The following is a 72,089-nucleotide window of genomic DNA, read 5'->3' on the forward strand; positions in this document are numbered from 1 at the left end:
CTTTTTCTTCATTTTCCTTTCATGCTATACCCTTTGGAATTAGTCCAACATTCCACACAGCTATTGCCACTCTGTTATTGGTGGTAAACACGGGAATCATCACAGTAATTATGCATAATTTCAATGCAGGCTACATCTGAATTCTCCTAAGAACCAACAACCAGTCAAGTCAATAAGAATTTGTTAAACACTTATTGTGTGCCAGGACTGTGCTAAGTACCAGGTGTGGGGAAAGGAGGCAGTTTGGAGGATACACAAAAAGGCCAAAAATTACCTCCTCCCGATAATAAACAACCTCTGCCTTCAAGGAACTTGCTGTCTAATGGGGCAAATGATGCAAATAATTAGGTACAAACAAGATATAGAGAGGATAAATTGGAGATAATTGGATATAATTAATAGAGGGAAGTCACCAGCTTTGAACAGGATTGGGAGAGAATCCCTGTGGAAGCTGAGATTTTATTTGGGACTTGAAGAAAGCCAGGGAAGCCAGGGAAAGAGATGAGGAGGGAGAGAAATCCTGGCATGGAAATTTATTCCATGCCATTCATAATCATTACCTTTACAATGTAAAAATAAATATTTCTCTTTTTAGGAGACCCCAATAGATTGCCACTCTTCAGACAGGTATAAGAAGTATTTTCATTGGTACCAATTACTTCTGTACAGCTGTTGCTTTCCTTTGCATGGCCACAAGATTTGTAGCTGCTTTCCGCAGTCTGTTTTCTTCTCTTGGATTAAATCCTTTTCATCTGCTGCTTGCAAGGTGGCAGAAATCTCCTACCCACACTAATTTTTCCATCTATTTTCCTCCTCCTCCTCATCCTCCTTGTCCTCCTCCTCCTCCTCCTCCTCCTTCTCTTCTTCTTCTTCTTCTTCTTCTTCTTCTTCTTCTTCTTCTTCTTCTTCTTCTTCTTCTTCACTCCTCCTCCTTCTTTTCCTTCCCCTTCTTTTTCTTCTTCCTCTTCATCCTCTTTTTCTTCTTCTTCTTTTCTCCTCCTCTTCCTCTTTCTTCTCCTCCTTCTCCTTCTTCTCTCCTCATCCTCCTTCTCCTTCTCCTCCTTCTCCTTCTTCCTCCTCCCCCCTCCTTCTTGTCCTCCTCCTCCTGCTTCATCTTCTTCTCCTTCTTCTCTTAGTATACTCCTTCTTCTTCTTAGAACCATTCACTGACTTGTTCTAGTCATTTCTTATCTTGTACTTTTCCCACAGCCAACTCAAAACTCTTTTGTAAAGTATCAACAAGACAGAAAAGAATCTGCCATGTCTATTCTTTAGCCTGCTTTTGGGGCCTAGATTTAATGTAGTCTTTCATGAAAATGGATACCCAGATAGGTAAAAACTTCTTGGGCTTATGACCTCTTGCCTGGACTATTGCAATAGCTTCTTGACTCTGTCCTCTCCCCATGGCAATCTACCCTCTACAGTTGCAAATTGATATTCCTAAAACATATATCTGATTGTGTTGCCTCCCAACTCAAAACCTTCAGTGGCTACCTCACAGCCTCAAGGCAAACACCTCAGCCTGAAGTTGAAAATACTCCATAGTCTGGTTCCTATCCCCATCTCCATTCCTATTTTATGTTGCTATCTTTTAGGGATGCTCTATTCCAGTTGAGCTGTTCTGCTCAATGTTCCATATACACAGCATTCCTTCTCCTACTTCTGCGTCTTTGTGAATTTCATATGTCTGGAAGGTATACTTTTCTCATCAAATCCCTAGTTGTTTTTTAAAATAAAAACGCAGTTTAGGTTCTGCCTCTAAAATACATTTTCATGCTTCCCCCAGTTATCAGCACTCTCTTCATCTTGAAATTACTGGTATTGCCTAGTATATATGCTATATTATATTGATTAAGTTGTGTATATGTTACATAAACCTAATAGAAGAGTTTTGTCTTTGGATCTGTATTCCCTATTACAATGCCTTCCATATAGTTACTGAATCAATGTTTATTGAATGAATTGAATCTCGATTTCTATCCCAAAGAGAGGCCAAGGTTACAACTGCCAGTGGTGTCAGTGGTGGTAATAGCAAGACATTCTCTCTCCTTAGCAGCAGCATCTTCCACATGCCTAAGCCCTTGGAAGTAACAGAGGACTCATTACATGCTGTTTTCAAAGATGACAAATGTGTTTGGCAACGCAGCATAGGCAAGTAGAACAGATGCATCCTCTACGGATGGCAAAGACAGCTAGTTGTGCCATGTGGTAAGGAGATCATAATCCCTGTGAGAGGTCAGTCCTCGAAAGGCTTTCTGGAAAATGTGATAAAAGAGGTAGAGCAGGTTCCAGGACAGCGGCACCTCCATTCTCCTTAGTGGTTGCATCCCTGAATACCTGGATGCTTGGTGGTGATAGATGAGGTCTCAGTAGGTACTGACCTTGAAGATTGAAAAGGCAGGTCACCCATGGTATGACAGAAAGTAGAATAGACATGGGGTTTATATATGTGAACATTGTATGGGTTTTGGGTATAATTAGAATGAACTCACATTTTTTGACTGGGAGAAGAAAAGTATCAGGAACTATTCCTTGTTTGTTTCCTTCTGTCAGAAACAAAGGTCCAAAATATACCAAAATATTTATAGCAGCACTTTTTGTGGTAGTAAAGAACACGAACAAAGTGGGTGATCACCAATTGGAAATGGTTGAAAGAATTGCAATATTTGAATGTAATTAAATATTATTATCCAGTTAGAAATAAGAAATTCAGAGAAACATGGGAAGATACGTATAAAGTGATGCAGAATGAAAAAAGTGAAAGCAAACGAACAATTCACACAGTGATTGCCATAATGTAAATAAAAAAAATCTCTAAAAGGATGATGAACTCTGAGTGATAGAAAAATCAGTAATGATCCTGGAGAACAGATAATGAAACATATCCTCCTCTCAACAGAGAAGAGAGGGACTATGAAGGTAAATTGTGTATATCAGATTTGGTCGTTGCTTTATTTTTTGGGCATTTTGTTAATACAAGAGACAGCTCCATTTCCAGCTGGGTTGGAGGGTGTATTTCTACAAAAGACTGTGATTTAAAATAAAAAAATTAATAAAACATTTTGAAAAGAAAAGCATCAATATGTATTATCACTAAATGAGGACAAAATTATAATCAATTTTGATAGTAAATAAATTGTGCAGTGTTTTTCCCATTCTGAGAAATAATATCTAGCTAAATATTATAATTTTGTTTGTATTTCATTTTCTTTCAAATATATAGTTTGTATTTTTATTTCTTTGTCTTCAGTTTCCTTCCTTTTAATGACCACCTCCATCATTGTAGTATTGCTTTCATCTGGCTGAAACTGCTTTCTCAAAATAAATACGATGAGCGAGGCTGGGACATAACTCACTCCTCTTAAGATGGCTGACAATCCAAGATAGATAGTTCTGTGAAGAAACATAAACCCATAAGATCTTATGCAGTATGCTGAACACCCACCTTTCTCAAACATCGAATTACCTATGCACAAGTATAGGATATGCTTGCTACAATTTTATTATTGTCTCATTGCTTCATGGCAGTAAGAGCTGGGAGGGATCTCAGAGACCAACTCATCCAACATCCTCATTTTACAAATGAAGAAACCAAGGCCCAGATAAGTGAATGACCTGACCAAGGTCACACTATTAGTAAGTGGCAGACCCAAGATTTTAACCTAGGTCATCTGACTCTTCATCCTGTCCTCCATCCACCATACTACAATGCTTCTGTTAGTTCCTTTTGTGTATAAAGAATACTACTAGGAATGATAAAGATAAGCAAGATATGATCCCTGCCCCTAAAGGAAATTACAAACTAACAATTGCATATCATGACTATTTTGTATATATACACATACATACACATGTTGATATGTTTTATATATAAATTATACATGTATGTTTATATTGATGCATGTATGTATTTGTAAGTATGTACATACCTACATATATATGTATATTATATACATATATACACACATGTATATATAAACATAAATTTTTTGTGGTTAATTAAGGATACTTCTCTGTCTACTCCAGGAAAAACTAACTGTATTTGAAAGAATATAGGAGGGTTATAATGGAAAGGTCATTGGATTTTGAGTAAGAAGACGTGGATCTAAGTCCTGGCCTCCTGAGTTATGTGACTTTGGGTAAGTCACTTAACCTCCTAGCCTCTCTGTCACATGAGGAGGTTGGACTCAATAACTGCTTAGGTCCCTTCCAGTGCTAAAGATCTATTATTCTATGTTTTGTTTGAGTGACCAATCTATAGCTCCCCCAAATAAGACACAGAACTGAAAATAGGCCTCAGTTGGTGGCATTGAGATACCAAAACCAAGGGGAAATCACTATATGTCCCAACTAGTCGGTATCATCAGACTTGATTATTATTGACAACTGGAGCTGTATAAAAATGAGGCATCATTGGTGGTGTTCAAGGAGAGATTGGCCTCATCTTTGTCAGGGATATTGTCAAAAAGATCCCTGCTCCAGTGCAGGCTGGACTAGATAACCTCCTTCAGGTTGTTAAGAGGCAGCTGGGTGGCACGGTGGATAGGACACTAGAGTTGGAGTCAGAAAGACCTGAGTTCAAATTTTGCCTCAGACACTTAATAGCTGTGTGACTTTGGGCAAGTAACTTGATCTTTCTCAGCCTCAACCTCAGTTTACTCATTTATAAAATGACAATAATAATATTACCCACCTTGTTGTAAGAATCAAATCTTATTTCTCACCTGGATGCTCTACTTTGAGACTTCTCTAATTCCTCCACCATGGCTGGGTATCATGTGTTCCTTCCCCCCTTTCCCCTGACCCTCCTTCCCTGGACCCTTTTCAGCTTCACTTTGTGGTCTGTCTTCCCCCATTAGATTGTAAGTTCCTTGACGGCAGGGACTTTCTTTTTTTTGTATTTGAATCCCCAGCACTTAACACATAGTAGGCACTTAGTAAATGCTTACTGAATGACTGACAAATGAGATTATCTATCTATCTATCTATCTATCTATCTATCATCTATCTATCCATCTATCTTTCTATCATCTATCTATCTATCTATCTATCTATCTATCTATCTATCTATTGTTGGACAACTTCAAGTGAGATATAAATGCTAGCTATTTTTTAAACCCTAGTTATATGATCCTATGAATGTTATGACTATTTACACAATATTTTACATATTTTCATTGGTTGTGATTTGTGATCTGAGTTTATATATTTTATAAGATAATGTAAGTAAAACTCTTTTCAAACCCAGAAAAAGAAAATGACACTATGTAAATACTTATGGGAAATACTTCATAAAAGCAATTGAAAAATAATGCCAAAGCAAAATTGCCACCATTTAAAGGAAACCCTAGATAAGACTAGTATTATTATATCTTCATTTAAGTAGTTCAAGAATTTCATCATGGTAGGTATTTGCTTCACCAATACAGATCACATCAGCATTAGGTAATAGAATGTATGCTTAGTTTAGAATGTGAGGACCTGGGCTTAAATCCTAACTCTGCTACTTACCTACCTGAATGATTTTGAGTAAATAATTTCACCTCTGTGGGCCTCAGTTTCCTTATCTATTAAAATGAGGAAGCTGGACTAGATGAGGTCTGAAGTTCCTTCCAACACCAAATCCATAATCCTGTGAACCTGTGTCCTCTTAGTAAAGAGTCTTCTTGAGCTGTTATCAGAATAATTCATTAGCTGATGACCAACATCATATTGTGCTGAACTTCTTGGAAGATCCTCAGATTTCAGGTATACAGTCTGTCACCTGAGCCATAACTGAAGTCTTTCTAGCTAGGAAGACCTTTTACTGTTTGTGCTCCTCTGGAAGAGTGTTTAGAACACACACACACACACACACACACACACACACACACACAGACACGCACGCACACAATCACTTTCAAGACTCCACGAGGCCTTTATGTAGGACTTTACTAACAGTGTACCTCAGTAGAGGGCCTTTTGCTTAGTTTCCAGTAAACAGCAGTTATTATTACCTGAAGTTGATGGAATCATATATCCTGCAGGCTCCTGACTTCCCACACCGCAAAGTTCCCCAGTGCAAACATGTGTAATCTATTAAAACTCCAAAGTAAATGGGAGCTGGAATTCCAGCTAAAACAAAAAAAAAATGGTTGATAAGACCTCTTGTAATATTGTTTCTATATTTTTTTCTTTTTTTTCTCCCCTTATAGATTAGTTTCTCAATCTGAGGCAGTCAAATGTATGACCAGCCTTGATGTGGCCCACAACACCCCTGACTGTGCAGAACCAGATTAAATGCAATTGTAAAATATTTAAGAAAATAAATAACAAACGATAAAATATAGGTAAAATTAACATGGGTTTTCTAAGTCAGTATGCAGTTCATTTCGATCATTATGTATGGTTTAGTGCCTCCCATTTCTGTTTGAATTTGGTGTAGTAGATAGAAAGTCAGCCTTGGAACCAGGAAGACCTGAGTTCAAGTTCTATCTTTGAAGCATAGTGGCTATGTGACCCTGGGCAATTTAAACTCTAGTTTTAACCTCTTTTGGTGACTCAAGCAGACTAGATAGTGCCAACCCGTGCAGGTGGAGGGAATTTCCTCACTGTGGAGTTCACTGAGGTTGTCATTCAGTTGTTTTTCAGTCATGTCTGACTCTTTGTGACCCCTTTTGTGGTTTTCTCGGCAAAGACACTAAAATGGTTTGCTATTTTTTTTTCTCCAACGGATTAAGGCAAACAGGTAAAGCAACTTGCCCAGGGTCACACAGCTAGTGAATGTCTGAGGCCAAATTTGACCTCAGGTCTTCCTGATTCCAGGCCCAGTTCTCTATCCACTGAGCCACCCATCTGCCTCATGGGGAGTTCACTAGACTAGTGAAATTACAAGCTTAGTTCTTACTCCTGTCTTGTAAAGTTAATATAGTATCAAAGGAAATTTTCTTTACCAGAGAATTAGGAAGGTCACATTGCTTTGGGGTCTTAACCTGCTAAACCCACAAGACTGTTCTTTCCAAATGAGAAAAATTTAACCCAGAGATGATAAGGGATCCACATAGAAATACTACATTATAGTATATAATATAGTAATATATATAAATAATAATATAGTAATATATATAAATATTAGGATCTTTTGGCATCTGAGTGGTAAATGGGATAGAGCACTGGTACTGGAGTCAGAAAGATCTAAATTCGAATCCATATTCAGACAAGTACTAGCTGTCTGACCCTAGGCAAGTCATTTATCCTTTGTCTGCCTTAGTTTCCTCAACTGTAAAATAGGGTTAATAATAATAATAATAACACCTACCTCACAGGATTTTTGTGAGGGCCAAATGAGATAATTTGTAAAGCACTTAGCACAGTGCCTGGCGCACAGAAGATAATAAATGTTTGTTTCCTTCTTCTTTTTACTATTTTATGATGCGTTTAGCTAATTTTATAAATATCTTTAGGGCATTTTCTTTTGCTGCTCTTTTCAAACTCTTTAATAGCTGAGAGAAGGGCATGAAATGGAGAGGGGAATTTGTCTTTAAGATAAAAAGGGATTACATGACATAGAGAAGCAAATGAATATAATACATAGTGTTTGTTAAACCCAAAGGCTCCGGCTACTAGAAAAAGGGCTTGCTATTTGACCAAAACTGCTAGAAAAATGGAGATAATTCTGGAATAAATTAGGTGTACACCCTACACCACAGTACGTTCTGAATGAGTATATGACTTAGACATAAAAGATGGCATCACAAAGAAATTAGAAGGGCAAGGAAGGAAATGCCTTTCACATTTATGGAGAGGTGAAGATTTCTTGACAAAATACAAGATAGAGATTATCATAGAAACTTAAATGGACAATTTTGATTTTATAGTATTAAGAAGTTTTTACACAAACAAAACCAATGAAATTAAAGTTAAAAAAGGAAGAGAGGTAACTAGGAAAATATCTTTGTAGCATATTTCCCAGATAAAGAACTTACTTAAATTTGTAAGAACAAAAGCCATTCATTAATGTATTAATAATCAAAAGATATGAAAAAGTAGTTTTCATAGGAAGAAATCCAAGATGCTAATAGTTGTGAGTAGAAGGATGCAAATTAAAGCAATTCTGAGGTTTTACCTCACCCTCATCAGATTAGCAAAGGTAGTAATGAACAGTTTTGGGATAGTGTTGCAGGGAGATAGAGAAGTAGAAAGTTATAGTTGTATAATGGAATGTCAGAATTCTTCACCATAGAAGTGGAACGCTTCATTGGGTGGCTATCTCTGTGTGGCTGAGGTAGAATGAAGAAATAAGTCATAGGGGTATTTGTTATAGCAAAAACCTGGAAATAAATTATATGACCAACAATTAAATAAAATGGTCAATATAAGCGTGATTCTTGTGAAATGATGAATATGGAGAAATAATAATGTGAAAATATGTAGTGGAAGAAGGAGGGGAAAAAGAATGTTGTATAAAGGGTAATATCAAGCAACAGAAAAACTCATGGTAAAGACAAAAGATGTTGATGTAACCTTGTTAAAGTTAGTGCACACAATTTCTGTTACCAAGAAACAAATAAGGGGTATCTTTTTAAGGGGTATCTTTACATGTATAGTCATTTGAAACTAGTTTTCATATCATTTATATAAATTGTTCAGAAGGTTAGGGATTTTATTTTGTTTCACTTATAATATGTGTATTGTTTGAATTTTTTTGGTTGTTGTTTTCCTTGTTTATGTTACCTTTTCAATCTTTATATATGTACATGTTTGATATGTTGATAGAAGTCAAAATGAAATTATCTATTAAAAATAAAGTAACGTTGACATACAGAAAGGAAATATTTACTAGAATTTTACCCCCTGATAAAACTACATAATTTATATAAACTTCAGTTTTTGTTTCATTTGTATTTATATTATATTAGAGAGGGGACAAAAAACCCATCTTACCAAGTATCCTTGTGCATAACATGTGTAGACCCACACCAAGAGCTTTCTCTTTGGGCTTGAGGCTCCTGGGAGGGGGGTGGAAAGAAAGAAAGAAAGTCATGCTGTCAACAGAAAAAAGGTTAGAAAAGACTTCCTACAATTTGTTTGTAGTGCTTGTGACTAGATCACCATTTTAATTACTTTCATCCTGTCCTTCCTCGTTGTAGTCTTTTGTCATCACAACATTTCTTTTAACTATCCCCATCTCTCTATTCCCTCTGCGGCCACCCTAGTATAGTTTCCTATTACCATTTCTGGAATATTGCAATGACCTCTAAACATGTCTTCTTGCACTGAATTGACTCTTTCCTTCCTCTAAACCTTTTATTGTTACTACCATCACACTAATCTTTTTTATGCATAGATGTGGTCATGTCACCCTTCTGGTAAAAAAAAAAATTAGGTCCCTATTATCCCTCAAGTAAAGTTAAAATTCCTTTGTCATTTAAGGTTCTCTATAATCTGGAAACACCTTACCTTTCTGACCTACTCTCAAATGACCTCTTTCTCTACACTCTGTGCTCCTGCAGGCAGGACTATTTTTTAACCACCAACAAGACTTTACTTCTTTGTACTGTCTTTTCATTTCTTTCTTAAAGTTCTATTGTCACCTTCCCACCCACCAATCCCTATTCTATACCACAGTTGTTTCTAGATACACAGCCACTTAAAACCTTCCCAGTATCAAAGAAAAAAAGTCTAGCAGAACCAACTGACAGCCCTTGAGTGTGATGGTGACATTCTGAACATTTTCTAATGAGAGAGATGTCCTGCCCTTTACTTATCTAGCTCATTGTCTTTTCCCAAAGTAGTCTCTATGTCTGGAATGTCCTAACTGCCACACCCCCCTTACCTGTTGAATACTTTTCCTTAAAAACTATTTTTTATTTATATCTTTTGTTTGTATACTGCCAGATATCCTCCCCTCTTCATCCCATTCTCCAAGAGAGCCATTCCTTATAACAAAGGCTTTTTTGAATAAAAAGAGGAAGAAAAGGGAAAAAATTAATTCAGTAAAACTGATCAACACATTGAAAAAATGTTATAGTGATGATATAGTTCCTGGTATACAAGAAGTGCTTAATAAATGCTTTTTGATTGCTTGATTGATTTTTCACAATTTCTTTGTACTTATGCATAGCACTGGGTTTTATACTTCTCAAACGTAATTATCATATATTATTGTGCAATAGTTATTTGTGTTCATTTCTCATTCCTCAGTTAGACTGTGGTCTATGAAGGTAGGACTATCTCTTATCCTCTTTACTAACTGTATTGCTAATTAGGGTGGGACTTTTTAACTGTTTTCTCTTTTGGAGCACTTAGGTAATCAAGTGCCTTTGATGAGTCTGGCCTTTGTTTCTTTGATTAAATCAGGAGTCTTTGGTGAGCTGCTTACTTCAACAGAAAGCCTAGTTCACATAGGTTTGAGTCGCATGGTTGTGATGCCTGAAGAAGCGTCACATGGCTTTGAGTTGCATGGTTACGACGCCCTTTGATCCTGAAGAGGGTATATAAACTCAGAAGTTAGCATTTTGCTTGGGGCCCTCACTCACTGGAAGAGTGTCCTGTGATTAGACCAGACAAGACTCTGGGTAGCTGCTGGCGCCCCCTGGCCTTCAACACTCAGATGTTGGTGCCTCTCTCTCTGGTAATGATGTACTTCTTGGGTCAGGCAGCTAGAGGCCTATCTGTTGATAACTGTGCGTGTTTGCTCTGTTTATATTGTCTCTGTAATTTCTGTTTGTATTTGCTCTGAAGTTCAGGGTGTTGGCTTTTCCCCCTAAGCTAAGCGAATGATATATGTATGTTTGATTAAACTGAGATTATTAACCCCTTAAGGTTGCTTTCCTTAGAAAAGCAGATCAAAGAACCTGTGCTGGCAGCTCTTCTGTGTGCTGGTGTTGTGGCAAGCTACATTGTTACACTAACCCAGAGCCCAAGATGGTGCTCTATGTACCTAAGGGGTTAAAAATGTTTGTTCAATTGAAATGGTTTGAAAGTTAGCAAAGGAAGAGAGATGCCAATCCTGTTGCCTAACACTATGCTTCCTATGGGATTGTTTCAAAGATCAAAATTGCATGTGTTCAGAGTAATAGAATTTTAGCAGCTTAAACTCTAGGAGAGTTGCAGAACATAGTGTACCTGAAGTCAAACTGGGAAGGAAAGAAGAAAAAAATTAAAGACCGTTGAAAAAATACTCAAGAAGATACCTGACACCACTAACTAAAATTTTCTGATTTCAAGGGTTATAACAAGCAGAATATCTTATTTGGATAGCATGTTGGAAAAAGTGCTTTCCTCAAAACAATCCCTATGAAAGAGTTACTGAAAGTATTATTTTCTCCATTTTATTGTAAGGAGAGAAGTGATTTGAATATTGCTTTAGTGATACAAGAGAAAGGTTACCAGTTCTACCCTGTGTTGTTGTTGTTGTTTATTAAATAAATTACCATAGTAATCTGTGAGAACATAGACTAGATGATAGAGTCCTGGAAGTATTTGGATTGAATATACTGATAGTAATATCATACAAATATCAGGTTGGCTTGAGGGAATTGCCCTAAGGAAGTTTCAAAGCTAGATCTGACCTGAAGCACTCCAGGTGTGGAGGTTGGGTCTGATTGACTAAGGAGCTGATAATCCTGAGGCTATCCAGTGCCACTCTATCCTCCTAAATGGTCTGTGGGAGAGTATTCCTAATTTGTATGAGGGCTTTCCCCCTTGTTATTTCCCTTGCTATCTTATTTATTTAAGCATTTTTGCTTTGAGTTAATGTGTTCTCAGGATTGATCTGACAAAAAGAAGCATGGGATGGGTTGAATAGATTCTGACCCAAAGCATGACCTGAACCTGGGAGTAACTTTCAGGTATTCATGTTTGAAAAAGGACTCAGACTTTGTTACAGGTGAGGAAACTGAGGTTTGAAGAAGCTAAATAACTTATTCATAGGCAGCTGCTAGAATGTAGGGGGACCAGGGCTACAAAGACTCTGAGCCCAATCCTCTTTCTACAACACCTTCTCCCTTCTCCTCCCCCAATACTTTAGGCTTATTGATATCTCTAATTTTTGTGACAGGAAACAAAGTCTTTTATTTCACAATTAATGATGATTTGAAATGCAAATACCCCTAGAGGAGAAAACACATAGACTTACATTCACACTAAAGTATAAATGATATATCTGATCTTGGATCCTTTTGTTGCAGCAGGTTTTTTTTTCCATTAAATACTGAGTACCTGTTATGCACAAAGTGTCATGATGCGATGAACCTTGGAGAAGTCAAGGACTCTAAGAACTCAAGAACTCTAAGTTTTATGAAACCTACATAGTTGCTATACTCTAGGAGTATATGATGAGGGCTACATAGATAAAAGGAAACTCTAGGTAAAGACTGAATGGAAATGGTCAACATAGGAAGAGAAAAGGAGAGTCCATAGGCACTCAAGGTTAACTTTGCACTCTAATTTTGCCTAGGGTTAGCCCTGCTGCTGTTGAACCTAAAAATTGAGAAAACTAGAGCCATGTATAAGACAAGGAAGCAGAAAAAGCCCAGTTATTGTTGTAGTTGAATCAATCAGAGATCTCAGCCAGTACACTGATACATCTTAAGTGACTGCCAAAAGAGTCCCTGACACAAAAAAGGTGAAGAACCTCTGCTCCTCAAGAATCATCTCTATGATTTCTGATGAACTACTTCACTTAAGACCTTTATGCTCTCCAGTTAATTAATTATGCTTCATGAGTCCATCTCTTTGATTAAATAATTAGCTATCTATGGGTAAGCTCCAGAAGAAAAGTGGTTCTCAATGAGCAAAAATTCCTCAGTTTTGCTTTCTTAGATCCATTTGGCAAGTAATTCTCATTCATGAAGAATTGGCTGGCCCCAGGAAGATGAAATTCTAAATGAATAGGCTGTGAAATTAGTAAAATAAGGTGACTTTAGTAATTAAGGCAATCAGTATTATTATAGTGAGAAACGACAACAATATATTATTCTTTTGCAAAGGGGTTCTGACAAGTCTTTTTATGTGGTTTTATGCAGCTTTTGATCCCCATACATAGGCGTCTCATCTCTTTAAGACATGACTCCTTAGAGGCTAGAACTAAACATGTATAGTGGAGTGTTAGTAGGGACTTGAGATTAGAGGAAGGAGGGCGAATTCAGCTCTATACTAACAGTAATGAAGGGGAAAGTGCACTGGTTTTGGAGATTGAAGATCATGGTTCAAATTTTTGCTGTTATTTATTAACTATGTAACTTGGACAAATCATTTTACATCACGAGTGTAGAATGAGGGGAATGGAGTAGAAGGACTTTTAGCTCCCTTCTAGCTTTGAAATTATATCATCCTAAGGCATATGATCCAAGGCAAAAATAAAATGCCCCATCATCTCACTGCCTTCTTTATTACATTTATATGTCCTTATGATAAATAAAAGAAATAACAGAAGGCAGACCTGACAAGGATCTAGGGGCCATATACTGCTCCTCCCCCTTTCATGGCCTAAAACTTCCACAAAGTAGATTAATTATTGGCAAAAAATATCAAAGTAAAGCCAGTCAATATGTGTGACTGAAAAGATATAATACACACCTTGGCCAGGAGCAGCCGTAAAAGCTATATAGTAAACAGATGTAAAGTTGCAGTTTCATATGCAAATAAGTTAAATTTCAAGTAAATGGTAAGATGGACATAAAAATATAAACATTTGATCATACGCAGAGGCCTAGTTCCAAAACAGCTTTTACCAACGTCCTTGGGGAGGGAGCCAAAGAACATCTGTAATTCAGCAGAGGAACAATAGATTCCAGTAGCACCAAATTACTTTCTTGAGTCTCAGATGGCCCTCAGATTTTGTTGTTGTCGGGTGGGTGGGTCATTTGACTTCACTTTTAACTAACAGAGTTTTCAACCTTCTCACCCACTTTAAAATAATAGCATGGAGAAGAAAGATTTCCCAGTCCTCTTTTAAGTGGTTTACTATAGGTTTCCAAGCTGTTGTTTACTTCCATTAACTTTATCATCATTCTGCCACTGGGAAATTGGTACTGTGGGGACTTGGAGAGCCAGTGGCTATTTAAGATTTAAGTCTGGGAAAGATGCAAAGAAGCTGGCAAGATGTACTTTTTACATTGCAAATATGACCAAGTTTGTTTAAGCAGTGGTAATGGCATTATGCTTTGTGTTATATTTACCTTGTGAATTTTTGTCTGTTTTCCAACATTTGTCAAGACATCTATAAAAATATTCTATGTAACTTGGTCCTGCTTATATTGAGGTTGAGAAAAGGTATGCTTTATCTAGCTGCTCTTAAAAGCCTGGGAAAAGATTGGTAAAAATGTGAGCTAAAGAAAATTAGCAACTAGCTCTTAAAATTATTTCCAAGACAATAGCATATGGATATTTTTATTGACTGTGGTGGTCAACAAGCCAACCAACAACACTTAGAGGATGGGCTATATTAGAACCCTATGTAATCTTAATCATTGTAGGATACACAAAAGAAATTGAAGAGAGAGTCTTGCCTTCAAGGATTACTCACAGAGTTACACAAAAGAATAGGGAACTTTTGAAAACAATGAGCAGCCCAAAGTGATGATCTTTAATATTAAAGAGGAGAATCTTCATACCTTAGAAAAACCATGTATCCAGGTATTGCTGCTAAAGAATAAATGAAACTGCTGAGTGCTGACAATATTAGAAAGTACTGTAGCATTAGAGAGCAGGCTGGTGTACTACCACATAGTCCCAGAGAGGCTGAAGCATTTCTTGAAGATTTAATGCAACTGCAATTTTGGAAGCCCTGTCCAAAAAAAAAAAAAAGATCAAGGAAATTATTTAATTAGGCGTGGTTTATTTACAGTTTATTATATAAGGGAAAAATCCTCATTAGCCCATTAGAAGGAAAAAAAAAACCATATAAAGTCTTGAAATGAAAAAATCAAGATCAAGTTGATGGCTGTGAATTCTTGATAGCTAAGGGACCATTTTCCTAGGGTCTGGTTTTCTCCGGTTTTAGGAATAAAGCAAAACAGAAATAATTATCTTTATAGGACATCCTGTCATACTTGTCTTGTCTCAACTATGTTAAAGTCAAATTTTGAGATATGTACACACACATACATACACAGTGTGTGTACATATATATATATATAATATATGTATTATATGATATATATGTCCATAACCGGATATGATCCAGGAGGGATTCCAAAAATGACTTAAAGTGATGCAAAGTATTTTAGAAAGTTATGAAATGATTTAATAAAGGTCATACTTCTTTCCCTTAAAATGCTTAAATATATATTCATATATATGAGATATATATGACACACACACACACACACACACACATATATATATATATATTTGAAAAAGCAAGTATTTGTGACATCTTCAATCAAAATAGTTATGGTCTTATTACATACAATACACCTCCATTTTGAAAGCATAATTAATTTTTGAGAATGTTTCCCAGTGTGACTACCACTTCTGCTAGGATAGCTTGCAAATTTTTCTTTGAACATAGATTCAGAGTCTACATTTAGTATTTCTTACACAATCACAACTTTAATAGTAAAAGTAACAACAAAATATGAGGCAATTTCATTGCCTTCACAGTGTCTGAATTCATTTGTCAAAAGGGGAATAAATAAAAACAACTTATCCATGTAATTATGTTTTTATATGCTTGCTTTTGCTTCAGTTATTTAAATATTTCAGGGTTCAATATTTAGGGTTGTTTTTTTTGGGGGGGGGAGGAGGAAGGAATCTGTCTGGCTAATTTTCTAAATGCTACACTTTGTTTTGTTAGCGCATGTTTGGTTTTAGCTACTGTGGAATTGTTTTGATATTGGTCCAGTAAAATTTAGGAAGCAAAAAAGCAAACCAAATATATAGAAACTATTTCTCCTTGTATATAAAATGTATATAGAACATTAATTTAAATTTTAAGGAAAATTTGGAAGTTGTAATTTATGACACCAAAATGATATCTAGGCTGTTTTCAACTGTAAAGATGAAATCAAGTTTACAACTTCCATAAAAAATTTCTGTGTATTACCATATTCACTCCTGTTCCAAAGTATTCTTCACAACCAGCAAGACAAGCTGACATATAGGAAAAATTATTATCTCCACACACAGGATCCCATATTTTATCTTGGCAATTACAGTCAATATTGCAGTCAGCCAGTACATTTTTTTCCATATACACATTCTGTTGTGTTCTGTAAATGATTGAAAATGACACAAAATACATTAGAATTATAAAATTTTTTACTAAAGGTCATACTTCTTTCCTTTTTCTTTTAATATGCTTTAAGCAAGTATCGATGTTAGGATATCTAGTTTACAGATAATAATAGCATCTCATAGTATATATTACTGGATGCTTTGTGGTTTCACGAGGGGCAGAGCTGGTAAGAACATGAAAGATAGGCTCAGTTCTCACCCAAGGGGAAATTCTCCCTAATCTCTCTTGTGGCAAGTTGTTTATAAGAACCTAATGGAGGTGCTGGCTCCTCTTCCCGGCATCTTTCTTTCCTGCTATGAACTTCTCCTTGAAGAAAATGTGGAACTGCATGCCTCCTCTCTTGAAACTAGATACTAGAAGACTTAGAATCTCCCTTCTCCCAAAGTCATGAAAGCATAGTATTGAGTAATTTAATCACCACCAAGGAAGAGAGGCTTATGTAAATGGGCTTTCAATCCCTGATTATATTCATAACTTAATAATTTATAAAAGAATTTTCTTTCAACAACCCGAGAACAGTATTTTTATTACTAGTTTACAAATGAGAAATGTGGACTCAAAATGGCTAAATGACCAGCAATGTAACAGATATTTTCATAGATGGTACTTGAAACTATCTTCTAATTCATAAGCATTCTTTTGACTATATAATACTGTGTCACCTAAAATATTAATGTTAGAGTAAAAATATTGTTGACTATTTCCAGCATTTTTACTCACTCCAAGGTATAGGAACTAGACCTAAGATGGGAGAGTCAGAAGGTAGGAGGCCCTATAGTCTTGAAAAGGAAATAAGATCATAGGAAAAGTTAGAGCTCTGAGAAATTGTACAACTATCATATGGAAGCTACATGACTTCCTTAGATATTAATGTATATGTTTATGTCATTGATTCATTAACTTGTAGATTGTTAAATCTGGAAAAGAACTTGACAACCAAGTATATCAAATCAAAGTATAATAGGATTCAGAGCTACAAGAGAACTTTAATATCTTGTACAATGAAATTTCTCATTTTAGAAACATAGTAAAATTATTTTAATAGCTAATAAGTGGCAAAGCCTAAACTGGAACTCAGACTTTCTGAATCTGACTAAGTTCAGGGATTTTTCAACTATAATGTGTTACCTCTTTCAAATAAACATTTATTTGCTGTGCATCTGCCATATATTAGTCACTCTGCTGTGTTGTATTGTAGGTGGGGGTACAAAGCAGAATTATAATTTTATTTAATTTATGTCTGTGTAATCCCAAATGGGTTCATGTTAACATTTTATAATACAGTACTCTGATGAATCAATAGATCTATGATCTAATCAATGTAGCTATTCCCTTCAATAATGTTGATTATAAATTCACATGGGGTCCAGCCAGTATTCTGGGGATCTTTCTCAAATTCTCTTGATATAATGGTGATACTAATGGAATATGTAGGCTGTCCCTCAGTTCTTACCATGTTGTCAATCCATCTTCTTTTTTTTTTTTGATCACATGTCTCTTTGATGACATTCTTTCTAATTTTCCCTTCACATATAACTTTCCCTTCCCTTTACTTTTCCCTCAAAATATCTACAAAGTGCATAAAATATCTGGCAGTCATTCTATCAAGGCATGTAAATACTTGTATAGACATAATTATATAATGCTCTTTAAAAATAATAAAATAATTGGAGAAATATCAAGTGTTTATAACTGAGCCATGCCCATATAATAAAATGATAGCATTCTGAATATTTGGTAACAAATATATTAGAGGCACTATATATATATATGTATATGACTATATGCCCCTGGCAGACAGAGCAGATCCATAAAGAACCAACCTGTGATACTTTATTTGTGTATATGTGGAGGGAGATCTGACTCTTGATTGACTGATATACCTTTGAGCTGTACATCTCTAGTGAGGTCATTTTTGCCTTGGTAGAGCTGAGATTTTTTAAAATCTTGATCCCAAGTTGATGATCCTATTCATTCTTTCATATTCTGCTAATCTACACTAATCTGTAAACTTCAATTTTTGTTTACTTTTAGCTTGGATAAATGTGTTTTATTAATATTTAAGATTGTCTTTTGTGTAACCTTTGTTTGATGGGAGAGAGATAAACTGGCTGAGAATGAGTCATTACCTACTCTTTAGATCGACCAGGGCATGTGATTTTTATTCTTACTTTTTTTTTTATCACTTTTTTGTTCCTATTTTATTCTTTTTATCTTGTGGGTGGGAGCCACAACCAAAGAGAATTGTGCTTCTAGAGTACAAATGTCTGTTGTGCAGCAGAAGATACGGATCTAGTTTAATAACTCTCTTGGAGATAAGAGAGCAAAGGATTGATTGCCCAGCCACAGTTGTCCCGAATTCTGCTTGCATACGTATATGTGTATACGTGTGTGTACTTTATAACCCATCTTGTAAACTTTTAATTGTCGTTATTAAGAAAAGGAGCCAAAGAATGGTTGATTTAAAAAAAAGATGATTCTGAAATCATAGAACCATGGAACTGTAAAATAATTGATGTTATTTAATTTAACCTTCTCATTTTATAGATCATAGAAGTCATATGCCCCAGGTCACACCACTAGTAAGTTGTGGAATTATTATTAGAACCCATATCTTCTGACTCATAGCTCAGTGCTCTATATTTTGGAATGCAGATACACACGAAGGAACAAATATATTTTCTCTGTGTCTTAGATTCTAACCTCAACCCTACTTCACTTATTGCTGATCACTTAGACCTATTTGGTCAAACCGTGGTATTGGTGAATAGATGAATTGAGAATGATGTAAAAAAGGCCTGGGGTAAAAGTAAATTATCCAAAAAGAAAACAAGGTTTTCATGGATACAAAAGGATTATTCAATTTTTGTTTATGGGAGGAAATTATGCCCCAAACCTGATTTGGTATTTTTTAGGGGGAAAATTTCAAATTGAAGTGAACATACCCTTCATAGGAGACAGTTAGGCCAGAAATTGGAGAATTATCACAAACTGTTAAAAAGCATAACATGTTCAAAAAGTAGTCGAATAAAGATATGCAAAATGCTGTATAAGCAGCTTGTTTCATATTTATCTTGAACTTCTTCATAATGAAACCACCAGCTAAATATCCAAAGCATACTGGAGGCAAGTTATAAATGCCTACAAAACAAGCAATATTCAAATTTACAAACAATATCTTAGGGAAGGAGCACATTTATAATATTGTAATCATTGAACCCTAGAACTCATTGTTGTTTTGCTTGCCACAGGTAATTAATGTTTGAGGTTTAGCAAAAATCAGGGATAGCTGATCTCATTTATTTCCCCACCTATGTACCTATTCCACAGAGGTTTGACTTGAAAAAATGGAGTTAAAATGACTTTCAAAGATATATTGTCATAAACTTGGGAGAATTATGTAATAACAGTAGATTGTATGTATCTTGTGAACCAGGAATCCTGTCTTAAACTACTTTTGTACATCCACTGCCATCCCTGATAGCTTTTAACAAAATATTGAATAGAGTTGATGCCTAATAGATATTCGCTGATTAGTTTTCTTAAAGTAGTTCAAAATTTCAAAATATAGTCATTAATTTCAACCAACTCCAACATGGAAAATAGAAGAGGAAACATTAAAACAAGTTATTGACTGTATTATATATATTTTCATCTACTTAAGTGAATTTGTATTTGAAATGGATCTGGATATGATTTTCAGAGCTAAGTAGCTGATCTTAGTTACACTAAAGTTTGCCTCTGAGGACCAAAGTTAGAAGAGTATTCCTTTTAATTTCAGCTGTCATGAATTTGTAGAAAAAGAAAGACAAACATAAGAATTGGTAATAAATTTTTCTTTATTTGAATGAGTGTTCATGTAATTCTAGTGAACTACTTGGTGAGGCTAGGGGTTGTAGATTCCTGTGTGGTGTGGTTGAGAAGTGTGAGTATGTGTCTTTCTACATGTTTGTATATACTAGCATGCATGCATACTACCTGTGGCATGTGTATATGTGTGTGGAGGAAGGGGTGTAGATTAAGGAAAAAAATAAATTTAGGAACTTTTATAAATATGTCAGGAAAATGGAGATATGACTTGTTTTAGGGAGCGCTGGATTAGGTGTGAGAATAAGAAGTGGGAATGGTCCAGGAAGCAGCTATTATAGAGAACAACCATTCATATCACCCTATGCTACTGTCTACTGTCAATAGTACAGTCTAAGGAACTTTGGGTTACTCTTCCCCCTTTCTGTTACCTTAATATTTGGTTCACAGTCTTCCTCTTGTCCCATACCCGCCCTTTCTTTAAGGAAGTTCAACATTTTTATTGATCATTCCTCAAACCACAAAATTTATCTGCTTCTCCCAAGTCCAATGACCTCCAATTGCCATCAACCACACACCAGCATTGTTACACCTCACTTTCTCTTAGAATTGTACCACCTCTGTGATCTGGAACTTCAAAATCCTACTTTACAGCAATAGCCTCTTATTCTGAACCTCTTTCATTTATGTTAAGCTTACTTTTTGCCCTTATCATGAAATTTAATGCCGTGACCCATCCTTATTTTCCCAGTCTATCTCTTCTACTCTGGCTTTGCTTGCTCCCAAGCCCAGCCTTAATCCCATAGTTGTCTACTTATGTCACTATGTCCTTCCTTAGAACTCTTTGTTACCCTGAGATTTAACTATCCCAAACCTGTAGATTTTCAGTCCTAGCTTACCTCTATCATCCAATTTCTTTGGTGTTGCTCTAGTGCTATAGAGCATTGAAAGAGAAAATAGTTAAAATGAGCTCATATTGCTTATTATACATTTATATTATGTAACTCAGCTAGACTGCTACTGCTACTTGACAATCCTTAAACTTGATCTCTATTTACTCTGTCTTATTCCCCAAAGCATCTATTCCAAATCTTCTCTTCTCTTCTTCCCCATACCATATTTCCCTTCTCAAAACTTATAGTATTTGACTAATTTCATGAGAAAGACTGAAGCTATCTGACATGAGATCCTTCAGTCTTCCTCTTCCATTCTTCAAAACATCTCAGCACCATTGCTGTTTCTCTTCTGCCTCCTCTAGAACACAAAGCATGCTTTACCTCTTCTTACTAAGGCTAATATCCTTTTTGCCATGGATTCTATTTTCTCTTGCTTACTCTAGATCAGGCCTGCACAACCTGTAGCCTGCAGGCATCTTATGGCTCTCGGGCCACTTGCAGCACACCAAAGGATTTTGGGTGGCCTGTGAAAAATGCAGAGGAAAACATACTTTGTATGTAGAGAAAAACCTTTTGCATGCCTTAAGTGGCCTGTGGGCCATAAGCGCGTGCTCTGCAGGTTGTGCGGGCTTTCTCTAGATCCTTACCTGAGCAACTATAACACTTTTACACATCTTCAACCTTTCTGTTTTCACCTATTCCATTTCATTTGTTTAGAAGCATACCTGGCCCTCATAGTTTTTAAAAGTCATCCCTTGACCCATGTTTTGTGATCTAGCTACCACATTTGCCTCCTTCCTTTCACTCCTAAACTCCAAAAAAGTTGTCTGCATCCAATGTCTCTATTCCTTTTCTATTCACTCTTTTCTTGAAGGCTCACTTCTGCTCTTACCATGCTACTGAAAGTGCTTCCAGAGGTCACCAATGATCTCCTAATCTTGTAATCCAATGATTTTTTTTTCCATCCACATCTTCTTTTTCTTCCTTTTGCCCTGTTGACAATCCGTCCTCCTACGGGATTCCCTTTTCTTCCTTGACTAAAGAAACTCTGTATTCTTCTGTTTTTCTTCCTATCTCAGTCTTTTTTCAGGATTCTTATCTCCCTCCTAAATCATTATGTTGGGTGTTCTCTAAGGTTCTGTCCATATCCTTCTTTTCTTCTTACTCTATACCATCTCCCTTGGCAAACTCATCCACTTTCATGTTTCTCATTACTATTTCTCTAAAAATAACTATAAGATTAAACATTTTCAACTCTGATGTCTTTAAGGAGTTCCAGAATTACTTCTCCACCTCTGATTCAATGGTACCTCAAAGTCAGCAAGTCCAAAACTGAACTCATTATCTTTCCCCTTAAAACTCTTCCTTTCTGACTTCTTTATTTGTCTCTTGGTGTCATCATTTATTCAGTTTCCAATGTCTAAAATCTTGGAATTCTGAATCTTCCCTCTCCCTCCCCACTCATTTCTAACCAATTACCAAGTCTTATTAACTATACCTCGATATAATTTCTCATAATCAGTCATCCCTTTCTCTCTGTTCTTACTGCCATGTCCTTAATGCTGGTCCTCATTGTCAATTATCTGAGGTCCTTCAAACATTTTGTAAATAGGTCTTTTCCTCCCCTAATCTTACTTTTTTCCACCCCTCTTTCTGTCCTTTATATTATTACCTGAGTAATCCTTACACAGAATAGAAATCTATGCTCTTCTGCCTTTAGAACCTTTAGAAGCTCCACATTGTTAACTAAATAACATTCACACTTCTTTGCCTAGTGTTGTAAATCTTTTACAATTTGTTACCTTCATTTTTTACATTTTTCCTTCAAAATACTCTTTTCCGTGCACTTTTTGCTCCATTAAAGTGAAGTTACTTTCTTCATTACAAATACATCCTATCTTTTCTGTTCATATGCTTTTATCTGTTTTCATGCCTGCAATATCTTCTATTCCTCTATTCATCTGTAGAATTCCTAACCTTTAAAACTTTAAAGCTCAGCCAAATGCCACATTCTCCGTTAAACATTCCTTGATTTTATCCATCCACTTTTCCCCTAAGATCTTTAATACACTTTGAACCTCTCTAATATACTGTTTACATACTATATTTACAAGCTATGTGGGTTTTTGATTTATCCCCCTTCTAGAGGGGCAAACTTCATGAAGGTGAGGATCCTCTTGTTTAGACTTTGTAGCTGTTTCACCACCTAGCCAAGTGCTCTCTATGTGGCAGCATTTAAAATTTTTAAAATTGTTTTTATGAACAAATGGAGAGCATGAGCCAGTAAAAGAGAAATGAGGTAACAAGGGGCTAATTAAAATCAGTAGAGGTTTTTGTGGTTTGAGGCATAAAGGTTATAAACTAGAAACAAAGGGTAAACCTGCCAACCAGCGAGGAAAGATTGAACAATTTACAGAATAGGATTAAAGGTTTAAGTCTATATCTGGGAATGAACATTTGAAAGTGCTCTTTAATATAAGTAACTGCATTTGTCTATCTAGTTTAAGTAAAGGTGTGATGTTCCAGAAGTCAGTTGGCACTGTGGGATAGTGTAAAGACAACTGGACCTGGAGAAATTTCTGCTCAGACACTTACTAGCTGTATGACCTTGAGCAAGTAAATTAACCTCTTTGAGCTTTGGCCTCCTCAAGCATAAAACGAAGAGGGTATGCTAGATGACCCCTAAGGCTTGTTCATACATTAAAATTTGTGGTTCTATGAAATCAATCAGGCAGTGGTATAAAGGATGAAATAGAGGGAAGACCTATTAATTACACAAGTACAAATGTTCCCAAAGTCTTACTGTGATTTTCAGCTAAAGCCAGTGAGCCTCCTATCTGGGGGTTTTTCTTTAAGTCAAAGCTTAAAAACACATTAAGACTTTAGGGACACCCTGTATTCTTTAGAGACCTGATAGGTGCAAAGCACTGCGATAAGGAGAGTGAGAGATATGAACAGTATATAAAAGGGTAATGTGAAGTAAAAAGTAGCATGCTACTTCTTAGGAGGAAGAACTCGGTTCTGATCAAGTATGTCAGGGGTCTTCCTGGAGGAGATGTTAGTTTTATCAGGACCTTCAAATGGGCAGGATGTCATAGGATCATAGTTTTACAGGGGACCTGACAGATGATTCAGTTCCAACCCCTTACCTTTACAGCTTAGGAAACTGAAGCCTAGGGACATTTAACTTGTCCAAGGTTGCAAAGGTAGTGTAGTAAGTAGCAGATTTAGGATTCAAACCCAGTCTTTCTGACTCAAATTCATTGTCCTTAGCACCACTCCTTACTACCTTTCACCACACTCATTCCTACAGCCACCTCACTCATTTCCAGAGGAGTAATTTAGGTTACAAAGGTAGGAATAAAATATATTTTCATTCCAACAGGTTGGCTGATTCCATGTTGCATTGACGAAATCTTACTAAGGAGACCTATAGGAGAGATGAAGTAGAAAGCCTATGTTTCCTAGGATGTAACTTTTGGAGGCTTTGCTCCCTCTCAATTTCCCATTCACTTACCTGGTAGATGTGAAATGTGGTGAACCAGAAATGAAAACAGTCCATGAGTCTTCTATCTGTAGGTTTTTCCTGGGCCCATTTTGTTATATTACATAATACTTAATAGCAAAAATCATCTTATATTGTAGATAGAAGTTGACATACCCATTAGGAAGATTGCCTCTGAGGCAGATATGCCATATTGCTGTTCCATATATTTAGGCAGGAAAGAGAACATAATGACAAAAGCATTGAACTGCAATATACTTGTGACCAAGAATAATACATAAATTCGATTGCAAAAAAGACTTTTCATTAATGGTAAGAAATCTGAAATGAAAAAAAATCACAACAGCTTATGGACTATCTGCTTCCTTCATTGATGATTAAATAGTAAATATAAGAGCAGGAAATTTAACTATGACTCTGTGTGTGTGTGTGTGTGTGTGTGTGTATGTGTGTGCATGTGTATGTGTGAGAGAGAGAGGATTCACATGCCTTCTGATAATTCTTTCTTTCCTCCTACTCTTGAAATCCATCACTTATGGAACAGGTATTTTGTCAGATAGTAGTCAAAAGGCAAAAGCTCAGTAGGCTTTCAAGTGACAGCATTATTACAACATATTATAAAACCTCCTGTGCTTTAGAAATATTAGTTTTATTGCTGTTTAAGCCAAATCCTCAAGAAGTCAAATCCTCAGAGGAATTCAAGAGGGATTAAAACACTAATATTTATATCTGGGCATGCCTTTTAATGCCATTAATTTGTTAGGTAAAACAACATTACAAAGATCTGTTTTATTCTTATGGAACAGTTTGATCCTCTGTCAATGCTGAGCCTCCCAAAGAAGGAAGAATTGTGATTAGTATGTTAAAGTAATATGGTCTTGGGCAGGAAGGCTGCATGAAGGGGAAAACATGGGTATTTTAGAGATATCTACCACATCTCCATATATTTCTTTCATCCTGCCATATTTAATATTGACTCATACAACTTTAGAGTCACTGCTGCGAACTTTATCTCCCTCTTACCATGTTGTCTGTTGGATTTTGGTATGCTGGTGGATTTTTGGCTGAGCTCAGCCCACATTTTGGTTTCCTATCTCAGAATGTCACTTCTACCACACTCTTTCCTCTGAGATTCTTTCTTCATGACCTCTATCAGAAATAACCCCAATTTGAAGAAGGATGCCGAAAAGCTAGAAAATGACCAGATAAAGCACCCTGGATAGTAATAGGTTTTGAAATGAGAATCATAGATTGAGAGATGGAAGAGAACTTTTCAAGGCAATCTCATCCTACTGTCCCGTTTTATGGTTTGGGAAGCTGAAGCCCAGAGAGGTGAAATGACCTCCAGGTCACAGAGGTAGATAATGAGTAGCATTACAAGAATTGAACCTAGGTTCCCTGCCTCCACAGCCAGTATTCTTTCTGTTACACCATGCTCTCCTCTTTGCAAGACATTGTACCTTATGAGGAACCAGTTGAAGGAACTGGGGATGTTTATCCTGGAAAAAACTGTCTTTAATACTTGAAGGGCCACTGTGTGAGAAAGAAATTATGTTCTAGTTCTTTTTGGCCCAAGAGAAAGCAATGGGTGAAAACTGTAAAGAGAGAAATTCAGGTTCTGTATGCTATATCAGTCAAGAAGGCTATTACTATCCTAGCCTGAATTAAAACAAAACAAAACAAAACATAGTGTCCTGACCTAGGGAAAAGAGAATTCTGTTGTACTCTGCCCTGATAAGGCTCCTAACCCAGGCCAATTTGTAAATTGTGGGTGGTCAAAATAGCACCTAAATGATAGGCTAGTTATCAGCACTCTTAAGAGTCTTCATGTGTCAAAAATCAACTTGGCTCTTTTTCCATTACTTGTAGATTGATAGAACGTTCCTGAAACAAGAGGATTGAGTAAAAGGCCTCTTTCCATCACTCAGGTGGTGAGCCCTGCGGACTATTGGCTATTATCCTTCTCAAGACTGCATTGAATTTACTTCATCCCTTATCTAGAGCCATCAAATTTTATTCACTCCAATTTAATTGTAGATGCCCAATCATCCAGAAAATACTAGACTCATTTGACAGGGCTTTTGCTTCCAGACTTGGTAAAATAGTTGGACTATGGGCCTGAAAAGAGGACATGGGAACCATATAACATATGCATGCACCAGAATTAAGGGATAATGTTCATTTCATGGAGATTCTGATTTATCAGACAGATTGAAGCATGGTTAACACACTTGCATCATAAAATCAGAAAAGTCCTCTGTCTTGGACAGGGGAGCTGGTTGGCAACAAATCACCATCTTGCTATTATTTACCACTCCCTTGAAAATTGCTTTTACATTGACACACTCCAGGCTAACTTTCCCACTGCTTTGAATTCCATTTTCTGCTTTCCTCCACCTGTTGGATTTTTTTTTTTTGGTGTGTGGCACTCGAGGTTTCTTTAGCATATAAAATTTACCCTACCAATGCAGATTGACATCTGTTGTAAAATATAATACTACAATATAGTGATATATAAAAGATAGTTGCCTAAGGGTACTGAGGTGTTAAGGCACTTGTGCAGGGTCACACAGCCATTGTATCTCAGAGGAAGGACTTGAATCCAGGTTTTCCTGACTTCAAGATGGGCTCTCTATCTTTGAGTTTTGTTACTCAAGCACAGACTTTTTTTTTTTCCTTCTTGTAAAGTGACTTAAACCGTGTTTTTTTTTCCCCAAGGAGAATTCTTCCCTCAGGCTCTGTTGATTGTTTTAGATAACCAGCAATCATTAGCTCTCTTCTCCCTCTGGAACCAAAGGATTCCAGGAGAGCAATGCAATTAGACTGATAACCAGAGGAGTTCATGTCTTTGGGTCCAAAGCATTTGTTTAGCTTATGTTTGGGCACTTGGCTAAAATAACTTGAAGTAGGACTTCACAGCATTAGAGTGAGTTTGGTCATAATGTATTAATGGTATTATTTTGAAAGAAGAAGGCAATCTGGTGGAACAGAAGAGCACTGAGTACCAAGTGTACCTTCTCCTACTTACTAATTGTGTAATCTTATACAAATCCCTGAACCTTTCTGAACCCCAGTTTTGTCATCTGTAAATAAGTAGTTATGTCACTTTACCTTCTTATGTCTCCATTTCTTCACTTGTAAAATGAGAGAGGTGGGCTAAATGATTGCTGGAAGTCCCTTTCAGCTCTATATCCTATGACTTTGGGGAAACTTTTTTTGAAGGGCAGGCTTATCACATGCCTAGGCACACATACAGGACTCTTGCAGACCAATGACCCAGCATAGATTAATAAGACTTTATTTAGTTTAGTTGCCTTAATTAACAAGTAAAACAAGGTAAGCTTAAGCAGAATTATGAAGTAGTTGGAGATAATCTTTGGATGGAAGAGCAGGTAACAAGCATTTATTAAGTGCCTACTATGTGTCACATGCTGTACTAGCTGCTTAACATATTATCTCATTTGCTCTTCACAATAACCCTGTGAAAGTAGGTGCTATTACTATTATTTCCATTTTGCAGTTGAGGAAACTGAGGCAGAGTTTAAATAGTTTGCCTATTGGCTCTCTCTGACCCTCTCTCTCTCTCTCAGACAGACAGACAGACACACGCATGCGCGCACACGCACACACACACAGACACACAGACACACACACAGACACACACAGACACACACAGACACACACACACACACACACACACACACACACGGAACCAGTCTTGAACTCATATCAGAACTGGTAGAGATTTTTAGGCCACTTAAGTGCAGCATAGACCTGAGCAGGAATCTTATCTTATCTTTCCCTAATTAATAGTCACACAGCTTTTATTTATAGGGGATTAATGTGCTACCTTCCAAAGCAGCTCATTCCTGTTAATTGTTAGGTAATTTTTATTTCACTAAGAAGAAATATGCCATTCTGCAATCTCTGTCAAGTGTTCTTAATTCTGCTTTTTGGGGCTAAGCAAAAAACGTGTAATCCCTCTTCCATATGAGAACCCCTCAAATACTTGAAGACAGCCAACCATGGTGTGGACCCATCTCTACAGTCTTCTTTTCTCTAGACTAAACAGCCTTAGTTCTTTCTCCCTGTTTTCATATAACACAAGTCTCCAGTTCCTTACTCCACCATCCTCTGTATCCTTCATGGTTTGCCAATGTCCTTTCTTGAAAGGAGGATATTTTTACCCTCAGAGACACTCAAGGAGAGGGCAAGCCTGAGTCTCTGTAGTGCTATCTTTTCACTAGCAGGTGCTTAATAAATTTATTATTATTAATACTTTCTGATAGAATGAATAGTACCACACAGGACAAATGGAAAAAGCAAGAAAACTATCATACCATGTTGTGATTCCCTTCTCTCCTTCTCCTTTTCCTTCTATCTTAATTGTTATGGATGCCTGATATTCCACTGCCAGAAATTTATCCTTGCTTACTGTTAAAATGAATCTCCAGCAAGTAGAGGGTGTTAGGACAAATAACATGAGGGACAGATTTATTTAGTCAAGTTAGGCCCAGAACTTTGCTATGTGTTGTCCTAAAAGAGTCTAATTTATTCTACTTTAGTAGTTTATACAAGAGGCTCAGAGATCTGTTCTTGAAGTCAGGGATACTGAGGTTTAAATCTTACTTTTAACACATTGGCTGTCACCCTGGGCAAGTCACTTAAAGTCTCAGTGCCCTGGGCAATACTACAAATTGAAGGACAAGTGTTGATCTGCACTGGTAAAAGAAATTTTGGAGTTCTGACTATTGTTAAAACCAAAGATTCTTTAAAAAAATTTTGTTCACTAAAAGAATCATTATTAATTAAATAAGAAAAATTAATTATAATTAGCAATCTCAAAACAATATTGATAGATAAATTATATTAGGTATAAGTTGTCATTAGGTATAAAATATATGCATAATGTAAGGAATAAATTTTAAACCTCTAAATTATTTTTTGTTTACTTACCTATAGTGATGTCTCTCTTTTCTGCTTTGGTTTCATTTCTCTTATCTTCTTCTATAATATTCATATTAGTTTCTAATCCTACCTTTGGAAGAGATTTGGGCAAGAAGAGAAACGGAACTCCAGAAAGAACATTTACTCCTGCACATACCAATAAACCGAGCCACCATGCACCAACCCACCGTGTATCAGCAGGAGTTATGACCAGCTCATCTGGAAATCAATAAACATAGTTTAAATTAACTCTGAATTCTATAGTATATATTGTTTGGTAGATCTTGAGATCCAGTTAAGTACAAAAGGATAGTTCAGGAAGTACTAGTGAAATTCAGTTTTACCTTGTAATTTTTAGCCTTATACTTAAACAGGAAAATTTAGCAATGAGTTAATTTCTTTATATCCCATCTGAAATAAAGTGCTGTACTTAAAGACATTTCAGAATGTGGAATAAACACGAAGTGCACAGGATGAACAGCTATGGCCAGCTTGAACTCTGCATCTTTGGAGGGAACAGCCACATTGAGGAGATCTTAGAGGAGCCATTTGAGTATTTGAGTAAGAATTTTAAAGTATTTATTTCTGAATAACTATAAGTTTAATTGAAGTAAAAAGTCTATTTTATTAGCACCAAGTGCTCCTCTGGTTAAACATAAAGAGAATGGACCTAAACAAATTTTAAGAAAGGAATAACTTAGTTTTATGCATATACACTACTCAGAGAATTTTATTTTTTAAAAGGACAATGTGTATTAAATAATCAATCACAAAAGACATTAATTTTATTCATCAAACTAAGCAAAAAAATCTTACAACTTCAGGAATTAGTAAAGTCTAATGTTATTCCCTCCACTTTACCCTTCATTTAGCTTCAATTCCCAGATTCAGCTACAGCATAATGAAATCTTTCATTTTGGTAAAAAGAACTCTTCCCCCCTCCCCATTTAATCTATGCATTTAAGCATTAATTCAAATAGGACAGACAGTTTGGGTTTTTGTTGGCCTACAGTTTTATCACATATAATAGTTTAGAAGTAAAAATGAGCGTTCAGAGTAACTATTAAAATTTCCTGAGCCTGTCTCAGAGAGGTGTTAAAGTGAATAAGTAACTCAAAATACATTCACTTCTTCCCAGAAAGGGATGCCACTATCTCTTCCTAGCTCATGCCTGAGTATCAGAACAGATTTTGTTCAATTCATATGATAGAATCATCCCATCATTCCTAGTTTGGGAATGTTCTCACTGTACCTCTCATACCTTATGATTCCTCTCGGTATCTACTCCCAATGACTCCTCTTTTGTGTTTTCTTGTTTGTGATAGCTCTCTATTTCTACTTCCCATAAGCCCCATAACCCCAATGTCAGAGGAAAGGGTAGCATTTGGGAATTTGGTTAATAGCTTATCTATTTTTTCAAGTGAGACTCCTCTCTTTAGTCTCTGTTCTCTTGCAGTTGTGGCCAGGCGTAAGCTACGCTAGACTTCTCCAACATCTATATTACAATTAATTCAGCACTTATGACATAATACAACAATATATACTTTAAAATTAAAAGTGTGTCATGTGATTAAATTCAAATGCAAAGCTACCTTTTTTCTTTTTTGAGACAAGGTACACCTGGGCATACCCAGAAGATCTCACGCATGTCCTTGATCTTATATATATTATTGACAATCTACCTCCTAAGATATCCACTGTGGCCATGAGAAAACCTCATTCCAGCTGCCTCCTGGTGTACAATGAAGGCTTTGGGATTTTTAAATAGGAAGCAATAAGCAGAAACAATGAATTAGCAGTATATGCTGAGGTATATATAGTCTTCACTGTTTACTGGAAATGATTTCTGAAGAACATCTTGGGAAGCAGAATCATAAGTATATTATAGTGAAGCATTATACCCTGATTCACCAAGATGCTGAATTTTCTCAGTGAAATCTGACACCAAGAACTTGGTGAGATAGGGGATGAAAAGCATTATGGGAGACATCTAGCAATATATGAGGTTTCTGTTAGGAATTATAGAGTTGATTTGGGTTTAGGGGGGCATGCTGATCATTTCCTTCAAGTGGGACATACATTGAATGACAAATAAAGTCACGCCAAATGTTTAAATCATGAGGTGTCCAAGTTCCTCAAATTCTTCAAGGGCCATGATTACAGGAGTAAAGGGAAGTAAGAATTAATACAGACTTTTGGGACACCTTGTATTTCTATTGTGCACATACACATACACACATGTACACACACAGACACATAGACATGCATACGCACACATACACATTACCTGTATTCACAGATCCAACATCTACATACATTTTCACACAGAATGATCCTAACAAAAAGCCGATCAAAGGACCAATGATAGCTCCTGTTTCTAAGCACCCTAAAAACAAAAGGGAAATGTGAGCTTTCTGTCGACTTAAACACATGTAAAACATGCCACTATTATAATAAATTTAGGTCATATTCCAAGTATTCAAAAGAACTAAATATATTCTATGTTTCCTCACTTTTCTTTGGAATTGCTTATTTGTATTATCTTTGGTTGTGATATGTCCCACTGTTAAATGGTAATGTCTATGAGGTTAGAAGCTTTTTTGTCCAAATTTTCTACTTCTACCATTGCCTAGCACACAGAATATGTGTAAATCAATATTTTAAAGTTCAATTTTTCTGAGTATTTTTCTAGCTAGGAAATTTATTTCTATAATATATGCTTATAATATTCTAAAATAAAACCTGTCTCATGATCTTATAATTATACATTGTGCTCTGAAATTTTAGTTGTTAGAGCATATTGCTTATTTTTGGGACCAAATTATGAATGTTCCAGTGGTACAATGAAGTTTTTTCTAATGGTTTATATAACCAAAACCCCTTTAATTGAGTCCACCAAGTCAATGAGTCAATAATTATTTATTCATGTGCCAGACAGTGGGCTAAGTGCTAGAGATATTACCCAATCCCATAATATACTAAATTCCTTGAAAAGTGCAACAAAATATAGATCTAATCTATTTCCTCTAAACTAATTCTTTTAACATTATTATGTGGAGAGATTTGAAATGAGAAAGGGAAAAAGTGAAGTAGGCAGTACCAAAGCGATATTAATGGGGTGCAGAAAAAAATTAGTGTAATGCATCATAAAAACATTTATCTTGATTCACTTATTTACTTGAAGTAAGAGGATGGAAGTATAAATAGAAGAGATTCATAGCATTTGCTAGCCTATCTTCAGCTATTCCCCTTTTAAAGAGGTTATGCATAAATTTACAAAAGTGCTTACTAGCTGTGTGGCCCTAGGCAAGTCAATTAACCTGTTTTCCTCATTTCCTCAGCTGTAATATGAGTTGGAGAAGGAAATGGTGGAGAGTTCTGACAAAAGATGATCTCCTGGAGGAGGAAATGAGAAACTACTCTGTATCTTTGCCAAGAAACCTCATGGACTAAAATGATAAAAGAGATGATGTTGGCATATGAACCCCTCAGGTTGGAAGGTGTCCGATATGCTATCGAGGAAGAGCAGAGGACACATACAAATAGCTCCAGCACTAATGAATTGGTTGGGTCAAAGCTGAAAGGAAGATCAGCTGTGGCTGTGTCTGATGATTAAAGAATAGTCCAATGCTGTAAAGATCAATATCGCATAGGAACCTGGAATGTAAGATCTATCAACCAATGTAAGGTAGATGAGGTCAAGCAGGGGGTGAAAAGATTAAACATTGACATATTCGGTGTCAGTGAATTTAAATAGACTAGAATGGGTGAATTTAATTTAGGTGATCACTACCTATACTATCGTGGAAAAGAATCCCTTAGAAGAAAATGGAGTAGGCTTCATAGTTAATGAAAGAGTGAGAAAAGTCATACTTGGGTATAATCTCAAAAATGATGGAATGATAGGAATGATATCTGTTTGAATACAAGGCAAATTGTTCAAACATCGCAGTAACACAAGTTTATGTTCCACCCACTAATGCTAAAGTTGATCAGTTCTACAAAGACCTACATCTTCAAGAAATAACACCAAAAAGAAGATGTCACATTCATCATAAGGGATTAGAATGCTAAAGCAGGAAATCAAAAGATAATTGGAATGACAGGCATGTTTAGTCTTAACGTACACAATGAAGCAGGGCAGAGACTAACAGAGTTTTGTCAAGATAAATCACTGGTCATAGCAAACACTTTTTCAACAAATCAAAAGGTGTCTCTACATGTGGACATCACCATATTGAAATCAGATTAATTATATACCTTGCAGCCAAAGGTGGAAAAGCTTTATACAGTCAGTTAAAACAAAACCTGGAGCTGACTGTAGCTCAAATAATTAGCTTCTTATTGCAAAATGCAGACCTAAATTGAAGAAAGTAGGGAAAACCATTAGATCATATAGACATGACCTAAATAACATGTCTTATCAATATGTAGTGCAGGTGATGAATAGATTTAAGGGATTAGATCCGGTAGATGAGTGCCTGAAGAACAATGGACATGGGTTCAAAGATTGTATAGAAGGCAGCAGCAGCAACAACAAAACATTCCAAAGAAAAGTGAAGAGCAAGAAAGCAAAATGACTGACTGATGAGACTTTACAAGTAGCTGAGGAAAGAAGGAAAGTGAAAGGGTAATGAAAAATGGAAAGATACGTAGAATTCCAGAGAACAGCAAGGAGAAATAAGGAAGTTTTCTTAACTGAGCAATGCAAAGAAATAGAAGAAAACAATGGAATGGGAAAGACAAGAGATCACTTCAAGACAATTAGAGATATCAAGGGAATGTTTCATATAAAAATGGACATGATAAAAGAAAAAAAACAGTAGGGATTTAACAAAGCAGAAGACAGTAAGAAGAGGTGGCAAGAATACACAAAAGAACTATATAAGAAAGATCTTAACATCACTGATAACTACAATGCTGTGGTTATTGATCTAGAGCCAGGCATCCTAGGGAATGAAGTCAAGTGGGCTTTAGGAAGCATTGTTAACAATAAAGCTAGCTCTAGCTGAGCTATTTAAAATCCTAAAAGATGATGATCTTAAAGTGCTATACTCAATGTCAACAAATTTGGAAAACTCAATAGTAGTCACTAGATTGGAAAAGATTGACTTATGGCCCAATCCTAAACAAGGGCAATGCCAAGGAAGGTTCAAATTACCAAACAATTGTGCTAATTTCACATACCAGAAAACTTATGCTTAAGATTCTGCAAGTTAGCCTTCAACAATATGTGAAGGAAGAATTACCAGAACAGAAGGCTGGTTTTTGAAGAGGTAGAGAAACTAGAGACTAAATTAGCAACATTTGTTTGATTATGGAGAAAGAAAGAGAGGTCTAGGAAAAATCTACTTCTGCTTCATTGACTACACTAGAGCCTTTGATTGTGTGGATCACAGCAAAATGTGGCACATCCTCAAAAAGATGGGAGTACCCTATCATCCTCCTTGTCTCCTGATGAGCCTGTATGTGGTCCAAGAAGCAACAGTTAGAACCAAACACGGAAAAACTGATTGGGTTAATATCGGGAATGGAGTATGGTAAGGCTATACATTGTCACCTTATTTATTTAACTTAAATGCAAAGTACATCATGTGAAATGTCAGTCCAGATGCATCAAGAGCTGGAATTAAGATTGCTGGGGGAAATATCAACTGTCTCAGAGATGCTTGCGATACCATTCTGATGGCAGAAAGTGAAGAAGAATTAAGGATGCTCTTGATGAGGGTGAAAGAGGAGAGTTTCAAAGCTGGCTTGAAGCTCAAGATAAAAATACCCAAGATCTTGACAACTAGTCCTATCACTTCCTGGCAAATAGAGGGAGAAAAAATGGAAGTAGTGTAACATTTTATATTCTTCGGCTCAAAGATCACTGCAGATGGTGACTGCAGCCATGACATTAAAAGATACTTGCTCATTGGAAGGAAAGTTATGGCAAATCTGGACAACATACCGAAAAGCAGAGACATGACTTTGCCAACAAAGGTCTGTATAGTCAAAGCTATGGTTTTTCTAGTAGGAATGTATGACTTTAAGAGTTGGACTATAAAGAAAGCCCAAGACAACCTAGAAGGTTGTCAGGAAAGGTCTGTTGCATGTGGGTGAGAGAGGAGCACAATCCAGTACAAGTTGTAGTAGTGCACACTGGGCCCCAGTAAACTAGGGGAAAGTCTCAGAGTGACTGAATCACTGGCATCTGTGGGGGTTTCCAGACTTCTCAGCCCACAGATGCCAGGGACAACTTAGAATGCCAGCAATGAAGGTCTGTCACACTTGGGTAAGAGTGGAGCACAGTCCAGCAAGGCCATCCCAGCACAGTCCTGGCCATGGCAAACCAGGAGCAGGCCTTGGGAGTGATTGAATTAGCAGTGGCAGTGTCTGCTTCTGGAGCTCTCAGTCCACAGACAGTAAGAGGTTGAACAACTGGTCAGAAGGAGATTATAGGGGCCTTATTGCTATCACTGGGGCAGGACTCTGTTACTTTGCCCATACCCAGATCTGGGTCACAGTTCTGGGTGGCACTCCCAGGGAGAAGAGGAGTACTAGAATAGCAGAGCTTGTGGCCACAGTGGAGTGGGGCCACTCCTTATAGCTCCAGGGTAGAAAAGAGTGCTTGTGGTCACTCACAGACCAGCACACAGGTCAGGAGAGGAGTAAATACCTCTCCTTGGATCATACCACCTTGGAAGAACTGAAAACTTAAAGTATCTTTGAAAATAGTTGCACAAAATCCCTGAAGTTTGGGATAGTGTGGTCTCTATCCTGGAAGCAGAGCCTTACTTTAACAAAGAGTTAAAAGTCAAGTAATAGGCTGGGAAAATCAGCAAACCACAGGGAAAAAAACTGACTATAGAAAGTTACTATGGTGACAAGGAAGATAAAAAAAACACTCAGAAAAGACAGCAAAGTCAAAGCTCCTACATCCAAGGCCTCCAAGAAAAATATGAATTGGTCTTAGGCCATGGAAGAGCTCAAAAAGGATTTTGAAAATTAAGTAAGAGAAATAAAGGAAAAATTGGGAAGAGAAATGAGAGTGATACAAGAAAATCATGAAGAATGAATCAACAACTTGGTAAAGGAGTCAACAAAAAATACTGAAGAAGATAATACCTTAAAAAACAGACTAACCCAAATGGCAAAGGAGTTCCAAAAAGCCAATGAGGAGAGGAATTCCTTAAAAAGCAGAATTAGCTAAATGGAAAAGAAGGTCCAAAAGTTCACTGAAGAAAATAATTCCTTAAAATTAGAATGGATCAAATGGAAACTAATGACTTTATGAGAAATTAAGAAACAAACAAAAAAACAAATAGAATGAAAAAAAGAAGACAATATGAAATATCTCATTAGAAAAGCAACTGACCTGAAAGATAGATCCAGAAGAGATAATTCTAAAAATTATTGGGCTATCTGAAAGTCACGATCAAAAATAGATCCTAGACATCGTGTTTCAAGAAATTATCAAGGAAAACCGCCCTGATATTCAAGAACCAGAGGGGAAAATAGAAATTGAAAGACTCCACCAATCACCTCCTGAAAGAGATTCCAAAATGAAAATTGCCAGGAATATTATAGCCAAATCCCAGAGTTGCCAGGTCAGGGAGAAAATATTTCAATCAGCCAGAAAGAAATAATTCAAGTATTGTGGAGCCATAGTCAGGATAACATAATATTTAGCAGATTCTATATTAAGGATTGGAGGGCTTGGAATATGATATGCTGGAGGGCAAAGAAGCTCAGCAAAACTGAGCATAATCTTTCAGGAGAAAAATGAATATTCAATGAGACAGAGGACTTTCAAGCATTGTTGATAAAAAGACCAGAGCTGAATAGAAAATTTGACTCTCAAATATGAGGTTCAAGAGAAGCAAAAAAGGAAAACAAGAAAGAGAAATCATAAAGGAATTAATAAGGTTAAACTGTTTACATTCCTACATGGGAAGATGATATTTGTAACTCATAAGACCTTTCTCATTATTAGGGTGGTTAGAAGGAGTATATATAGACAGAGGGCACAGGTGTTAGTTGAATATGAAGGGATGATATTTAAAAAATGAAATTAAGGAGAGAGGAATGTATTGGGAGAAAGAGAAAGGAAAGGGTAGAATGAGGTAAATTATTTCACATAAAAGAGGCAAGAAAAAGCTTTTACAATGGATGAGAAGAAGGAGGAAGAAAGGGGGCATGAGTGAACCTTATTCTCATCATATTCAGGAGGGTATAGAAATTGGGTATAGAAATCTATCTTACCCTATAGGAAAGTAGGAGGGGGAAGGGAATAAGAGAAGGAGGGCTGAAAGAAGGGAAGGTAGATTGGGGAAGGGGGTAATTAGAAGCAAAACACTTTAAGGAGGGACAGAGTGAAGGGAGAGGGAGAATAGAAAAAATGAGGTGGGGGGGGTTAGGATGGAGGGAAATATAGTTACTTGTGAAAAAAAATTTGAAAAGAGCCATTCCCCAATCGACAAATGATCAAAAGACACAATCATTTTTCAGATGAAAGCGATCTATAGCCATATGAAAACGTACTCTAACTCACTATTGATTGGAGAAATGCAAATTAAAACAATTCTAAGGTACTACCTCATACCTATTAGATTGGCTAATAGGACAAAATGACAAAGGTTGGTGGGGATGTGGGGAAAATGAGACTTTAATGCACTGTTGGTGGAGTTGTAAACTGATTCAATCATTCTGTAGAGCAATTTGGAACTATGACCAAAGGGCTATAAAACCATGCATACCTTTTGAGCTAGCAATGCCACTAGTAGGTCTGTATTTCAAAAGAGACAAAAAAAGAGGTAAAGGACCTATATGTACAAAAATATTTATAGCAGCTATTTTCTGGTGGCCAAGAATTAGAAATTGAGGGGATGCCCATCGAATGGAGATTGGCTGAACAAATTCTGGTATGTGATTATGATAGAATACTCTTGTACTGTAGGAAATAATGAGCAGGATGCTCTCAGAGAAACATGGAAAGACTTATATGAACTGATGCAAAGTGAAATGTACCATGTACAAAGTAACAGCGATATTGTAAGATGATCAGCTGTCAGCGACTTAGCGACTCTCAGCAATACAGCAATCCAAGACAACTCTGAAGGACTTATGATGAGAAATGCTGTCCATCACTAGAGAAAGAACTGATGGTGTGTGAATGCAGATCGCAGCATACTTTGTTTTTACTTTTTATTTTTCTTGAGTTTTTTGTCTATGTTTTTTCCAAAACATGACTATTACGGAAATGTTTTGCAAGACTACGCATGTATAGTCTATATTGAGTTGCCTGCCTTCTCAAAGGGGGTGGGGGTGAGGGTGAGGAAGGGGAAAGGGAGAGAATTTGGAACTCATAGTTTTAAAAAGGAATTAAAAACATTTTTACATGTAACTGGGGAAACATGTAATACTAAGTAGCTGATATGGTAACTGAATGGAAGATAGACTAGGATGTAGGGAGACTTGAAGCAGGGAGACCAACCAGAAGGCTATTGTAATAGTCCAGATATGTGGTGATGAGGAAGAGCGGCTAGATGGTGCAATGGATAGCACACCAGGCCTGGAGTCAGAAAGACTCATCTTCCTGAGTTCAAATCTGACCTCCAACACTTACTAGCTATGTGACCCTGCACAAGTCACTTAACCCTGTTTGCCTCAGTTTCATCATCTGTAAAATGAGTTGGAGAAGGAAATGGCAAACCACTCCAGTATCTATGCCAAGAAAGCCCCAATGGAGTCATGAAGAGTCAGATATGACTGAAATCGTTGCAACAACAATGGTGATGAGGGCTTAGAACATTGTGTTGGCAGTGTCAGAGAAACTGCCTTATGTATTTCCAACATATACTTGGAACTCCTGTGAGTCATTTGTGCCTTCTTTATTTTCTTGGAGAGAGGTGGGGAAAGGCTATCTTTTGCCCTATATGTATTTGTTACCTTTCATTATTGTATATGAATAGATTTACAGCTGTATACCACCATTGGGAGAATGCAGATATTTAAAAAGTGGGCTTTTAAAAAATAATAGCATGTAGCTTGGAATAATTGAAAGTAATAGATAATTATCCAAATATGACTCAGACAAATCACTTCTTGGTTAAACTCTTGGCCCAGTTCACTGCTAATTTGTGGTACCTATCCTTCAATTTGTCCTAATGGCTAATTTAGCCAGCTTCCCATTCAATTGCATGGACAATATGCATTTTTCATCTACTGTGCTTTTCCTCCATGGATGGCTAAGCTAATTGCTTTTAAAGAATTGTGGATGTTATTGAAGAAACCTTTCCTATTCTAAATTTTTTATTTCATGTTGATTTTAAGCTTTGCTATAATGAATTTTATACACAATTAATTCAGAAACTACTCCCACATTGCTAACTAGTCTTGTTCTTTCTCTTAAGTTATAGAAAATTTTATTTTTTGAAACTATTTTTGGGTGCTTGCCAGGTCCAACACCTCCAAACTCTCTTTTTGGAAAAAAATCATGATATATGTTCTAGTCATCTATGTAGTCAATAAATCTTTGCCCTCATTTGTTTCTTTATTATGAACCATATTCTCCATCGTATTTTTTGCTTTTCTATGCCAATCTTTGCACTGAAGTCATTAATACTGAAATATATGTTGCTTTTAACATTTGGAGAGTCTTCACAGTATTTCTCTGCCTTTCTCCCTCTGTGCAATAGATGTTAGTACATGAACTATAATTATTTTCATGTTGGTCTTTTTTAAATGCCTCTTTTTGGAGGCAGTGGTGTTCTACCCCTTGCTTCCATATAGTCCCACCAGGAAAAAGTAGTTATTGAAAAGATGGGTCTTTGCTTATATGGGAGGGGTTGGATCCATTTTGCAGCTTTTTGAAAGCAATCTAACTTTTTTCCTACTCATTTCCAACTCAAATTGAATTTAGTTTGGCAGAACAAATGTTGCTTTATGGGATGCTTTATAACAACCATACATCAAGATCATTCAGGGCTCCTGGAAGATGTACCAACAGAAATAATTCTGTTCAATGATCCTCCAACAATTAGCATCAGGTGAGGCATGAGACAGGGAGACAGACGTCCATTTGCCAAAGGTATTTGCCATTGTGATAAAGGATTGAATTTGACCATTCAAAGTCCAGATTGAGGGGAGATTCCCTGTGGCTGGTGAGGTTCTCCAGATGTTTCCTTTGGTAGATGGCATTTTGCTAATATCCTCAAGTTCCATGACAGATTAAATGAGATAATATTTATTAAACATTTAGCACAGCACTTGGCACATAGTAGGTGCTTAACAAATGCTTGCTTCCTTCCCTCACCTTCCCCCCTACCCAGGACTCTAATTTTTTTTAAAAAGAATTTTGCTTGTCCTTCTACTCAGGAAAGTCCAAATAAGAAGGTGAGTATCTGTTGCCTCTTTTTTCAACATGCATTTGGATGGATATCTTATCAACCTTCTCCACCAGTATGTATTTCTGGGAAAGGAGTATGGATGGACAATGAACAAGCTGAGCCTGGTCTCATCATTTCTTTCTAATGTCTTTGCCTTCAGCTACCTAAAGTGGGGTCGATATCATCCATCCTCCTTCTTGAAGCTGGAAGCCAGAAGCACATGAAGTGACTATAGGACCTGAAACAACTTGGAGCTTGAAAAGAACTCAAAGAAGATTAAAGAGACTGAAGGTCTCTTCTACTCTCTCCAACTCTACCTCACCTTGCCCTCTCACAGGGCAAGGCATTCATCTCCACCAATAAAGAAAGAATCCCATACCAATGGACATTGGGACTAGGGTTACACGGAGAATAACTTCTCTAAGAAGTCAATGTCTTTTGTCCATTTCCCATTTCCCAGGGTTTAACTGCTTATTTTAAATGTGTCTAGGTAATGCTGCTTGAATTTTTTAGCCAGTGGAAATCAATTTGACTGCTACAGCCCCAGCTCCCCAAGCTATAAACATGCTGAGGCTAATTAAATCCAGAGACTGGGCATTAATCCTTTCCAACCTGCTGTTGGTACCTTTAGGGATACATTCCCCACTTCCCTGTTCCTCATTCTTATTTTTCTTCATTCTTTCCTCTTTACTAGATAGTTTAGAAAATAACCTCACTTCAGTCGTCCTAGAGGCAACAGAGCAATTTCTCATTTCAAAGAACATATAAATTTTAGCCATGAGAGGCTGTAGGCCTTCAACTGCAGCATTGATACCCATTATCTCCTGCCCTCTGTGTGCTGCCTCCCCACTGTGGGCATAGAATCCACATTCCAAGGCTGTCCTCACTAGTGGCTGTTTTCCTCCTCTCCTTGTGAGTGGCAATAAAGTTTATTAAAGCTCTGTATGCTCTTCATCTTTATCACAAAAATGTAGTGTCATTCTTATCTCTTAGCTTCAGTTTTCTTAAATCTATAAGAAGAAAGACTGGAGGTGATCTCTAATGTTTTTGCAGTCTTACTGTATAATTCTTCTGATATAGAAGTTTTGATTCTACTTTCAGACACTACGCTATTTCTCAATCTCATAAACCTTCAAAGTTACCTCTTCTCTGGATTTGTATAACAACCTACTTATTGATCTCTGTTCCACAAAGTATAGCAATAGAAAACCTAAGGTCACTTCCAGAGCCACATTGAGTCATTGTGGAGAGAGAACAATAAAAAAGTGGTATTTGAGAATCATCCTAGCAGTATACATAGTATGGACTGTGCAGGAAGAAAAACTAGAAACGAAGATTCCACCAAGTAGGCATTTATGGAAATCTAGAAAGGAGGGGATTATGAAGTTTTGAGCACAGGACAAGAGTAGAGGCAGTCAACATGTTATGGAAAGACCCTATAGAACTGGCAGATATGATAACTGTTGGCTGTGGAAGGGACCATGAAAGAGAGGGAGAAGTAGGAGGTAACCTCAAGAAAATCTTGGCTAGATTGCTAGTTATTAACTGACCAGACGGTACTGTCGTTGACAGTAATGGAAAGACAGGAAAGAATTGTTCTGAACTCTGTTTGTTATCAATTGGCATTAGAAGTATAGATGTTTTGTAAGCAATTATAGGCAGATTTGAGACAACAGAAAGTATAGATTTAGGAGTCATCTGTGTGAAAGCAGATTGTCTTTATATTCCCCCTCTTAGGAATATTAAGAAAGTATTTTTAAAATTATTCTAGTCTAAAACCTTTAGACTTATCTGAAAGAGAAGCCTCAGAAGTCTTAGATTATCAAGTCTAAAACAATGTCCTGCTCCCCTCTCTCCAGATCAGCCCAGGAGGGACTCCTCCCTGAAGCAATTAGGTTGGTAGATTGGACAGGGGCAAAGAATTCTTGACTGATCCACCTTCACCAGATTATGGCAATGGTCAAAAGTAAGAGGTGTCTTTAATTTATTCAGGTAATGGAAATATTTCTTGAGTTTGCCTTTAACCAGCTACAAAGGAGCATCTTTAAAGGGCAGGGTCAAAGAGGGATTAAAGTTGATTTTCCAGAGGTTGTTCAATTTGATGAAGCAAATTGTTAACTGAATTGTTCTCCAAAGTCTAGAATCTTAATCTTGACTGATAAACATATTGGAATTTCAAAATAACTTGTATGAAGAAATGTCTGAGGGCATGAGGGGACTTTGTTAGTTTGGATAGCCCTTTATTTCGAACCAGCTTAGGTTTAGGCAGGCTTGAAGGGAGATATCATATACTAAGTAATAAATAGTAAAACATTAATAAAACAAGGAAAGGGATTAGAAGTTTGGGTTTTTTTTAAATTCAGTGAAACAACATACAATTGATTTTGCAAACTTACCAATATATAAAGGAGAATTTTCAGTTTTGGCAAAGTCTTCTATATAAGAAATACCCAAAGGTTTGATAGGAGTTTCACCCATTCCACGTATTATATTTCCTACTAGTACATATAGCCACATTGATGATTTGACTTCATTTGTACACTCTCAAATTAAAACAAAAAAGAACTTGTGTTAGAATTTTTGACATTAAGATTTTGAAAGTGACTCTGATGATTCTAAATTACAAATTTTATAAGTAAAAAGATTTCAAGATTCAGTCTATATGACTGCAAGGCTTCTATTACTGATGACCTAGTGAAAGAAATGAGTCATTAAGCCACAGGATCTAGAACTTGACAAAACCTTATAAATCATCTTATAAAATCATGTATTTAGAGCTGGAAGGGACCTTAGAGACCATTTAATCCAATCATATCATTTTACAAGTGAGAAAAGAGAAATCATCTCTGTCTTTATCTCTCTGTCTATGTCTATGTCTATATTTACATCTATGTCTATATCTCTAGACCTAGATAGAATAAATAGATATAAATGGATATAGGTAGATAGATGAAAGATAAATTTTATTTATATGTATAATGCCATACATACTTACATGCATAATGCATATACATATAGTAAATAAAAGAGATAGGTTTCAAGCCTAGATCCCCTTACTCCACATACAGTGCTCTTTCCACAATAGTACCAACTCTTGGTATATTTGCTCAAATGGAAAATATCTCAGAAGGAGGCCAAGGAAGGAAAGAACTGGTCTAGCCTACACTCATGAGTGACTGAACAGCTCTAAGAAACAATGTGTTTGTGTGGGGGAGTAGGTAGGGCTGGGAGATAAGTCTCTTTCCTTGATGTATTTATACATTTGTAACAATTAAAGTGAGAGGCTGTATGGCCCAGTGGAGAAAAAGTCGGTCTTGGAGTCTGGCTCAACTTTCCCATCTCTTCCTCAACTCCGTAGTCCTCCACACACACTCTGGCTCTGTGACCCCAGCCAAACTGCTTAATCTCTGTGTTGTAATAGCTCTTTAAGGTTATAAATTGCAGAGAAGTTAATAATCTGCGTAGGCAGAGGAAATCCTTCACTGGGAGCTCCCCACACTGAAGACCATCAGTCTGGTTATAAAAAAGTTAAACAAAATTTATCACTGTAATTTTAATTTTAAAATTAATTAAAAGCGGTTACTGTCATTTTAAGTTTTTTTTTTTTTTACAAAGACCACAGATTTGTCTAAGTTGAAAATATGTTGTGAGTTGTAGTTCAATTGTCCTCTATAATGCTTAAAATACCTTACATACCTAGACTAAAACTAAAGCTTGTCATTAGTTTTTACTGATTCTTGGTAGATAATAGTAGATAAATTAGCACCTTCACTTAAAATTTGTGCCAGTTTGTTTTCACTTCTCCTAATGAGTCCAGCCGAAGATGGTGAAGGAAGTGATGTTGAAAGGAATGCTAATAGGAAAACAATAGGGTGAATGATACTCATTCTCTCATGCTCAGAAGCCCATTTGTTCTGGGGTCTGCTAAGGTACATAATTCCAGAGTACAGATAGCCCAAGGGATTCCTTTAGATTTCTATCTGGCCCTAAATTAAGTCAGCATAGACATAATAATACCAGTTTTGGGACTGTTGTAAGGATTCAGATCTACTCTAAGATGTGCATATTGATTTATGGTTTAGGACATAGGTAAACCTTTCATGGCTGGCTGCCATGTTTTCTGGCAGGGCCCGGCTTTGTCTTCCCCATAAGAAAATGGCCAAGCAGCACCAAGAAGCCCTAGGGCTGCCACTACTACAGAGCCCAAGCTAAGGAAGCTGGAAGGAGGTCATGGCATCCAGCAGTAACTGGTTGTTTGGGGTGAACATTGTGCTGCTGATGGCCTATGGGAGTTTGGTATTTGTGCTGCTGTTAATTTTTATGAAGAGTCAGATCATGCATTTTGCTATGAAGTTTCGAAGAGGCCCTCACATCCCTGTGGGGCATAATTATGCTCCCAAGGATCTGAAGGAAGAGATTAACATCTGACTTTCCAAGGTCCAGGATGTAAAGTGTGACCCCTGGCTTCTTGAAGAGGATGATGCCAGACTTTTGTAGCTGGAGATATTGGGAAATCAACATTGCTATAACTACCTGTACAGGATGAAAGCATTGGATGTCATTCAAGCCTCTGAGATCCCATTCCATTCAGAAGGCTGGTATCCTTGTTCCCTGATAGGCAAGAATTTCTGCTCCTATCTTCTGGAGCTTCAAAACACAACTACCCCCTTCAAGGGTGTCCACAAAGCCCTCACTGATACCCTGCTAGATGTCTATGAGACAGCTTGATACAGAACTGGCATCTTTGTCCAGATGGAATATCTATACTATCAGGAAGCACTGAGTGAACTGGCTGCTGCAAAAGTTGTCAAAGCCAGTGGTGGGAGCTCCCAGCAGCAGCACCAGTCAGCAGCTAAGGATCTAGTACAGTCTCCTGAAGTTTCCTCCCCAACAACTATTCAGGTCACCTATCTGCCCTCCAGCCAGAAGAGTAAAAGAGCTAAGTACTTCCTAGAGCTAAGGAACTTTAAGGATAAGTACAACACACTAGAGAGCACCCTCTGACTCAATTTGGGGATAGCCATAGCTAATATGTCTCCAGGAGGAGAATCCAGTCTCAGTACCTAGGGATTTCTCTAGGGCAGGAGACACAGTAGCACTGGACAGCATTGGTATCATTATGCCCCACGTTCTTGAAATGTGTATCTGGAGGGACTTCCTTAGTTTATTCCTCTGGTCTATTGTAGAACTAAAGTTCCATGAGGCCCTCTTTCCCTCTCTCCAATAGCTTTTTTATGGAGCTGAATCCACATATTTTTCATCTGTCTGTGTCACTTCCTCCTTACCCCAACTAGTTTTTGACCATGGTTATTTTTTGCCCTCTCCCAAAGTCAGTTTTATCCTAAATAGGTTAGGGGGGATAGAGGAGGGGGTGTTTATGATATTAGAAATGGAAACCACAGAGCCCCGATCTTACCTACTTGGTTGGGGACTCTAGCCCACAGGTCATTTAAAGTTGCGGAGTGAAAAGGGCAGAAGGGAACTAGGGTGTTGTACTTAAACAAAGTCCTGTTGAGATTTGTGTTGTGCTTCATGTACTGCCTTGCCCTTCTCTTCGCATGCTGTAGATCAAGACATGACCAAGGGGAACTGTCAGTGATATGGGCCCTAATTACACATTCCCCCAATAAGTCACTGCACTGGTCTGACTTTGTAAACTAGTTATTTAATAAAAAACAGCTGTAAAAATAAAAAAAAAATAAAATGAACCTAAAACTGAGGAATGGCCAAAGAAATGTTTCATGAAGAACTACCAAAATGAAGGAAACCTTGTTGATCTTTCTAATATAGACCTGTGCCCCCAGAGCCAACCTAGAAATCAGCTCAAGGGGGCTTGTGGGGCTGCCATTGATCTTTTCATAGTTATGTCAGGGTGGCCTCCTTTGCCCACGGTTTTATCTACCATTAATAAACAAGCCATTTGCAAGTCCTTGGTCATTAGAAGTTCTTGCCCCCATGCCATGGAAGTGAGGATTATGATGCCTTCAGTTACTCCAACTTTGAAAATTTTTCATTAGGGCACAGACCATGGAGGGGCAGAGGACAGCATTCATGGTAGCTGGAGGTGGCAGTGTACTGGAGGAAGTAGGGCTACTGGCTGAACTGGATAGCGATTATCAAGAGAAGCAGCAGGAAAAGAAAAGGCAGAAAGGTCATGAAATGAAATAGGACTATCCTGTGCCATCCTGATTTTCCTCTGTTGTGGTAGATAAGGAATATAACTCAAATCCCTTGGATCTTTGAACCCTTGTCTCTTAGACAACACTAACTCATCTATTTCTATAACAATATGAACTGAGTTAGAAATATTCCAAACTTCTAAAGATTCTCTACTCCTTATCCTAACCATACCTTGGTCTGTATAAAATTGTTTTTGGACCATATTTAGAACAAGTTTAAGGAGTAGACAGAGTTGCTTTTCTCAATTCATTCAGGACTAAGATGTTAATAGTTAAGATAACCTCAATAATTGTTTCTCTTTCTCCAAGACAAGAGAGTATCTTTTCTTCATTTGCCATGGAAGGGACCCATAATTTTACTGGTGTAGGCAACTCTCTGGGAGGAAACTGCCTTTACTAATGCAGACCAGCAACCACTTTGCAACTTTTATAGTCCTAGATTGTTGCCTGAAGGCACTAGGAGGTTAAATGATTTTCCCAGGACCACAAAGGCAGATGAGACTTGAAACCAGGTCTTCTGGCTGCCAGGGCTGCCTCTCTGCTACATTGTGTTACACCTACTCACCAAGTAGCACATCTTAATTCACGATATTTTATCTCATTCAAAGGGCACAGAATACCAGTGAATTGAAAAGGCTAGCATCCAAGAACACAGAAAATGGGGCACAAGAGAAAGAGGCCACCTGATGGATCTTCTGTTGGTGTGAAAGTCTGAGTTTCCTTTCTCATGCACAGGAAATCGTTTGAAGAAGAGTTGGATGTCTTTGAAACTGTTGTCTCATATTCATATCTATTTGAAAACAAACAAAATATTTTTATTTTAAGATACTGATAAGGGCAGTGTGAACACTGGCTAGATCACTAACTTTATCATTACTAGATATACTTAAGGCAAATATTCCCCAAATCCAATAAGGTTCATTAAATAAAGTTTTCCACATTGCTTATCATCATGATAATAAATGATAATTGATGAAGGAAACCTTCTGCTTAATGTAAATTTACATTCATCTTTTTCCGGTTAACTCTCCCTACACCAAACTTCTGGATTATCTGCTCTGTGTATTGTCCATAGCACATTTTTAATGCCTTACTTTATGGTATCATCCGTTATGTTTCTATATCACTTTAGCTATTATTATCTAATGCTTTTTCATTGAACAAAGAGTAAAATGGCACAAATAGAGCTAACTAGGAAGTCAAATCCACCAGGAAGGAGAAAAAATGATGCCTTCTGGGTAGACCACATAATACTATATTCTTGGGGTTCTGGAAATGCCAAAAAACTACTTGGTTTCACTTAAATCTGGAAAAGCAAAAGAATTTATGCACTAGAAAAAAGACAAACAAAATAACTTTAATGCCATAAGGGAAAATGAAGTCTAATCATCATTCTACAAATAAGGAACTTGTGCGACCATGAAAGCCGAAGTGAGAGGGCCAAGGTCATATTGAAAGGTAGTGAAAGAGAAGTCATTTTTTTTCTGAGTTTCTTTCCAGTGCTCTTTTTTCTACTACAAAACACTACTTCTTCAAAAAGAAATCACAAACTCCATTTCTTGCAGGCACAAAATATATCAAGAGTCATCAGGCATTGAAATACTTACGGATCCATTAAGAAATGAGGTAATGACTGCAAAAAGCATCCAATGCCCATAGTCATGCACCCCATAGCGATCAACATAGGTCTATGCATTTTTGTTCCAAAGTAACTCACAAATACCATCAGCAAAAGATTCCCTAGGAAAGAGAATATTTGTTACCATTTCTAAAAGCAACGTGTGACTTAAAATTAAAGATTCAGTTTGGGAAAACTTTCTGAAAATGCAGGAATCTGAAACAAAATAATACCATTGGAAACCCTAAATACTCTGAAATAATGGTGAATTCAACAAGAACTGATTAAGCTGTTACTACGTACTAGGTACTGTGCTAAGGGCTAGGGAATGAAATGCAAAAACAGTCCCTGTCCTTGACAAGCTTACACTTGAATTGGGGATATGACATAGAACAGTGTCTGGCACATAGTATGTTTATTGATTGCTTTGCTTATGATTATGTTTATTGGTTGATATAAATATCTAGGTTCATAGAAAATATAATATACCAAGTAGATGGAAAGTAATCTGAGAGGAAGGGCCCTAGTAACTGGGGCAATTGGGAAAGGTGTCCTGCAGATGAGATTTTGAGCAGAGACTTGAAGTAAGCCAAGGATGACATCCTGGTAGGATTAGTGGACCTGGTTTTTAGTTTTTGCTCTATTGTTAACTAGATGAATGACCTCAGACAAGTATTTTAATCTCACTTAAGCAAATCTCTTTCTCTTGTATGTTATGAAGGTGAAAGCAAAAGCAAAAACAAAGAAACTTCCAGACCACTTCACTATATTGTTGTAAAAGCCAAAGCAAAAACAAACTTCCAGACTACTTCACTATATTGTAAAAGCAAAAGCAAAAACAAACTTCCAGACTACTTCACTATATTGTAAAAGCAAAAGCAAAAACAAAGAAACTTCCAGACTACTTCACTATTGTTGTAAGGGCTGAATACCATACAGTTTGATTTCTAAATACTTGGTAAGGGACAACTAGGTGGTGTGGTAAATAGCACACTAGCACTGGAGTCAGGAGGACCTGAGTTCAAATCCAGCCTCAGGCACTTGATACTCCCTAAATCTGTGACCTTGGGCAAGTCACTTACCCCTGGTTACCTCACCTCTCCCCTCAAAAAAAAAAAGAAATAGTAGAATTTCTTGCAAAGTTTTTTTTTAACATGAAATAAAAGTATAAAGATTTTTAATACCAGGTCAGTCTCTAATGAGGGGGTCCTCTGCCAGTGCATCCCTTAGACTGTAAGTCATCTTATTCTGGGTCCCCCAGATTATACTGCTTGTTTACCAACAACTATTTTCCTTCAAATAATACATCTATAATATTCATTAATAGAGGCAGCTGGGTAGCACAGTGGATAGAATGTTGGGCCTGGAGTCAGGAAGACTTGAATTCTAATCTGGCCTAAGACGCTTACTAGCTGTGTGATTTTGGGCAAATCACTTAACCTCTGCCTCAGTTTCCTCAACTGCAAAATGGGCATAATAATATCACCTACCTCCCAGAGTGGTTATGAGGATCAAATGAGGCAGTTAGCATGGTAACTGGCACATAGTAGCTACTTAATAAAAGCTTATTCTCTTCCCCCCTCCCCCACTTTAGCAGTGGCAGGGCAATCTTACTCCCAATTAAAGGTATCAGAACAACCTGAGAAATAGTCAAATTTGAAGAAGGAATTTAAAAAAGGATATCATCATGAGCCTATAAGTATAAGGTTATTGAAAGTAGGAACTGCACCTTTTCCATGTTTGTATCCTCCACAGGTGCTAGTATAGAACATCACCATAACATTAATTAACGTATGCTTGTTGAATAAATGAACAAAGGGATGAATGAACAATTAAAGGCATTAAAGTGGAAACGGGGCTGCTTCAAAAAATAGTGAGTTCTCCATAAGTGTAGATATTCTAGTGGAGGCAAATTTATAGATGGTTAAGGATCTAGCATCAGAGAATTTTTGAACTGCAAGGGGCCTCCGAAACCCAATTTCAAGTCCCATCTATGCTTGAACAAGAATCATCAGGAAAATATACCCAACACATGATCATCGAGCCTCTGCATGACAGCCCCCCCCCCCCCCCCGACGAAGAAGAATCTACTATGTCCTGAGGCAGCCCATTCTTCTTTTGCATATCTCAAGTTGTTAGGATTTTTTCCCCTCTTATATTAAGCCTAAAGCTAGTTCTTTCCATTTATTACTCCTGGTTATACCATGAAGAATGAAAGGGAGCCAGCATGGCATATTAGAAAGGGAACTGACTTTGGCATCAGTTTTTCTAAATGGCTTTTAAGTTATAATCTAATCAAATTATGAAAGACAGTATGGTGATATCCATATCATACAATGAGAAGAAACATGGTATGGTGCCTAGAGGACTGGTGTCAAGTGCCAGCAAGTTTTGGGTTCAAGTCCTATCTCCAATACATGTTGGTTGTAGGGATCTGGGTAATTCATGTAAATTCTTAGTACTGAAGGTAATACCTGGGCAATCATGTCATCCTTTCTTGTATCTTTAATCTCTTATTTACCACTAATTCTTTCCTGTCCACATTTAAGCCACTCAAATTCCCTAAACCCCCTCAAAATGTTCTTACCCATTCAGCTACCATCCCATCCCTCTCCTCATCACTGCTCAACTTCTTAAAAAAAGTTGTCTATGCTCAATACTACTTCTTTACTACCCCTTCCTTCAATATGACTCCTGTCTCCAACATTCTATTGAAATTGGTCTTTTCTAAGGACACAGATTACCTCCTAATGTCCAAATGTAAGATCAGTCTTTACCCTCTTAAACTTCTCTGCAGCTTTTAATGCTGATGAAGGATTGGTTACCTTTCTGTATTAGTTCTCTACCCCAGTGAAATCATAGATCTGAAGGTCCTCTCCCCCTAAAATAAAAAATAAATTAGTGTATTACTTTAAATATAATCTATTATTCATTCTAGACAGTTGGCACGTTGTGGGAGAGGGAACCTAAACTTGTGATTTCACTAGGATAGGGAAACTTTAGTGAGACCATTCCCTCTACTTACACCTGCATTGCAATTTATAGTCCCAGAGAGTTACCTGGGCACTGAGTGATTGTGACTTGCCTAGGGTCACATAGCTAACAAGTACTGAATGCAAGATTTGCATGAAGGTCTTCTTGCCTCTGTTTTCAACTCTCTAGCCACTTTGCCAAGGCTGCCATTCACACTCAATCATATGCCAGCAAAGGTGGAGATTTAAAAGAAATGGATAAATATGTCTCAAAATCTAAAATGCTCAAATTAGCAAGACAGAAAGTAGATATCTTAACCCAATCTTTGCAAGTTTTGATACTACTGGGGCGACTTAGCACTTTTTTAAGGGATACATTATTTTGAAACAAATCCCTGATGTAGTTGGAGAGAACATTCACCTTAAACTTACCTTCCTAAGCAGATCTAAAGATAGGCAGATGGTAAAGAGTTAAAGATACTTTATGTTTGCTTTAAATGAACAATGCCAGAAACATAATTACCAATTTCAAAACTTCCATTTATAAGTCCAACCAGAGTTGTTGAGAGATTAAATTGTCTCTCTAGCTGTGTAAGGATGGAATTTAGAAAAGATCCAGACAATGTTTTGGAGACATATGCACACATCAATGCCAACAGAAACATCTGGGGAAAAGAATAAGGGAAAAATAAGCATCATTTTCATTATAATAGTGACAAAAGTTTTTTAATGTAATGGATTTTATGTTTTAGGTATAAATAAAATCAATTTCCTTGGAAGGAATGAATCCTATTTCCCCATTAATTGATATTATAATTTCAGGGATATGCTCTGCTCTCTTCTGCTATCCATGTTTTATTGGAAAAGTGAAGCCACATTGCATATAGATATCTGTCTTGAGCCATAATTTAAGTAAGCCTCTCAAAGCAGTAATTTCCTTGTCTTTCTACTTGGTGCTTTAAAATAAAAGCTAGGAAAAGCAAGTGCATTCCCCATTAAAGTGTGAGCTCATTTTGAATAAAGATTCCTTCATTCATTATATTTGTATCTGGACATATGTTAGGTGCTAGATAAATGCCTGTTTATTAATTGATTACCCCTGAGAAGACAGAGATGAAGTATGGAGGGAAGAGGGAGGTGGAACATGAAGCAACAGAGAAACACTAAGTTCTGAAAAAAACAGTTCTAGAGAAATCAAACATATAAAGGCACTGAACATAGAGATGGTGAAGTTTCCAGCATCAGAGCCTCTTGGTGAAATACTCTGTAATTTCGTCTAGCTCTTCTCTTTACCAGCTGGTGGCAACAGGAGGTAGGAGGAACAGTTCTCAGCACCCGTAGTTAGCAACAGCAAAGACAGACTATTCTCCAATATGAAAATAGCAACAACAATAATGTTGTTGTTCAATCATTTCAGTTGTGTCCGACTCTTCATGACTCCATTTGGGATTTTCTTGGTGAAGATACTGGAGTCATTTGCCATTTCCTTCTCCAGATCATTTTATGGATGAGGAACCAAGGGAAACAGGATTAAGTGACTTGCCTAGGGTCACACAGCAAACAAGTATCTGAAGCCAGATTTGAACTCAGGAAGATGAGTCTTCCTCACTTCAGGCCTGGCACTCTATCCACTGGGCCACCTAGCTGCCTGTAAGAAGTAGTAGTAGTAGTAGTAGTAGTAGTAGTAGTAGTAGTAGTAGTAGTAGTAGTAGTAGTAGTAGTAGTAGTAGAAGTAGCAGCAGCAGCAGCAGCAGCAGTAGTAATGATAACAATAATAACTAGCATTTGTACAGCACTTACTACATGCCAGGCACTGTGCTAAGTGCTTCAGCAATATTATTTCATATGATCCTCACAACAACCCTGACAGGTAGGTGTTATTATTATCCCCATCTTACAGCTGAGTAAACTGAAGCAAACAGAAGTTAAGAGACTTGTCTAGGGTCACACAGTTAGTAAGTGACTGTCTTGACTTGGGTTTGAACTCAGGTTTTTCTGATTCCACATAGCACTAGCCACTATATAATGTAGCTACCTAGCTAACATGCTTTTTCTTTCCTGTAACAACCACTGTTTAAGGAGGAGAAAGCTTATTGCTTTATATAGCTTCCATAATAGACTGTCACTCATATTTAATAAATAAAAATTTAATTCTATTTCTCATATTTAATAACCATCTCTGGAAGCATTTTTGATCTCTCTGTTTTAGTGTGGCTTTTTTTTTAGCTAGGTAGATTTTAAATGGGTCCTTAGTTCAATTTTATATTCAAATGCAAATTCATCCAAAGAAGTTACATGGTACTGCACTTATTTTGGAGCCTGAGCCATGTAAGCAAGCAAACTGGCTAAATTGACCCACAATTTTTATTTATATTTCATCAAATCTGCAAACCCAGGGATGTAGTTACTCTCTCCAGTGACTCAAATCATAGCCCATTCATGACTTGTGGCTCTTGTCCATGTGTCAAATATCCTCCTTGCCTAACCTGTTTGGATAATATGGCTGCACACTATTTAGAGTACCACCAACCCATACAGATTTTTCCAAATGGTATTATTGATATATGCCTAGTGAGGGGGTAATCTATATTTTTTCAATATACCTATTGCCATGTTTTATGTGATGAGAAGTCCCTAAAAACTCATTAAACTTCAAAGATATTCTTAGTAATTTGGCTTCATGTTCTTAGCTGAGTAGTAATAATCTGACATATTTTAACAGATAATGATTTAATTCTCTGCTTTGCCCAGCTCAGAAATTTTTATTAACATTAGTAACCAAAGCAGATATTTTGGCATGAAAGTAAGAGCGTAATATTGAATTTAGGATCACTTTCAAAGAATAATTAGATTTTCCTAGAGATTTACCAAAACACAAATCAAAGTGTTCTAAAATTTCACAAAACATTTTATGTGTATATGGAAATATGTCATATACCTATATATTATGGGTATATAATATGTAGATATATAAATCTTCACATGCAAAATGGAGTGATAAGAAAAACACTCCACTTTTATATAGTTGTTTTTACATTTAAGTCAAAAGTATTTACTTTCCTAAGTTATCTGGATATTCATCTTAATTCTCCACTTCTCTTTGTATATGTAAATCTTTCTTATATACACCTGAATGATAGCAAGCAATCATTTCAGAAAGTATTTTGATAACAGTGTCAGGGTAGAAACCATTTCTACTCAAGGCTATCAAGAATTCAGACAAATATCTGGATAATGCCAGTAAAAAGAAAAAGCAATTTAATTTAAATGTGGTTAAGAATGGGGGGAAAAGTGCCTGCTAAGTCAAATACCGAGGCTGCTATGGAAACAAAAACACCATATGAGGAGACATTTTGATGGTAAGGAGACATTTTGATGGTAATGTACTGGCAAATCTGGACAAAGCACTCGTACTGAATTATTATGGAGGATTGTAACCATATTAACAGTATGCTACTGTCCCATGTTGCCATTCTTCCAAAACAAAACAAACAAACAAAAAACCCCAAGAAACCCAAAGCCTATACTGGAACAAAATGTGTGCCTGATAGTCTGAAGTGCAACATTTTAAAAATTAGATCACAGAATCTAACATTTATTACAGAATAAAGATCCCTCCACAAAATCATTTGTTTCTAAATTAAACACTTCCCATACTTTTCAGATGGTTCCCCACTCCAACTATTTTTGAAAAAAAAATCTTTGCTATAGTAGTGCCACACAGAGGCACCCAAATATACAAAGTAATGTCATGTTCCTTTGAAACAACCTATTCTCCACTGACCATATAATTTGCAACTTTAGGTAATCGACTAAATAAAAGCTAAAATAAATATAAATAAATAAATATAAATATAAAATAAAGCTAAATAAATTTCAAAGGTACTCTCTAAATTGCTACACGCATGCTCAGATATACATTTAATAGATTTCATACCTTTATCTTGGAAATACACTTTAATTGGTGGGTTGCAATCTCTTTGTCAGTTTCTCTCATGTTCTTCCAATTGCACCTGAATGTTTGTTTATTTCTTGACAATTCTTAACACTGACCTTTTAAAAACAACAAACAAAAAGTTATTTAAACTAACGAAGACATTCAAAGACATTATTCATTCTAAGAATTCTCAGAGGTTGGATCATTTGATCTAAATTACTTGAATACATTGCAAAAAAATACTTACAGTGCTTTTAATGCAATTCTAGATAATGATGCTGTTAGGGAAGATTTGTTCATATAAACTTTTCTATTGAAAAATGATCAAGTTAAAGGTGTTGGTTACTTTTTAATGATATTAAGAAGAATGATTACCTTGCCAGAACCCAATTATAAAAGAAAAAACCCCCCAAAAAACCCTTAACCCAAAGATTTAAAAATAGTAGAACCGGATCTAAAGGAGGCTCTTGATATCTTCAGCCAAAACAAATGGAACTGAATGTGAACTTTATGGACAAAGGTTTGAAAACAACCAACCAAACAAAAACTTAACACCCTGTTCTTAGGAACTAAAGATATTAAACTGTGTTTTTTTTTTTTTTTTTTTTTTGCTAAAAGCTGCTTCAGTCGTCTTAGTAAGCCTCAACAATCTGCATTTGGTTTGTATCCAAATGCAAGTTCTTTGAGTTTCAGGACTTCTTTGGAATCTGAGGAGGGGAAATGAATTCTGGGGAACTTCTGATGCAAGGCAACAATGGAACATGGAATGTTAATAATCAGACTAGGCTGAGTAATACTGTAAAGCAATGTTTAGATCCAAGAAAAATTTTCAAATTGCAAGTCATGAGAAAGGGATTATGGGAAGGTCAAAATATGCTGGTGGAGAATAATGGTGCGAAAAAGGCGAAGAGTGGGAGGGAAGGGGAAGGAGCCTGAACTTTCTGAAAAAAAAAATGTCCAAAGGGAACATAATACAGAACCTACCTTTAAGAGACTTATGTCATCCACATCATGTTTGCTCTGAAATATGTTTTGGATCTACATCAATATTTATTTATCTTGTACAGGAGCTTAGCCTTGAAAGAGTCGGCTCATGAAATATGTGTGTAATGTGTGTATACTTCAATGAAAATCCTAGCAGTGCTCAGTTCAACAGATCCCTCTTTAAAGTCTTTGCCTATGAATCTAGGGCAGTGGAATGGGCCAAAGCCAATGTTTTTCACTTTGACAATATTTCTTTGAGTAACTCCATTCAAAGTAGCCAAGCTACTAACTTAATAGAACACAGTTTTAATTTATCTAAATGCGCTGAGTTCAGCCTATTAAAAGTGTGGTTCTGAAGGGCTTTGGTATAATCAGCCTTAAATGCTTTTGCTCTTTGAATTTGATAACTGCCCAATTCCGGTACTTACATGAATGAAGGTTAGTTAATTCACTAAATACTTACTGAGTACTTGCTCATTCCTTCCTTCCTTCAGTTGCTCAATAAACATTTATAACACATTTTTGGGTTCTGGGAGAGATCTAAAGATAAATAAGACATTCTGCTTTTCCTCAAAGAGTTTATAATCTTGAAGGTCAGACAGTAATTATAGCTTAAAGTGGAGTGATAGGGGAAAAATAATCATTTAAATAGCGTTGGTGTGAGGGGTGTCCGGAACATGTGCAGACCTCATCAGCTGTCTAACAGAGAGTCTCCATGTAGATGATTCTATCTTAGCAAACTGATGGCGTCTGAACTTTTATTAGGCTCCTCCACCTTGTTTCCAGCTCCTCCCTGTTTCAAAAATTTACTTTTCCAGGCAAATAGACAGGAATACATTTTGAACACAATAGCCATGTTCTCAATCAGTTCCCAGAAGTGCTCTGGGGATGCTAGAGAGGCATTGGTAGACTGCACCTCAGAAGCTGATGGGGTCTGCACACAGACCAGACAAATTATTCTCCCTCCCCCATTCTACTCAATGAAGCATTTGCCCTTCTGTGAACATACAAGAAAAGAGATGGTAATCTGCTATTCTCTCAGTCCTTTTAAGTTCCTGTTTACCCCCTTCTCACTGTATGAGCATCAGGCAAGCTGAGTGTGCTTCTAGAACGTTCTGGTGATCTATCATAGCCACAAATAGCCTATTTGTTGTGTTTAGGCTAGTAGAAGTAAGGAGAGAGAGTGTCCCTAGCATTCCAAGTTAGCTAGACAGACCTCACTTTGTCCCTTTCTACTTCCTTCTGTCCTCTCATGTCTGAAAGTCTTCTTGGAAGAAATGGAATGTGGAAAAAGATGGATGGAGAAGATGGAAGAAAATGGTGGACAAACTGAATCCCTCTTTCACATGACAGTCTTTCAAGTATTTTAGTTTTCATGTTAACACTAAGTCTTCTTGTCTAGGCTAAACATCACCAGTTCCTTCCACCTATCCTCATATTCATGTTTTCAAATAGAAAAATGCTGGCCATCCTGGTTCTCTTTCCTTAATGTGTTCCAAGTTGTTTGTATTTCCTAAAATGTGGTGATGAAAGCCGGACACAGTATTCCAAATATGGCCTGGCCATGGCAAAGTATAGTGGAACTATACATATGCTTACATGTATATGTATGTATGTGTATGTATATATGTATACACAAACGCTTTGGCACAAATCCTCCAATAGAGGATCTCTCTCTCTCTCTCTCTCTCTCTCTCTCTCTTTCTCTCTCTCTCTTTCTCTCTCTCCCCCTCTTTTCTACTATGTTAGTCCTGTCTCCTCCAACCCTCCCAATAAACTCCAGCAGCAACTATAACATCCAGGATCAAATATAAAAACCCTCTGTTTTGCATTCAAAGTTCTTCTTAACCCAACCCACCCCTACTTTCCAGTATACTTAGACCTTAACTTATACATGAAATGTAATGACACCATCTTTCTTGCTTGTCCTTGCACAATACATTCCGTCTACCAACTGGGTGTATTTTTTGATGCCTATTCCCCATGCTTGGGATGCTTTTTCCTCTGGCTTTCCTGGCTTCTTTCTAGTTCTAAGTAAAAATTGCACATTTTATAGGAAGCCTTTCCTGATTTCCCTTAAGGTAGTGTTGCCTCTCTTGATTTTCTTCAATTTACTATGCATATATCTTGTTTGTGTATTATTACTTCAGTATTGTCTCCTCTATTAGATTGCAAGCTTCTTGGGAACAGGGACCGGTTTTGTGATTCATTGTATCCTTAGCCTTAGCATAGTGCCTGGCACATAGTAGGTGCTTAATAAATGTTTATTGACTGATTGACATTTTAGATATGTTATTAGTGCAGCCTAGGGTAATATTTTTTTCTGGCTTCCACGCTACCTTTTTGGCTATTGTATTTATAATAATAATGATGATGATAGCTCAATTTATATAGCACCTTAAAGTTCACAAAATACCTTATATCTAATCTTCCCAGCATACCTGCAGCACTGGTACTAATATCCACATTTTATAAATGAGAAAATTAAGGTTTCAGAGACTTCAGAATCACATAATTGTTTACATCTTGTCTTCCTATTAGAATGCAAACTTGTTAAGGGAAAAGGCTACATTTTGATCTTTCTTTGTATCCCTAGCACGTAGTTTCCCTGTTACTACACCTGGAGCCCAAGCCCAAGATCTGAGACGTCACCCTCTTACTCCCTCTTACTCCCCAATCTCCAGCCTCCCCCAGCCTTCTCTATAGACTGTCTGGAGAAAGAGTGACCAATGTGAGCTGTTTTGGACCTGGGCTACTGCTTGACACATAAGGACTGAGATCTTTCTGGCTTTAGGTGTCAGTTACTAAAGATTCCACTGTTTGCTTCTTTCCTCAGAGTACCTACATACTTCTCACTCTGTGAGATCAGCTATGTACAAACCCCCTGATGCACCCCTGCATAGAGTACTCTCATATTTCTGGCTCCATGAATATGGGCTATACAGAAGCCCACCTGGTACCTCCAAGAGAGTCCATATCCTTCTGTCCCTGTGACATCAGGCTGGTTTCAGTTGCCTTCTCTTACTCCCCAGTACAGTGCATCCATGTTCAGAGGACCCACAGACTTCAAGGTGTTTGTAGTAGTTCTTATGTTCTCCCTCCCTTACTGGTACCCTTTCCCAAGTGCCCATAGGCTTCTGGCTATCTTCCTGTGCAGTTCTGGGTGGAAGAGAGGAACTTGCTGCAGTTTGTCTTTGGTCTTCTTGATCATAATTTTTCCTAGTGCTCTTTATATATATTTACTAGGCTGAGTATGAGAGTGGGGCTGCTTTATGACCTTTCATTAATTGAAAGTCTCTCTTTTGCCCTTACAATACAAACATTTCTTAAGGTAGTAGTCTAGGTCTAGACAAAGTAAGACTTAAAAGGTAAGTGGGTGCCAGATTACAGAGGGCTATAAATGTAGGTGCTGAGGACATCACCATCCTGCCAGCTGTCAAGGCTCACAGCCTTAGTTATTATCCTTAACCTATTCTTTTCCCTTATCATCCCAACATCCAACCAATGATCAAGTCTTGTCCATTATGTTTCTCCAACATATCTTGCAGGCACACATGCCCTGGACTGGAAAAATGGCTTAGAATTTGATTTGATGTGCTTTTAAAATTTGATTAGAGGGTTGTGTTTGTCAGACTACTAAACTTGGGTTAAAAAGAACAAGAATGAATGTCTAGTCTTTGTGGGTGATTTGGGAGGTTATCTATTATTCTTTTCAATAATAAGTGTTCATATTAGGCTTATCTCTTTAATTATGTTTATTTGGGGGCTGACATACTTTTAGACAATGATTTATCCTTACAGCTTAGATTGGTTTAAAATTAGATTCCACTAGGGGGCGCCCAGTAAAAGAAAAAGAAAAAGGAAAAGGGGAAAAAAAAGACTTGTGCATTTGAATCTTTCAGGTTAGCCCTTTTAACTAGAAAATTTTGAAAGTTTTTTAGCTCCATTCCTCAAGGAGTAATATCAATTAAGACGGTAAACAAGAAAATATATTTGCCGAAGGTGTTTGTCAGTGACATTTTAGGTACCTTGTGTATAGCCAAAACAAAAAGCTTTCTTAATTGATGGTGAGGTTTTCCAGATGTTCCTATTTGCTTAAAAAAAGTTATAATTGTATTGGGGCTCTGAAGGACTACAAAGGCTACAAAATCATTTGTTGTTTAGGTTTTTTTGTGTCCAACTCTTTGTGACCCCATTTGGGATTTTCCTGGCAAAGATATGGAGTGGTTTGTCTTTCCTGCTCTAGGTCATTTTACAGTCCAGGAAACTGAGGCAAATAGGATTAAGTGACTTGGAAATACACAAGAATTATAAAGGAAATTAGATAGTGTTGCCTTGTGGATAAAGAGCTGTTGTCAAAGATCGGGTTCAAAGGTTACCTCTGATAAATAACTGGCTATGTGTTGCTGGATAAACAATTTACCTGTGCTCTAGACAACTCTTTTAAGACTAGAAGTTCTATGTGACCATCTGCAATGATGGAAGGAGTTTCCTATGCCAATGAAATTACAGGTTCAGTACCTACTTCTATGCCTGTAAAGGAGATTGGTCTAACCATCTACTCGAACTTCTGACTCAAAAGGCAATCTCTTGAATATCAGTATTTTTGCAATGTTATGCTATATATGTCTTCAAGTTATGTAGCATTAAAATTACTAATAACTCAAAGAAAAGTGGAAAGATTCATGGTGAGCCTACCTGTGTAAGCTGTTAAACTGCCAAGCTCCTCAGAGGAAGCTACAGAAGAGGATTATGCTTTGTCCAACCTGGACACTTTTCTCTGGCTACAGAAAACCACATGCTAAGCCAGAGGAAAACAACGAGGCATACCTGAGAGACTTTCCTTTTTCCAGCTCTTGGTGGCACCAGAGAGCAATAAGCTTGGTAGCTTTGCCCAGCATCAGGATTTAACTGTCAGTCAGGGAGCTTCCAGTAGCTGTTCCAGCTTCTCTCCAGTCAATCAGTAAAACAATGCCTGTCTTCCAACCAGCAAGTTCTCAGTAAAAGCAGCTGAAGACTTACTGATACCAGCTGACAATCCTTTGCCTCCCCCCTCCCCCCTGCTCTCCCGCCCCCTCTTCGTGTGACACCTCTGCTCCTGCTCCTTCTTTTATCTCATCCTATAGCTCATTGTCCTGCTGATTTCTTAATAGTTTCTAATGCCTCAACTCAGAGCATTCCAGCAATAAGTGATTCATCTTTACCTTACAAAGTAAATTCAAGAAATTCGTCTTTCTGGCAGATATGAGCTCAATACTGCTTATGTGTTCTTCACCAAACAGTTATTTTGTGGATAATTTTGTTAGTTGAGAATGTCAAAATCTCAAAAATAGTCACACATAAGTCAACTAATGGATCACAGTATCCTAGGGCTATCATTATCACTCCTCATTGCTCTGTTTCAAAGCATGTCCTCTCAGTAGGTTCATTTGAGACAACTCTCTAGTGGGACCTCTATCTTTATGTGTTTTTTCCCAAGTGGATTTCATTGGTTTTCTATATACAAATATTCTTTTCCTCCCCCATTCAGGACCCAAACTATTCAAATATGAAAGTTCACTTATACAAGTTCTCCAGACAAACAGAAATATCACTGGTGCCTGAACTTTTCCTCAGGTTTTCCTCCTCTGTGACATTGCCTTTTATGTCTCTCAAATGCATTTCTTCCATCCCTATTAACATCATATCCATGTTTTAAGGACCAGATCAGATGATTCTTTCTATATGAAAATCAGACATATCCCCCCACCAGGAGTGACCTTACCTTTTCCATAAATCTTTTGTTTGCATCCCTCATCTATTTAACACATTTTATTTTGCATTTTAATTTTGTATGTATATTTTATTTTCCTTGCTACGTTGAAAGTTATCTCAGTGATTAGGACAATGACTTACATCTAACAGACACATAAACGTTTGCCCAATTGAACAATGTGTCCTAACATAGTTGTATCATAGTTCAAGGACTCATGATTTCATCAGTGTGAGCACTTTCACAATTGATCACAACCTCTCCATGACATTACTTTGAACAAAAAAATCATCATCTAAAAAGTCTCTCTGGTTCAGCTATGTTTGTTCATTGTTGCAAGATCAACATGCTATCAGTGGCCACGTCTTCGAGGTGTGATTGTATCTGGCAGAGATTATGCTTTGCTCTGACAGCCTTTACTCTATATACTATGATAAGGCAACAGAGTAAGACTTTAGTAAAGGTTGGATTAGCCATAAGGAAGAACAAATTACATAGTACATTGACCTTACTACTAATATAGTAGAAATAACAATCGATGTTACAAACTGACCCTTTCTGCTAAAGATTACAAAATTCAAAGATGCTTAAGAGGTAAGGGGTAGGGATTCATGAAGTAAAGTCCAAATTATGTCTGAAATTTATTGAATTGGCCTCAAGGAGTAGTGTACAAATTTTATCAACCCAGAAAAGAGTCATACCATTCTTCTGGCCCTTCCATATGTATCACTATTACTGAAACAAATTTCTACTTAAAGAGGATATAATTCACCCTAAAGACATGTCTAGTGTGGGACATTAAAAAGGCATCTTTCACTAGTAATATCTTTTTTATAGCATTGCATTTTGATTTTTAACATTCTAATTTATTATTTATTTATTTTAACATTCTTTTATTTTTATATTTTGAGTTCCTAATTCTTTCTCTCTCTCACATCTTCCCCCACCCACTGAGAAGGCAAACAATATATCAGTCATACATGAGAGATCATGCAAAACCTATTGCCATATTTAAAAAGAAGCAAGAAAAAGACAGCAAGAAAGCTATACTTCAATTTCCACTCAGAGTTCATCAGTTCCCTCTTTGGAGGTGGTTAGCATTCATTATGAGTCTTCCGGAATTGTCCTGAATCGTATTAATCAGAATAGCCAAGTCTTTCACAATTGACTGTCATTAAAACATTGCTCTACTGTGTGCAATGATCTTGCAGTTTTTCTCACTTCACTTTGGATCAGCTCATATAGTTGTTGCCATGTTTTTCTGTAACGACTTCCCTATCATTTCTTATGTTGCTCCACCACAACTTGTTCAGCCATTCCCAAATGGATGAACATTTGCTCAATTTCCAATTCTTTACCACCACAAAATGAACTTCTATAATTATTTTTGTACATAAAGCTCCTTTTCATTTTCCTTTGATCTCTATGGGATACGGAGCTAATAATGGTATTACTGGGGCAGCTGGTGGTGTGGTGGGTAGATCACCAGATCTGAAGTTAGGAAGACGTGAGTTCAAATCTGGCCTCTGACATTTATTAGCTATGTGACTCTGGGCAAGTCACTTAACCCCATTTGCCTCCGTTTTTTCATCTGCAAAATGAGCCAGAGAAGAAAATGGCAAACCACTCCAGTATCATTGCCAAGAAAACCCCAAATGAGGTCACAAAAAGTGTGAAATGACTGAACAACAACAACAGTGGTATTTTTGGGTCAAAGCATATGCACTGTTTTTAACCCTTGGGTATAGCTCTGAATTTCTCTCTAGAATAGTTGGACGAGTTCACTACTTCACCAGCAGTCCATGACTGTACATATTTTTCCCTCATTGCCCCTAATATCATTTCTGATAGGTTTGAAGTAGTACCTCAGACTTGCTTTAATTTACATTTCTCTAATTTAGAGCATTTTAAAAAATATGACTATAGACAGCTTTGGTTTCTTGTGAAAACTTCCTATTTATATCCATTGACTATTTATCAATTGGGGAATGGCTCTTATTTTCATAAATTTGACTCAGTTCTCCACTCAGTATATATCTGAGCAATGAGGTCTTTTATCAGAGAAACTCATAAAAAATTTTGATATTACTTTGTCTATGGTACCTCTTAGTAGAATGTAGTTTCCTTGATCATCTAGGTCTATTTTTGCCTTTGCTGTGTCCAAGAACCTGATTTCTACCCTTGCTTTTTTTTTACTTCAGTTAAAGCTAAAGCATGTTAAATTCTGCTCCAGACATTTATTTTAGCTCTATGTGTGTTTTTTGGTTTCAAGTGTGTTTCTTACAACATTGTTGGATTCTGGTTTCTATTTCATTCTGTTATCTGCTTCCATTTTATGGGTGAACTCATCTCATTCCCATGCAGTTATGATTACTATGTTATTTCCCTCCACTCATTTTTTTCTGTTTCTTACCACCTCCCTTCATGCTATCCCTCCTGAAATGTCTACTTTGCTTCTAACCACTTACTCCCTTAATCTACCTGCCCTTTTATTTCCCCCACCCCCACTTTTCTCCTATCTCCTTCTCCCCCTATTTCCATGTTGAGTAAGTTACATTTTTATATATAACTGAATATATATTCTTCCCTCTGAACCATGAGGGTGAGATTCAAGCATTGCCTGCTACCCCTCGCTCCCTTGTAAAAGCTCTTCCTTATGTGTCTCTTTTATGTGAGAAAATTGACCCCATTCTAACTCTCCTTTTGCCTTTCTCCCAGTGCATCCATCTTTCTCACCCTCTCATTTTTTTCCTAGAGATCATCCCAACATAATTGACTCACATTCATGTCCTCTATGTATACTCCTTTTAATTGCCCTAATAATGATAAAGTTTTTAGGAGTTATATCTCTCATCTTCCCATATAGGAATGTAAACAGCTTAACTTTATTGAATCCTTTATGAATACTCTTTCAGGTTTACTTTTTAAAGTTTCTCTTGAGTCTTGTACTTGAAAGTCAAACTTTCTATTCAGTTCTGATCTTTTCATCAGAAATTCTTGAAAGTTCTCTATTTCACTATATATGTATATATGTATGTATGTATGTTAATATACATGTGTATGTATGTTAATATATATATTTTGCCTTTGAAGGACTACACTCAGTTTTGTGGAGTAGGTTGTTCTTGGTTGTAATCCTAGCACCTTTGCCTTCCAGGGTATCGTATTTTAAGGCTTCAGATCATTTGGCATAAAAGCTGCTAAACCTTATGTGATCCTGATTGTGAATATTTGAATTGTTTTTTTCTGGCTACTTGCAATAGTTTCTCTTTGACTTGGAATATCTGGCATTTGGCTATAACATTCCTGGGAGTTTTCATTTTGGGATATCTTTCAGGAGATGATCTGTGGATTCTTTCAACTTTTATTTTACCCTCTGGATCTAAGATATCAGAGCAGTTTTCCTTGATAATTTCTTAAAATACGTTGTCTAAGCTCTTTCATTGATCATGGCTTTTTAGTAGTCCAATCACTCTTAGATTATGTCTCCTCAATCTGTTTTTTCAGGAAAGTTGCTTTTCCAATGAAATATTTCACATTTTTTTCTATTTCTTCATTCATTTGATTTTGCTTTATTGTTTCTTGATGTCTCATGGAGTCGTCAGCTTCCATTTGCTCAATTCTAATTTTTAACTAATTATTTTCTTTAGTAAGCTTTTGTACCTCTTTTTTCATTTGGCCAATTCTGGTTTTTGAGTAGTTCTTCTCTTCACTGGATTTTTGTGCCTCTTTTACCATTTGGCTAGTTCTGTTTTTTAAAAGTAGTATTTTCTTCAGTACTTTTTTGCCTCTTTTACCCAGCTGTTAATTCTCTTTTCATAATTTTCTTGCATCACTCATTTGTTTTTCCACTTTTTCCTCTACCACTCATCTCTTTCCTTAACTCTTCCAGGAATTCTTGTGGGATTAGTGTCCAATTAACATTTATTTTTCTTTGAGGCTCTTTTTGGGTATCTGTTTTCGCATTGCTGTCTTCATCTTCCCTGCTACCATAGTAACTTTTTATGGTCAATTTTTGTTGTTGTTGCTCATTTTTCAGCAGATTGTTTTTTTTCACTTTGAACTTCATGTTAAGTTGGAGTCTGCTTACCTGGGAGTAGGGAGACACTTTTCCAAGCTTTATGCTTTTTTGTGCTGATGTTTTCAAAGCTAGTTCTGGGGTTGTGCAAGCTTTTGGTGTTTCCAAGTTGATGTGATCCTGGGAGAAGTATGGTCAATGCTCTCTTGGTCTCTGTTCTGGTCTTTATTCAAGAAGGGCCTCTGGTCCCCTGCAGCCACAAACACTGGAACACCTCTGTGCTTTATTAGTGTGACCAGGGAGCTACTCTTTTGTGACCAACCAACATCACTCTTCTCTGCACTGGCGCCAAGAACTGTGTATGGTCAATCGAGTTGCCTATCAGCACCAGCTATACCAGTGCCAGCAAAGGGTCCCTTGTAATCTCTTTCCACCCAGTTGTTGGAGAGCTCTCAAAGCTGCTCCCGCTGCCGTTGTTGCTGCCTCTGCCTGTATGGACTCCAGCCAGATCTCCACCCTGGTGCCATAGACTTCTGCTGACCTCTTAAGTTTTTTTTAGGCCAGAAAAATGTCTCACCCAGAACTTTTCTGGGCTTATTGCTCCAAAATTTGATTTGAGGTATTGTTTTAAAGTTTGTTGAGGGGAATGTTGGAGGAGTTCAGATGGGTAGCTATTTTTAATACACTGTCTTGGCTCTGCCCATGTAGAAATAGCTTTTGATAGAAAAATAATTATTTTAGGAGTGGCTTTTAAAAAGAAAGAGACATTTTTTCCTTATGAAAAAAATGATTGACTACCTTTCTCACAAGTGCTACTGAAGTACTGAAGTCAAGAGGACTTATATTCAGAGGGCTGAGAGAATTACGTGGTTGTAAAGTTGCCTGTGTCATATGATCCTGAGATTCTGAGGGAAAGGATTCCAAAGGAAAATGCTAGCCAAGAAAGATAATGATGCACTAAGAGAACTACAGTTGCTAGGAAATCCTTCATATTTTTATATTTTTCCCTGATTAAATTACACCTGAAACATTGTGTTTTAGTTCTGGGTTCCAGGTTTTAGAAATCACTTTTGTTAGCTGGAGTGTGTCCAGATGTTAGAAGAATGACAAAGGTCCTGTTATGCATGCCACATGCTTCTAGGAAATGGAGATGTTTAGCAAGAAGAGAATACTTGGGAAGAAGTATTTGAAGGGCTTATGATGTGGTAGAAAAAAAATGACCTTTTCATCTTTGGTGCAAAAGGCAAAACTAAGAGTAATGGATATAATTTTCCAAGAGATAAATTTAGATGATATAAAGAAAAACTTCCTAACAATGAAAGCTGCACCTAAATGCTTATAATAGTCAAGAAAAGACTGGCTGACCACTTACCAGGTATATTTCAGGTATGGATTGGGCTAGATAGGAGTCTGCTTCAGCCTCTTCATTTTGGTGACTGTAGTGAGAATAAGTTTGTTGACTTGACATAGCTGAATCCATTTTGTTTTAAGCTTCTATTTCGTGTCTAAGTATTGTAACGTAAACCATTTTTCTGTGATAAGATAAGGGCTTGAGTGGTAAAATTTGTGTGTTCTCCAAATTTGGTAAATTACTAATGATATGTTCCCCAAATTTGGTAACAATAATGATGTGTATATGTTCTTCAAATTTGCTAAACTACTTCAAATGTTGCTTTTATTCCAAATATGATGAAAAACACTTGCTAATGGCATTAGATTTGATTGATAGTTTTCTCTCTTCATAGCCTTAAGTAATCACCAATCAGGACTTGGGTAATGCACATAGCTAGAACTAGAAAAAACCCACCAGAGACTTCCCATTCTTCAGCCTGGCCTTGGGGGACAGCTGGGAATGGTTCTTTCATTCCCTGACCTTGACACTCAAGCATTCTTTGTGTTTCATGAGGACAGTGCTGATCAAATGACATTAACTAATTGAGATTGATGAATTGTCAGGCAACAATCTCAAAAGGAAACACATGGCTTCTGATTGGGCAGAGAGAGAACTTTGTTAATGAGAAATGGTATGAAATATACCTACTGGGAAGCCCTAGGAAATCAGATTGGTGGTTCATTCCTTTTGGCAAGGTCATCTCTCTCTGTCTCTGTCTCTGTCTCTGTCTCTGTCTGTCTGTCTGTCTCTCTCTCTCTCTTTATGCTATCCAGATTTATCATATATTTCCTTGCAAGTAGCAAGTGTTTTTTAATTTCATGGCTGCAGTAGCCATCTGCAGTAATCTTTGAAACCAAGAATAATAAAATCTGACACTGCTTCCATTTCTTCTCCTATTTATCAGGAGGTGATAGTACCTGTTGCCAAGATCTCAAGTTTTTTTTAATGTTAAGCTTCAAAACAGCTTTTACACTCTCCTCTTTCACTCTGATGAGACTTCTTAATTCTTCACTTCCCGCTATCAGTGACATCATCTGCATATCTGAGATTGTTAATATTTCTCTTGGCAACCTTAATTCCGGCTTTTGATTCATCCAGCCTGGCATAAGAATGGTAAATAGGTTTTGCTCATGTACCATACATTACTAGTGTGCAATACTTTTTATCACTCTTCTTCTGTTTGATTTCCCTATACTATTTTGATGAGAACATTACTGCATTAGATACCAGAAAAATGTTCCTTTTTCTATAACAAAATATTGAGATAGGTTGTTAAGAGTCTTATTGAGACATTAAATTCAATGGGAATGATTGTACATGTAAATTTTCATTTTTCATCCAGAAATAGCTTCTTTTGGACAAGGACTTTTCTTTAATTCTGGTTTTACTAGTTTTACTAGTTGTTAGGGGAGAGCAACTTATTCTTTCTGAGCTTCTTCTTTCTCATATGGAAAATAATGAGGTTGGAACCTGTCTTGTGACAAGGATTCCTTTGGCAGTCTGGTGAAGCCTATGTACCTCTTTTCAGAATAATGGCTTAAAAATGCATTAAAAACATCCTATGCAATATGGGTTACATAGACTACCATTTATATTGAAATAGCTATACATACATATATGTATATATGTGTATAAACACACATACACACATATATAAAAACAAGTCACAAGTAGAAATCTATACAATTAAACAGAAGAGGTGGGAGGAGTGGTTGACATTTGAACATTGCTCTCTTCTAAATTGGTCAAAGGAAAGAAGAACATACATATATATACATACATACATATGTGTGTGTATATATATATGTACATACATATATGTATACATATATATTCACATGCAAGTTGGGTAGAGAAATACATTTCATTAAATAGAAAATAGGAGTGAAAAGGAAGAATGGGGAACTGAAGGGAAAGTAGCCAAGGGAGGAATTAGTCCAATGCAAAATAAGCTCTAAGGATGTATAAAAATAGTTATAGATATTTTTGTGGCAGCAAAAGATTGCAAATTGACATGATGCCCATCAATTGGGGAATGTTTGAAAAAGTTGTGTTGTATGAATTTGATCAAATATTATATTGTGCCATAAGAAATGATGGAGGGAATATTTTCAGAGAAACTGGAGAAAAGTGGTATGAACTAATGCAGAGTGAAATGAGGAGAACCAGGAGAACAACTTATACAATGATGATAAGTGCAACTTATATGTTACTCTAAAGGACTGATAATGAAACATACAACCCATTCCCTGATGGATAGGCAAAAGACTTGCTGTGCAGAATGAGACTTCTTTTGGACATGGACAATGCAGAAATTTGTTTTGTTTGACTATACATGTTTAAAATAGGGATTTTGTTTTTTTCTTTTTCACATGTGCAGTAGCGGTGGTGGAGAGAGAGAGGTAAATTTTTTTGCTTGCTGAAAAAAGAAAGTTTAATTAAAAGAAAAAAAGGATTACAGAACCCCAAGTTAAGAACCCCAGGAACAGAACATCTATAGCCTCCAAGGTACTTTTGAAGCTTTGAAATTTTATGGTTGTATTATAGTGAGAGCTATCCCTGCTCTTTGATAAAACAAATATGTCTACACACATCCTTGATTTCCTTTCCTCCTGATTTCTCCAGGATCTTGTTCTGGAAGTTATGTCCTATTTTCCAGGCATTTCCATTGGCTTCTCCCCATATGCCTACAAAAATGCTCAGATCCCCTAAATCCTAAAAAAACCCTTATCCTGTTCTTCCTTCATATTTTGTTATAGTCACATTTCTTTCCTGTTCACTTCAAAATTTTTTGAAAAAGACATCTGCATGATACCTCAATTTCCTCACTACCTATGCTCTTTCTAACCCTTGCAATTTATTTTTGTTCCTACCAATCTATGAAAAATGCTATTTCTAAGCTCATCAGTGGCCTCTTAATCTCTGAATATGGTGACTTTTTTCTCAGTCATTGCCTTTTTTGATTTCTCTGGTACATTTGATACAGTTGATCATTCCATTCCATTCTTTGCTATAGCTCCTTTTTTATGGATTCAGACATATCACAGTCCCTTGGTTCTTCTGGTTTTTAGAAGATGGTCTGGAGGAGGGAACTGTGGGGAAATGGTGGAATAAGGAAGGAAATTACCTGGCTCTCTCCCAAATTTCCCCCTCCTCCCAAATAACTTAAAATAGCCTCAAAGTGAATTTTAGATCAGCAGAAATAATTAAAAGTCAGGGTAAAGCAGTAATCTAGCCTAAGAGAACTTGGTAGGGTATTAGGAAAGATATGGCCTTGTGGGATGGGGAGTGAGGGGGTCTGACTCTAGCAAAATGCATACACCACCTGGAAAGTCAACAAACAGCAAGCTCTGGGGGTAGTTGTGTTGGTGGCAGCCTCAGCTTTGGGAACTTTCAACCCTTGAACAGTGTGTGGGTAAGGGGACTGATCAGGAGAAGATTGCAGGGGCCCTACACTGGTGCTGGTTACAGGATAGTGGCTGACCTGACATGGTCACAGGCTGTGGCTATGAGGGAGGAGGAGTGAGCGCGTACTGGCGAATGCAATTGCAGGGAGGTGAGACTCTGCTGGTTGTGGGAGGTCCTGTTTCAGGACAGAGGGATGAGCTGGTGTTTGTGGCCACCAAGAGGACTTCAGGGAGCAAGAACATTTGTGGTGGCACTGCTGGGGTCTCTGGTCATAGCTCAGGGGTGGACAGGAGTACCTGAGCTTACTCATAGACCAAAGTGTGCACCAGAGCAGCATTGACCACACCTGGATTTGGATTATAGAACATTGGAAGAATCAAAAAGTCAAAGACCCCCAAATAGAGCTCAGAAAACCACAGCATGAAAAATCTGAACCCTGAGATATTATTCTCCACACCCTACCATACCCGACCCTAACATAAAGTCAACAGCCAAGAAAGAGGACAATAAAAATAAGTTAAAAAATAGAAAAAGAACCTGACCATAGATAGCTACTATGGTGATAGAGACAATCAGGATTTAAACTCAGAAGAAGACAATGAAGTCAAAACATCTACTTGTACACTTCAAAGAAAAATGTGAAATGGTCAAAAGCCTAAAGAGAGTTATTGGAAGAATTTTAAAAGGACTTTTCAAAATCAAATAAGAAGGTTAAGGAAAAATTGGGTAAAGAAATGAGTAATGCAAGAAAATCAAGAAAATTATGAAAGGAAAGTCAACCAATTGGAAAAAGAGATCCAAAAACTCATGGCAAAAATAACTCCTTAATAATTAAATTGGGCAAGGGGAAGCTAATAGTTTCATAAGACATCAAGAAATCATAAAACAAAATCCAAATATAGAAAAAATAGAAGAGAATGTGAAAAATCTCATCAGACAAAATAACTGACTAGGAAAAGAGATTAAGTAGAGATAACATAAGAATTGTTGGACTACTTGAAGGTTGTGATCAAAAAAAGAGCCTAGACACTATACTTCAAGAAATTATTAAGGAAAATTGCCCTGAAGTTTTAGAACTA

General features: G+C 36.9%; 1 protein-coding gene and 1 pseudogene across 1 annotated transcript; one reads left to right on the forward strand and one right to left on the reverse strand.

Moving 5' to 3' along the window:
* Nucleotides 1–2,867: 2,867 nt before the first annotated feature.
* SLCO1A2 (solute carrier organic anion transporter family member 1A2) lies at nucleotides 2,868–55,525 on the reverse strand. Its single transcript, XM_036761863.1, has 14 exons — nucleotides 55,456–55,525; nucleotides 52,042–52,183; nucleotides 48,536–48,668; nucleotides 47,612–47,718; nucleotides 43,146–43,292; nucleotides 31,665–31,763; nucleotides 29,387–29,596; nucleotides 24,587–24,751; nucleotides 19,168–19,363; nucleotides 16,031–16,196; nucleotides 14,598–14,770; nucleotides 8,923–8,987; nucleotides 5,997–6,114; nucleotides 2,868–3,393 (listed from the first exon to the last, which is right to left on the reverse strand). Exons 1-14 carry the CDS (start codon nucleotides 55,513–55,515, stop codon nucleotides 3,183–3,185), a joined length of 1,992 nt encoding a protein of 663 aa, XP_036617758.1. The 5' UTR covers nucleotides 55,516–55,525; the 3' UTR covers nucleotides 2,868–3,182.
* LOC118852189 lies at nucleotides 44,980–45,753 on the forward strand (annotated as a pseudogene).
* Nucleotides 55,526–72,089: the final 16,564 nt, after the last annotated feature.

This window comes from Trichosurus vulpecula, chromosome 5, assembly GCF_011100635.1.
Source record: "Trichosurus vulpecula isolate mTriVul1 chromosome 5, mTriVul1.pri, whole genome shotgun sequence".
In the NCBI taxonomy this organism is placed as follows: domain Eukaryota; kingdom Metazoa; phylum Chordata; class Mammalia; order Diprotodontia; family Phalangeridae; genus Trichosurus; species Trichosurus vulpecula.

Coding starts and splice junctions, on each gene's coding strand:
- SLCO1A2 (XM_036761863.1), bottom strand. CDS start 55,515: ATGAGAGAAACTGACAAAGAGATTGCAACCCACCAATTAAAGTGTATT. Junction 43,293..47,611: donor ACCAACAGAAGATCCATCAG/GTGGCCTCTTTC, acceptor TTTTAATTTGAG/AGTGTACAAATGAAGTCAAA. Junction 19,364..24,586: donor AGAGGCAATCTTCCTAATGG/GTATGTCAACTT, acceptor CTTGTTTTGTAG/GCATTTATAACTTGCCTCCA.